The sequence below is a fragment of the Camelus bactrianus genome, unplaced genomic scaffold (assembly GCF_048773025.1).
Source record: "Camelus bactrianus isolate YW-2024 breed Bactrian camel unplaced genomic scaffold, ASM4877302v1 HiC_scaffold_28, whole genome shotgun sequence".
In the NCBI taxonomy this organism is placed as follows: Eukaryota; Metazoa; Chordata; class Mammalia; order Artiodactyla; family Camelidae; genus Camelus; species Camelus bactrianus.
This window is the reverse complement of record NW_027413942.1, coordinates 8,551-78,205: the sequence shown is the minus strand read 5'-3', so window position 1 is coordinate 78,205 and position 69,655 is coordinate 8,551. Positions and strand designations below refer to the sequence as shown.

Below are 69,655 nucleotides of genomic sequence, written 5' to 3'. Positions count from 1 at the left end.
CTCCTTGGGGGCAAAATTGCACCTGGTTGAGAACCACTATCCTGGTTCTGCCAGATGAGAATTTCTGGGTGCCAGGCCCAGTATTTTGTCTTTCTAAAGTCCCCACAAGTAGTCTTATTGCAATCCATCTGTGGACCCACACTGGGAACCAGTGGATTAGAAATTAAAACCTCCTGATTCCACAATAAAATTCCTTTCTCTCTGGCTTTTCTTTGCAAAGCTTTGATTTATCTTACTGAGAAGTTGACTCCTCCAGATTAAGTGCACAGAATTTACATGTTAGTTGTCCACTTTGGAATTTGGATTTGGGAGGAAGATGGAAGGTAGGGAAGGGAAAGGTCATTCAGACTCAGTAAGAAAGAAAGGGCCTATTGCTCCAACCTGAAGATATGCTTGTGGAACACTTGAGAAAGTCCCCATGCTGATGGTCTCTGTGGTATTTGTGAAGGCAGTGCTGGTCTTAGCTGTGTACTGGACATCATGACAAGTTGGTGAACACACATTAACAGGAATCATCATTGACAGCAAGGATGGGGTCACTCACGCTATCCCAATGGTCAGCAGGGCAGCGAGTTCTGCTCTGTCTGTGGGCCTAACCTGATTTGAGGTGAAGGAAGCAGTGAAAGAAAAAAAAACCTTCTGTTAATTAAAGCACCACTTTTGAAGACATACCTGTACTTAGCAAAGGTAACAAGAGCCTTTAAACACAGTTGTGTGAGAAAGTGGAAGATGCCTAGTGTCTGTGGCACTGGCAGTTGGAAATTTGCAGTAGCAGATTTGTGCAGTCTGGTGTCAGCAGTCGTCTGATGTCCCTGGCTCTGCTTGGCCCCGGTGTCACTTTGCCAGGAGGGTTTTCCTGACTTTCATTCTGAACTGTAATCTGGATATCAGTGGGTGCAGCACATGAACATTTGGAGGATGATTATGTGTTCTGTGACAATCCTCTGGAGAGGATTTGTTTCTTGCTTTTTAAAAATTTTTTAAGAGCCAAGAAGGAGAGATTGTTCCCCTTGACTTGCAGGATGCTCTGCAATGTCACTTTTTGGTTTAAATTTTCAAAATATTACAGAAGTGATTTCTAATTCAGGCTTCAAGAGACTATATATATATATATATATATATATATATATATATATATATACATATACATATACATATATATTTGGTACAATGGACTAGTTAAATGAATTATTTAAAGATTTTTTTTTAATTAATTGAAGCTATCTGGAGGGGGTTACATTGGGAATTCAGACCTGCCTTTCCTCCTCCACGTCCCTTCTTGGAGGCAACCCCTGATACTAATGTTTGTTATTTTGTGTATTACAAGAATCTTTTGTGCAAATATAGGTTTGTGTGTGTATGTGCTAAGCTCCTTTTAAAAATGCAATAAATGAATCACTATGCTATACACTGGAAACTAACAGAATTTTGTAAGTCAACTAAGACAAATTTAAAAAATGCAAACTAGTTTTTTTTAAAAAAAAACAATTCATTTATTTCATTTAAAAAATAGTCACTGTTTTATTTCAGGACGTTGCAGAGATGATGTACTAATGCTGGTGCTTTAATACCTCAAAGTTCAGAAATCACTGCAGGGGGAGGCTGATGTGTCTACAGTCAGGAGGAAAAAGCCAAATCTTTCCCCTCTGTCATTGCACCCTGCCAGTGTCCCCTTTGCCCGGGGGTGAGGAGAGGCAGGAGGCCTGCAGAGCATGCTCTGTGCTCGCAGCCCCTTCATCCAGTCTCGGAACACTGCCCCCTCCTGGGTGTGAGGTGTTTAGGTGCCACTTGCTGTGTGGTCCTGCCTGGCTCCTCTCTGAGGTCACGTCCTCAGAGGTCAGTGCAGGCCAAGGTCAGGGTCTGTGCCTGTGGGTCTGCTTCCTGGCCTCCCCTGTGCATCTGAAACAAGTTTCACACTACGTGCAGGCCCACAGAGAAAGTTGTTGTTCAAATTTTTCTCTGTTTCTTAATGCAGTTTTTTCCCCCTATTTATAAAAATTTCATTTACTGTACAAAATTTAGGTAAAATGGAGAAATGTAAAGAAGAAAATAGAATGACCCACAAACCTGCCCAGAGGACTGTGCCACACTTTTTTGGTATAGTCTACTGAGCTCTTTTTCTTAGACACACGATACACATTTTAAGCACAGTTGGGATACCCTCCATCTGATTTCATGTTCTAATTGTACAATGTGCTCCTGAGGTTGTATTTTGCATATTGACTTATCCCTGATGTATCTTTATGGTTAAATACTCTGTGGAAAGATATTTAGTAACTACCTGACAGCCCATCATGTGGGTGTAGCACAACTCACTTACTTGTTTTCCTACCATTGGCTGTGGGTTGTTTTAATATATTTAATCTGTGATGAAGCTGATACTCAACATGGGTTGAATTAATTTTAGAAAATGTTATATGTAATGTATTGAGTATAGAAATTGTGAATAGTTTCTGTTTGCGAGAGCTACTGTTCTTATGACTTTTTATTTTAATAATGTGTACATATCTTTTATCTTGATCTTAAATATTTTACAATTGGCTTGGGCTCCTGAGAAAGGCTACACACTCTCTCACTTCTAGAAGTTGGGCACCTCAGAAGACATAAGAGGAATTCAGTCACCTGTTCTTGTAACTTCAGTGGTAACTGTGCTTGTACATAGTGGAACTGATCCATCTGTCAGATGGATGAGGATTTGCTCCAGCCTTCTGTCTCCATGAGTGTGTGACAAGCAACCAGTGCCATCAGGGAGCTCAGAGTGCCTCCTCTACCTGGTGCAGGTGGGGACATTGTCCACTCTGCACAGCTACTCCCACCAGCATGAGCTGGACCTTCCCAGCCTGTGGCCTGCATGTTGAGTGGCACCCCAGGGGGCTGGTGAGGACCTGGGACCACACAACAGCTCCTGGCCTTCTCCTGCTGGTGACGGCTGACAGCCTGGTCACTGGTCCGGGAGGGCAGCTGGGTGAGCGGATCCAAACTCCCCCCAGCATGGATCTCACATAGCATAGGGTTGAGGGGAACCTGCCAGACTGTTCCTTCCTACCAAGTGCAGCTCTTACTAGAGTGAGCAGATCGGTTATTGAGTCTTTAATGCATGCCTAAACCATGCTGTGTACTTGACCTGCTGCCTGTCACTGGGTCTCTTCTGTGCACCCACTCACCGCATATGATGGGTGAAGGTGCCAAGGTTGAAACATATGTGTTAACAGATGTGGCCATGGTTACTCTGCCCACAGATGTGGAACCAGGATCTGAGTCCAGGTTGTCACACCCTAAGTCCTGCATGCTAACCAGGTGGTTGATTTTTAAATGCAAGCCAATTTGTAGTTGGTTTAAAAATTAATAGTTAAACAGCAAAAAAAAAGTGACAATGAATATATATATGTTCATGTATAACTGAAAAATTGTGCTCTACACTGGAATTTGACAAAACATTGTAAAATGCCTATAACTCAATAAAAATGTTTATAAAATTAATAGTTAAAACTTTTTCCTTTTTGTTAGAGGAACAATAAAATGACCCATTATTCGGACAGACAGCAGCATTTTGGAAATTAACTGCCTTCTGTGGTTTTCTCTTCACATTCCTAATGGAAAGGCCACTTTGTTTGCTTACAGAGCATCTCAGGTTCTCCTAATGGAATTGCATGCATGGTCATTTTATTCCCCCTCCCCCAGTCCTGAGCTTTGCACAGAGCGGAGATTCAGTAAATGCTTGCATTGCCAGGGCAGGTGGGGGCAGGAATCTAACTTAGAGTCCAGGGAGGGCTTTCCTCCTGGAGTTACTCACATGGTGTTTTGCCTCTCTGTCTCCCCAGGTGGAAGGTTAGGTAATTGGAAGCTGCATCAAACACATCCCTATTGCAGGTAGAGATATGAATTTAATTCAACAGCTGCCAAGGGAGAGGGAGGTGGGAATCCCTCCTGAGCAACCACTGGAGACCGCAAAGGCCATTAAGGTAAAAACAGATGGGAAATGGGCCAGTTTGGTGGTGAGAGAGAAATAGTGTTTGCACACTTCCCCTTGTGGCCACCACCCCTGCTCCCACTGTGCCTTCCCTCCCCTCCCCATGAATGTGGGTCTCCATCTGTTTACCACTTGAAATAAGGGGCTGAAAGCTTAGCCTCTTCTCTGAACATGGATGCTTGTGGAGTTCTCCAGCTGTAAATGAGAGCAGCTTGATAACTGGTATTGAGCATCCTGCCTAGTACGATGTCATTTAATTGGAGCCTGATTAGACAGAACCTTCAGTTAGCCAATGTGTCTTGCACCTCTCCCTCCAGGCTTCATTTCCCGAGTAAGGAGCAGACAGCAGCAGCAGTGACTGTGAGGAATCCTGTGCAGTCAGCCAGAATTCAAACTCATTTCCAGCTCTTGCTGTGTGTGGTTCTGTACCCTGAGAATTACCATTCAGAGTGATGCTGTTCTAGGGTGAATCATTGAACAGAGTCCACCTGTGTTTTCTAGACTCTGTTACCATGCTGGAGGAGTTACAGGAAGCTCTAAAATTAAATCAGTAAGATTTGGAGGAAAATGGCTCATTGGTCCTTATTTAAAATGCCCACTTGACTGATCCATCGGTTTGGTCTTTGTGTCACTATGAAGGTAGCAGTTGACAGACCCCTTTCAAAGCAATTTTCTCTTCAGGTTGCAAAATCAGGACAAATTACTGTTTTGTTTTTGTTTTGTTTTAGTCAAAATGAAGAGATTCTTAGTAATACAAGGATAATTATTATATAAAGATCAAAGATTTTGTTTTTGGAGAAAAATTTAAGCATGGAAGTGACATGTGACCTTGAACACATAGTTTCTGAGCTGCAGGGGAGTTTAAGGGAGGTTAGCCTCCCCCCTTCCCTCCCACTTTTGCACCCAGTAACAAGATGGTTGAAGGAAAGCTAGTGCCTGGGGGGAGTCCCACATTTTGCATGACACTCTTGGTGGATGGAGAGGTATTTTTAGGACAGGGTGCACAGGTGCGAGTCAGGGCCCCTGTGAGTAGGGTGGCTGGGTGCCCGGGGGTGCCCAGGACTAGAGTTTCCAGGGATGGGTCACTTCACAGCTTGGGTGTGTGGTCCTGGGCAGCCCATGGGAGTCAATACTTTCCCCCTGGGGGAAGGTTTACAGAAGTAGCATAAGACTTTCTTTTTATGTTAAAATATTTCCTAGAACTTCCCCTAGTCCTTTCCTTGTGTTTCTTCAAGGAAATAAATTTGGATAGTTGACCCAAGTTCCCTCACCTCCCCATTCCTGTTACCAATATATCTCACAGCCTCTGGCTCCTGACTGTCGGGGTGGCCATGCAGGTGAGCAGGGCCCTGAGTATGCTGACTGTGACAGAGGCTGCTCTCCTAGTCCTCATGGTGGGCTTTACCTTCCTCACTGGCTCTCTGGGGTCCATCTCTGACCCTGAACCAGGTTTGGCCCATTTGGGCAGTGACAATGTATCACTCAGCCATGAAGGTAGGCAGTGGAAGAGCTCCTTGTGTTCCCTGCAGGTCAGCCACCCCAACCCTGCTGTCAGTTAGTTCTTGCCCCACTTCCCTCTGTGGGAGTGGGTCAGAGTTACCCTGTGTCTTGTTGCCCCTGTGGGCAGGAGTGGGCCTGTGGATGTGTGGATTCTGTTGGTGGGGGCAGTGGTGGTCCAGGTCTTGGGGCTGACACACTGCACACCATCAACTCTGTGGAGGCACTTCCTGCCTTCAGTTAAGCCTCTGAGTTGCTGCGAGACATTGACCTGGTGTCTTAGGACAACTTACTGTTTCTGCCCTCAGCCTGGTAGATTTGAAGTTGTATGGACTGACCCACTCACTCAGTTATCAGTGAGCACAGGGGTGTGTAGCAAGACTGGCCCATCAGTCTTACAGTTGTGCAGAGTATACCAAGGATGGTATTAGGTTTCATTTCAGGGATTCTAAGAAATTTTGAACTTAGTATCATGAAAATGCCTTCAGAGGTCCTCCTGAGCACCAGCTTTGGGCCTGACAAAGTGCAGGCATTGAACAAAGCCCACCTGGCCCACAGGAAGCTGACTTTCAGAATCCGGTACCCAGGGGCCAACTGCTGTTCTTGTGAGGTTAGCTCTAAGGACAGATGATCAACCCAGAGACCCCCAGTCAGGCATCACCAGCTGAGGAAACACTTTGCACAGCACAGGCTGGGGCTGGCACTGAGTGGGTTCTCATGCCCCAATGTGTGGCAGATCCATCCTGTCAAAGTCGGGCTTTCCTTTGGTTCATGGTCCCAGCACCTTATAAAGTGCTGTGCCATTTACTTATTTATCACTGTCACTTGTTACTCTGACTCTCAGCTAGTGTATGGGCCAGTGGGCAGGGGTCTGTGTGTGTTTTATTCACTTGTGCATCCCACGTGCCTAGGCACTCACTAACTCTCTGTCATGGAGCCACTGAGTGTGCTGTGTCAGACCGCAGAGCAGGTTAACCACCTGCCAATCGGATGTGGTGACCACAGGGCCAGATCTGCTGCCTTCAGATCTGGGTTGGGCTGCGATGCGGGTCTGCTTGTCCCAGTGGGTGGCAGCGAGTGCCTGGGCAGGTGCCACGTGGGGGCATACAAGGAGTAAGAAGAGAGGAGATGGAGACTAGGGACTTGATAGGCACCGTCAGACATCATCTCAGATAGTAGGCAGCAACATGTGACACAGTGAGGCTGGGACTAATAGCAGAGCTGGAAAGAAAGCAGAGTACATGGCCAGAGCATAGCTGTTAGACATCACTGAGCCCAGTAAGTATCCCTTGGAGTTGTGGCCTTGGGCAGGACTGATGTCGGGGGTTTGTGGTGCTGGAGTTACTGGGTGTTTGCTGGAGGGCAGACTGGGTGGTCGCTAATGCCTGGTGACATCTCTGTGTGTGCATCTGCAGGAGAAGTACTGTCACATTTGTCCCAATATAGTCAAGAAGTTTGCCAAGTATGACGTGGATCAGCGGAAGTGGATCAAACAGCAAACAGGGAACAATGCCATAAGCCAGAAGAAAATCATTATCGATGTTGGCTAGGAAAGTTTCCCAGGCCCTGAAATTTTCTTTCACCCAGCGGTAAGACATTTGTTTTCTGAGTGTGCAGAGAATGACGTGTGTGGAGCAATGCTGTCACCTCGTGTGTGCAAGAGTGGCTACCCGTGGGGCTCCCGAGTGAGGTGGCCACCTTTCAGGGAGGACCTTGGGAGTGTAGGCTACAGCTTCAGTGGCTGCTCTGGCTCCTGCATGGTCCACGCACTTGACTGGGTGTTTCATCGTGCTTCTCTTTGTGTCTGGCTATCTGTTAAACAGTTAATGGTTGGTTAAACCAAGAGCAGTTAGGAAGAAGCTTTAAGAGCAATAGAAGAGAATGGATTTGAAATTCATCTCCTACTGATATGAAAACTAGTTTATCTCGAGGACTGATTGGAATTTGCCTCTGTATAAGAGTACGATAGCGTACATATAACCTTCCCATCACACATGACGATCCGTCCTCAGTCCAACATTTAACCCAGTACAGCTGGTCCTGCTGTGTTCCCTGCTGCAAGTTAGATAAAACTTCTGTCTGAGGACAGCCTTGGAAAGAAGAATTAAAGATATCATCAGTTTAGCAAGTAGTCACAAAGAATTATTACTGCGTTTGTAAAAGCAGTAACTAAGAGGCAATATTTTAAGGTTTAAGTAAAATGGACTTTATTTGTATTTTGGTATATTTTTCTGCCTCATTCAGTTTACATTTAATAGGTAAATACAAACCACTGCCTGTTCTTCGATGTGTATGACTGTTCAGGGAAATGGCACACAATGTATGTCTGACAGTACCTGATATCACGGCACTCATTCGCTCGTGATAGTCTTCAGTTAAAATACACATAAACCAGCAAAGTCCAGTGAACAGCTGCATGGCGCCTTCTTCTTCCCTAGAGCACATTGACACTTTTCATGATTTTTAAAGCATTTTTAAGAATTTTGTAATTGAATTACTTATACTTTAGCTTATTTCACTTATGGAATTGAATGTAAGATTTTTTAGTTAATAACATGGTTATTACCATATTGATTGTTTCACCTAGAAGCCACCACCATTCCCCATTCCCAGTCTTCTAGTTCAGATTTACAGTGTGAGTCACTGACTAGGTTTTTTCTTATAACCTGGCTAACTTTTTCATGACATTAGTGTCTATACATCACATGCTCATTATCTACAATATTTTTCATTACATGTCACATACACTGAGCACTTGCTTTTTACAATCTCATATAAAGTTTGAGTCACTGTGTATTCTAAGGCAGGGCTGGTCTGTCTTTGTTACTGTTTGATTTATTTTCCCTCTCTAAACCCACACATTTCATCTCTTGAAGGGACATGTCACCATCACTCCATGCACAGAGTCACTTGGATTAATTTGACACATTCATTCCAATGTGATGGTTTAAAAGGCATAGTGAATTCTGTATTTGTTAAAGTTACATTTTAAAAAAGTTGTTGAGAGAAATGTGTATTGTTTCTTTTATATCTGTACAAAATTCTGTTCACCAACCCGGATTTTATGCAATCCATCTCAGATGTTGTTGACAAAGTAACACAGAACTGTCCCATTGATGTCCACCATCTGCTATATAAGGTATAAGCTGCTTGGGTAACATGCTTGGATTTCATTCTGAAATTAAGGCCCAGCATTCTGAGAATAATAGACCCTTACCACCAGTCTGCAGATAGTCCTATTTGACTTCTGTTTTATAGGATTTGTTAAGGGCCAGATTCCTGTAAAATATTTTTCTTGGAGTGAGGGTGACTTAAATGCTTGGCAATATAACTCAGTTAGCCAGAAGTATTTGATTTAAATATTCTAGTATCTCTTATTCTTATCTGCCCAGCTGTATTTTTAAGTTGGACAATTTTAACCCTCCATGTTGACTGAAAGATCAAGGGGGTCCTTCCCCTCTTGCTTTCTGTGAGTTCACTGGTCTTGCTTCATGAGTATTTAGATTAGTGACAGATGTGTTGTTGTCAGAGAGAAGGAGGAATCTGAAATGAACAATCAGAAAATGCTCATGTAATGTTTCTCCAAAATTCTTTGAGTGCAGGGAATTTTGAAACTTGAAAGGAGAAAAAGGCAGTTCATGTAACTGTAGGATGAAGGAAGTGTTGCTGAAAGCCAGAGGGGAGGGGCAGAAAGTGGCAGTCAGCTGGCCCTGCTTCCCTGCCTGCTCACCTCTGTCTGCACATCCTGCTCTTCCCCCAAGACCACATCTCCCCTTCACAGATGCAGGGGCCTGCACCGTAGGGAGGAGAGGACCAGGCTCAGTAGGGAGGGCTTAATACAGCTTATTTCATCTGGACAGTAGAATAGTATTCAGCCTTTAAAAAGAATGAGGTAAAGCAATGTAAATTCAAATGAAAAGATGTCTACAGTATAAATTGTCAAATGAAAAAGCAAGTTGTAAAGTTTACACATTGTATTATTTCATTTTATTTAAAATATACTTTATGTATATATATATAAGAAAAGGTATTGTATGATATGTGTTAAACTCCTTAAAGGAAATAAAATATATCTGGGCAAGAGATGGATAACTCTTACTTTCTACTCTTTGTGTTTTAAAATTATTTGAAATTTTATGATTAATAAATGCTATTTTTATTATTGGAAAACATTTTCTAAATAGACAAATTTGATGGGTAAAAGCAAATAATAATTTGGTTTTTATTGGTATATAACCTTAATTAAACACATCTCACTTCCAATAAATGTGCAAGGAAGGGAAAGCAAAGGCAGATGAGAGTATTAAGTTTAGTGCAGTATGTGGCTTGTTCTCCCTACTTCTTAAATCTCACATAACATCAGCTGTGTCTTCCTGTCCATGAAAGCAAGGAACAAGTGTGCACTATCTAGTCCTCATTTCATCATGGTGGAGATGGAACTTCTGCCAGCAGTAAGGATTGCTCATGCTGGAGTTGAGTTTTCTCATTTGATCATTTAGTTTGCTTTCAATAGATTTACAGGATTCTTGAAGTAGAGCTGGCCTTCTAGCCTGAGTATCTTATTTAACAGATGATGACACTGAGCCCTACAGATAGGAAAAGGAGGCAAAACTGGAGGGACCTGGGTCACATGGGGCAAACTGGTCTTCGACGTTTTTCTAATTGAGGTAGGGTTGATGTACAATATTATATAAGTTCCAGGTTGCAGTTTTTAAAGGTTATACTCCATTTATAGTTATTATAAGATATCAGCTATATTCCCTGTGCTGTATAACATATCCTTGTAGCTTATTTATTGTATAAGTAGTAGTTTGTACCTCTTAATTCCCTATCCCAGTCTTGCCCTCCCCTCTTCCCTGTCTCCATGGAAACCCATTAGTTTGTTCTCCATACCTGTGAGTCTGTTTGTTGTTGTTGTTGTTGTTGTTTTTGTTATGTTCACTAGTTTTCTTTTTCAGAGTTCATATATAAGTGATATTCTACAGTATTTGTTTTTTCTGTCTGACTTATTTCACTCAGCATAATACTCCCCAAGTCCTCTATATTGTTGCAGATGGCAACATTTCATTCTTTTTTATGGCTCAGTAATATTCCATTTTACATATACCACAACTTCTTTATCCAGTCATCTGTTGATGGACACTTAGTTTGCTTCCGTATCTTGGCAATTGTAAATAAGGTTACCATGAACATTGGGGTTCATATATATTTTTAGGTTAATGTTTTCATTTTCTTTGGATGAATACCCAGAAGTGGAATTGCTAGATCATATATTAGTTCTATTTTTAGTTTTTTGAGAAGCCACCGTCCTGTTTTCCATAGTGGTTGTAATAGTTTGCATTTCTATTGTTCCTTCTTTTCCTAGTTTGGGTGTATAAACTATACTGACTAAGCCCAGAGTGAACTAGTTGCTCACAGTGTCTCTCAATGTGACTACACATTGAATCAAGTGGGAAGCTTTTCAAATCTGGATGCCTGGGCCAATTATATCAGAATCTCTGGGTGGGGGTGTGTGATTTTGGGGGACTCAGCTCCTGAGGAGACTGATGCGCATGGACAGCCAGGGCTGAAAACTGGCTTCAAGCAGCACATGCTGCCTGCAATGACTTGACCTCCTGGATAAATCACAGGCCTCCAGGACTCAGCTCTCACACACTAGTCTCTGTATAAACTATACACCAACAGTATATATGGGTTCAATTTTCTCCACATTGTTGCTGAATGTTTGTGGTTTTGTGGTCTTTTTGATGATAGCCATCCTGGTAGACACGAGGTAATATCTCACTGTGGTTTTAATTTGCATTTCTCTGATGATTAACAACACTGAATGTCTTTTCACTGCCTGTTTTCTTGGCTCAGTGGCAGGAACTATAGGTCGATTTTCTTTTGATGAAGCAAGTAGGAGGAGGCTTGCTTTAGGTCCTACTGACAACACCTGAGATCTTCTTGGTCACTGAGTGAACACCTTACTCAGGCTCATTGACAAGAAAAAGGTGGTGGAGAATATAAAATGTGGCTTTGAAAATTCAGACATTTTAGAAAACTAAAACTTTTTTTTTAAGAAGTAGTCATAATCTAATTTTTATTTCAGTCTGTTCTGTAGATAAGGGTGTTCACATGCTTCCTTTTTTTAATTTATTTTTTGTTCAGTTTCCAAGTGTGTTGGAGGTTGGGTCTGGGAATGGTTCTTCTTTTTCATTTTATTATAGCTCTCTATCTTTATGGGTTAAAGATTGTCAGTTATCTGTTGTAGACTTGAAGGGCTTTTTTTAAGTGGAAGATTTCCTATGTTGGCTGCGCACATTTCCATGATATTGCTGTGAGATCTGTTTTTGGTATGGTGTGGTGCCATGTCATTCTTGTGAGTGCATTGCCTGTTATTTCTATGATTGCCAATGTGGTTTTTGTTGTGGTGAACACAATCTACTTTTGTTGTTTAACAGAGCCTCATTTTGATTAGGTGTTTATCACAGATTGGAGAGTGGCTAGGGCTTCTCCTTTTATAGGAATTGAGACTTCCAAACCATTTCTGGGGTGCAGGCTGTGGTATGTGGTGTTGGAATGTTTCCAATACACACTCATAACAGTTCCTTTGTCCTTTCTATTGCCATGGGAATGTCCAAATTCTACACAGAAACACCAGTGGAAACAAATCTAAAGATGTCATGCACTAGGGCCTGCTGTAATGATCCTTCAGTCCCCCAGCTGGGTCCTCAGTGAAGTACCAGGTCAGTGCCATCCCTATTGTTACATTTGCATGTGGTAGACAAGGCTGATGGAAAGGCTTCAACTTCCACTTCTGTGCACCCAGATCTCTGCTCTTGGCTCTCTCTTCCTTGTGGCATGGGACCGCCAAGACAACCACAGAGCATATCCACACCCTCTGCCTTGGACCCAATAAAAATCACAGTTGTGCCTATGAAATATGCAGGTTCTTTGGCCATGGATTCTGATTTCAACCCGAACTTCCCCTGGGTCCCTCAGACCAAAATTATGATGGTTCTGATAGAGCCGTGCTTCTCTTCTATTGCAAAAATGCCAAATTTGGTCCTGGACCTGCAGAGATAGTGAATATGTCCATGAGATACCTAGATAATCCACACCATGTGCATCAGCAATGTTGCTTTTTGAATTCAGGTCCCAGGCAGCTCTGTTCTGTAGACACTACCAATCACAGAAAACAACACACTCCAACCCCATGAGACTCAGTCTGTGCCATCAGCCTCAGCCCTCTCCCTCAGCTTCAGCAGACATTCCTAGCTCAGCATCAGCAGCTCAAGTCAAGGTCTGGGGATTGATTACAGGGAGATTTTGTGCTGGTTTCTTTCAGTTCTGTCAGCCAGGCATCTGCTGTGCACTCCTCTCACCCTCATTGGATCTCCTTCAATCCCAACTGATCTCCCTGTGTGTGTCCCAGTAAAACAGTGTTTTCCCCTTTTTAGCTCCCTCACCAAAACTCAGGTCCTGCACTGATTTCCTTTTCTACTTTTCTTTTTCCTCCTTCCCAATTTTGTGAGGACCTTTTCTGTCTCTTGAAGTAAGAGACAGAAAAGGTGAAATTGATGTTCAACCAATGTCCAGCAGGTGTCCTGAGCCAAGAGGTGGATGTACATGGATGAGAGTGAGCTAAGAATGCACTTGTAATCAAGAAAATATATCAAACACAAGAATGTTATATGGGGATTAAGTTTTATAGGAGAAGAGGAATGAAATGAGTTCTGCAAGGGAAACAACTATGTAAAATTCCTGGCTTTTCTAGAAGAGTTTGTTTATAATGTGTTTTTTTTTTTTATATGGATGACACGGTAGATACAAAATCACTTTGGTATTTAATTTAGCTTCCATTCTGTACATTAAAAAGAGTGGTTTTTGTAAATCAATATTTATAATGTAAGAAGCACCATCTTTTATAATGATTTAAAGTCAAGATAAAATATTTACATATTATCTTTTTAAATGGATGAGGAAAGGACACAGTGTTTCAAAATCCTTTAAGAGGGTAGTGGGTGAAAAAACATTCAGGCACTATGTTCTAAACTGCCTGGAAGCTGAGAACCTGTGCTGACCATTTAACATTTTGACCCAGTGAAATGATAAAGCCAGAGTCATTTCAGAAATGTCCAAAAGCTATTTCAAGCATCCCCTGCAATTGGCCACATCCAGAACTCTGAACACAGTAAATGTTCAGTTAACACTAGCTCATTGACAAAATATTTTGGCCATTCAACTGATATCTATTAACAGCATAAATACAATATCCCTTCTTCCTAACACTAACCTTCAAGGAGATCTTTCAATTTTTCAAATATCAGTCAAAAGTATGTTATTGAATGAAGCCCTCTACTAGATAATAAGTACACTGAATTTGGTTGTTTTGTTCTTTTCCAGATACTGATTAACATGCCAAGCATAATGCCTGGCCCAGGAAGCTCAGGAGATGAATCAAATAACTTGACCATGAAGGAGCATTGAGGAGGAGGCAGAGATGATCTCTGGCATGGGTATTATAATAGGCGTACTACAAGGCTCAGAGGCAGTGCAGAGGAAGAAATGAGGAGCTCTTGGAAGTGGTGGGGAGAGGGCGTTTGGAATGTTCTTTAAGAATAGGTACACTTGAACTGACTCTTAAAAGATGGGCAGGTGTTTGACAAGGCAATGTGAACACCACAGATAGAGGGGAGTGAAGCCACCTGGAATCCTTCCTCTCTGCACTGCAAACAGTTTGGGATGGTTGGTGCATATGGCACGTGACTGTGCACATTCTGTCCATGTTGTGTGCACTGATGATTTAGAAATGACAGAAGGGCAAGTGGTGAAGCTGGAGAGTTGCAGAAGCACACAGAGGAAGACTGCCTTACATGGTTCTTCAAGGTATTTGGACATGATCCTGTGGCAAAGCAAGTCATTACATGATTATTAAACTAAGCAGTATTGGTGTGGAATTTGCCTTCCACAACAATTATTTTCCTGCAGTGTGGATGACAAATTTGGGAGGTGGAAGAGGGGAAAGAATACAAACTGAACTGCTGGTTGGAAGACAATTATCAGTGGTCCTGGAAAGACTCAAGGCAATCAAGAAGCTGTGAAGGAAGGGTGCTGAAGGGAGGGACCTTAAGGATATGGCCTCTGGACAAACTGATTACTATTGTTTAAGGAATAATTTAGTGGGGAGCAAAGCAAAGACAAGCACAAAATGTGTTCTAAGTCTTTTGGGGTTATGTAATTGGGTAAATGGTATTGATATTTGCAATATATCCATATATATATATGGAATCAAAAATTTAGTCACAAGTTTCTGGGAGAAAAATTATCTTCGGCACCCTAACTCCAGGTCCTCAGTTTTTCTATGAGGCAGGAAGCACAGGTGATGTTATCCCTATTTTATGTCCAAAGGGGTAAACTTTTTGCCTACTATCACATGCAGCAGGTTGGGAAGTTTACTCTCTACCAGGCTTAAGAACAGGTAAACAAGGGAGACAAGAACCATGCTTTCACAGAACTTATATTCTTGTGTTTGTGTTGGGGGGAACAGAATATGAACAAGTCAGCAAGCAATGAACCCAGGTCTGAAGGACTATGATGGTAGCAGGCAGTGGTACTTTATCTAGATATTAGGGAAAGTATCCCTGAGGTCACACTGGAGCTGACCTTCCATTGAGAAGGAAGCAGTCATTCAGATTCTTAGGGGAAGAATGTTCTAGGCAGAGAACAGCAATTGAGAAGTCCCTGAGGTCGAAACAAGTTTGCTGCACCCTGAGGGAGGAATTCCAATTACAGAGCAATTGAAGAGCTGGGGAAATTCCTAGTTCCAATGGCATTCCTGGGAAGGTGAAAGTGAAAGGCTTGTGACGCCTTAGGGTAAATACCTAGTACAAATACTCTTGGGGAGGGCTGGGAACCTGCCCACCGTGCACAACACTATGCCTCTAGAAACTGCATCATGACTCACAAATGCTTTTGGAAGACAAGCCCTTGCTCAGTTGCCTATTTTGGTACCTCATTTAACTAAAACTCATTTAGGTTTGCCTACAGAGATGAACTTAAAAATCTTTAGATGAATGGAATTCATCTTAAATTTATCAGCTCAGAACAAGAAACCACCTACAGTCCAATGGCAGGCAGCTCTTCCCCCGAGGCTCAGTCATGCCCTAACATGTTACATGGGAACAGAGCCTCCCAGCCAACTTCCAAACCCCTAAAAGAGACCAGAGAGGCAACATTTTCCCCAAAGGATGCCCCGTTAGCTCAGCTGGACAGGACAAGGAGAAATGGTCCCCCACTGCCAAGGTGCCAAGCTGGGTTCTTGTCTATGTGAACCTGGAATGCCTTGGAGAGATGGGACATTGGGGCTGCCTGCTGGCTCTGAGATGGGCCATCCCAAGCACAGTCCTGCCTGCTCTCTGGAACACACTGCTCACACCTCTCATCCTGTGGTCATCCTCCACTGCTACTTTGTGGGCTACCTATCCTTCTGCCAACAGTGTTTCTTATGCCACCCCATTCAGCCAAATGGCTTCAAATTCAAATTCTCACTACAGGTAATGCAGATCAACACTCTGACCCTCTCTGAAAAGATCCTACTTTACAGCCAATTTTCTCAGATATCTCTGCTTGGTGTATCAAAAAAAAATATGTGAATTTAATATTTATCAATATAGCATGAATAAATTATGAAATAATTAGATTATTCCTAAGTTATGTAGCCCCTTTCAGAGTATCACATTGAGAAGTTATATATCACGGGCACTTATTTTAAAGACAGCCCCAAACCATGAAATGCATTCTTTGGAGTGGTGCTGGAGACTGTGGCATGTTTTGGTCCATGCCAAGGGCAGGCTCACCTTGTGTCTGAGCTCATTTCAAACCATATGCTCTTAACATCTCTTTACTTCAACTGACTGGTCAATTTTTTGTTCCTAAAATCACCATTCAACCTTGGATCATAAGATGTTCGCACATACTTTCACAGCACCGGTATGTCTCCTTCCTAACAACTTTAATAATGGCAATTTTTCATTTATTTTCAGTGATTGATTCACCTGTCTCCCTCAGTAACTGCGACTTCCACAGCAGCAGGGACCATGTGCATTTCTGCTTACCAATATGTCCCCAGAAACTAGCATAGCTTCTGGGACACAGTAGGGGCTTAACAACTAGCCACTGGGGGAAAGATGCTATGGAATATACTCATTGGTGGAAATGTTTCTGCTTCTAAGAGTGGATCTGCCAAAAATCATTCAAATCAAAGCTAAATAAGGTTAAGGCTCAGCTATGCTGTTTTTTTTCTTTAAAAAAATACAAGAAAGACTTTGCTGCTATTTGGGTTTAAACTGATTTTGGAGACAATTATCAAAAGGTTTGACTAACAATTTAACAACACTCATTTGGATATGTATGGCGATGACCAATTTTAAAACTTTTTTTTTTAATGGAATAAGAGTTCATTTTCAAGAAAGTTCACCCAGATTAGGCCAAATTTAAAAAGATAAGAAAAACTACCACTTACTTTGTCAGGCGCTCTCTCTCTATTATTTTCATTTAATCCTCATATCTGAATCTTACCCCAGGTCACAGATGAAGAAATGGAGGGAGCAAGAGGCTGGGGTTAGACACTGACTAAGAGGCAGAGCCAGGATTCACATCTAGGTCTATTTGATTCCAAGAGCTATGTCTTAAATCTAAGCCAAACTTTAAGCTAAAAAATAAATGCTGACATTGAATAATAATGTATTTGTTGCTCCCTCTTATGAAAAGGTACAAGACTACAGCTTAGTACCATCAACTGGGGCAAGTATTTAAAATAGAATTTGGATGCCAATGATGGGGTATAAGGGAAATGAGAAAATTCACAAAAAAGGAATAAGGAGGGATATTAACTAACATTAACCGAAAGCTTGTTTTATGCTATATACTGTATTAGATGCTTTCATAGTAACATTTATTTTAATCCTAAGACTCCTGTGAGATGGGTAATAACAGTCAAGAAAAAAGTGGTATAGAATAACTGGTATTTGGCTACTCCGATGCTCCTTTCCCCCTTTCTTTCTAAGGATGTGAACCGCCCACATTTCAGCTGAGTATTGTCTGGAATAAGGACAACATTCCCCAGTCTCTATTCCAGGTTAGTGAGGTCACAATACTAAATTCTGGTCAATGAAATGTAACAGGAAGTGTATGACAGCCTCTGGGAAATTTCCTTAAGAGACCATAGATGCTTGCCTTCCTCTGTCTCCTTCCTTTCATTCCTTCCTCCTTTCTACATTGCATGTGATGGATAAAGCTCCATCTAGGGCCATGAGATTGAGGGCCTCATCTGATGTTTAGCAAACCTAAAAGGTGGAACCAGCCTAAGCCTCAGGAGATTTGTGAAATCATAATACCAGTTCTGGATTGTCTCTCTAGAAATTTTTTTAATGTGAAAGAGAAACAAACATCACTTTGTTTATGACACTGTTCTTTGCAGTCTCTGTAACTGGCAGCTAATTTTAACTAATCCAGAAACTTATCCAAAGTGATCATGTAAAGTTCAAACCCAGGCCCACCAGTCTGCAAAATCCACACTCTTAGGCAGACGCCTGAAGAACTCCTGCTTATAATCTGCAAAAGATTGGTGGTGGGGTAAGAGTGTGTGTGTGTGTGTAAAACTGCTGACAAGAATTTGACAGAAGGAAAGAAGGAAAGTTCGAATATGCTCGCAATTCTGCATACCTAAGAGACAATCAAAGGGAATATGCTACTGGACAGTAAAGAATGTAGTCTCCATCAGAGGTGGACAGAGAAATATCTGTCACCTGCATGGATCTGGAAAGAGAAAGGAAAGAGAAGCTGTGTCTCTGAAAGATGCTGCTGTATTTTATTTCCCATCTATATTTTATAAATTTCCTATATATATTTATTATTCTGTTCATAGAAAATTCTAAAAGACTCAGTCACTATTTCCACAGCCAAATTTGTCAAAGTGTAAAATTGTGTTTAGAAGTCTCATCATAATTATTAAGCACTCATTCTGTGCCCATCAGTATGCTAGATATCAAGCACAATATCAAAAAAGCATCAATATTGGTTTCTGACCTCAAGCAGCTCAGAACTTAGGTGAACACATAGAAAACAACCAAGTACTACTTACATGAAGAGATGGATCAGTGCAGGTGATAATAATCAGAAAGAGACTCATGAAAGTGAAGTAAAATTTAGAAAGACCTAAATTCTATATGTTTGCCTTATCTGCCCCAAATATTGTCTTAAAATGACCAATCCACCCTCAGGGCTCAGTCAATCTCTTTCTGGTAACCTGAGAAAATCCAGAAGAAAAAGACATAGAAATACTCTGTTTTCTACAGCATCCCATTGGTTTGGGGCAATATCTAGTGGTAGGCTTCTCACATTCATATGATAAAGGAGATGACTGTGAGCAGCAATGTGGCTGGTTCCTCTGCCCAATGGCACAAGCAGAGTCACAAATAACAGAAATGAAAGGATCACTACAAATTGTGTTATTGAACTGCATGACCTACATGGAGCAATCAACTCACTCCTAGGTTTGGCAGGGCCTTTCTGAGTTGATTCCCTGAAAAACAAAACAAAACAATAAAACCCAAACCAAACCAAAAATTAAAAAAAAAAATTTAAAAAAGAGAGACTCTGAGTATCATCATCTCTGCTCCATGTGGCTGCCTTGATAAGAGTTCAGATTTCTCTGTGTCATGAGAAAATTTTTATGATTAATGGAAGACAGAATATTATCCAGTATTAACAGTTATTTTCCAATTCTGTATTATAAAATTATTTCTGATAATGGAAAATTCTCTATTTCTTTAAATTAATTAAAACATTGAAAGTCTACAGTGTATAAAAGAAAGCACTGGAGTTCTGGAGAGGTGAGGCAGAATACGAAGGTAAACAGGAATCATTATTCCTTTTCTCAGAGGTATGTAATCTACAGGGGAAGCATGCAGCACCTGAAAGGGGAGGAGAGGTTGGTGGGCCACGCAGGGTTGAAGGAGGAGCACAGGAACATGGGTCTGGGAAAGTTTGGCTAGCTTTACAGTGCTCAATTGAAATACTACTTTGCAATATTTTCTCAACACCAGGGTTCAAGTTTGTTAGTCCTACTGAGACATCAGGTCAGAAGAAAAGAACAAAAGTGAGAAGGCATTTACGGCTTTGCATTCTCAGAAAGTCATCCTGCTGGTTCAGCTGTGTATGATTGAGCATATTATCATTGATGAAGAATTTTTATTTATTTTTGATCAAAGACTTCACCATGTTTTCCTGACCTTTTCAATCTCCTGGTTGCAGAGTTTTAACGTGAGCTCTCCTCGGGCCTGGGAGAAATTCTGAGAATGACCCCTGAGAATGAGCTCAGTGGTGAGAAGTCCAAGGACAGGATGAGGTCGACATTGCAAGTGTTTTTGGAATAAGGTAGCTTGACTAGAAACTGTAATTGTGCAAGGCCAGCTGTGCACTTCTGTGTGAGCTGATCCCTTATCATGGTCCCAGTCTTAAATATTCACGACCAATTACTCTGTGTTCTCAGCCCACTGTGCTGATTGACCCTCTGCCTTAACTATATGACATCCCTTCCTTTTATGACAAGTGTTAGGAAGGTGATCTTCCAGGCTCTTCTTCAAGGGAAAAACACGATTTCCTGCAGCAGGATGCCCGCCATCTCCAGCTAATCTGTCTTCTTGGAAGATGTCCAAATATTTCTTTGAAAGTTTCCCATGCATCCCATTTAAAGAATATGTACTGTCATCTGGGTCCCATATTGGAATCTGCCACACAGGAGCCAGCCAGTTATTGACTATTGTCTCTTTCCCATCCATAAAATGAAGACTTCTAAGAAAATATTTGCAAGTGAAGCCAGGCTGAAAGCTTAGAATTAAAGCAGAGTTAGTGCTCCTTAGCTCCTGTGAAGTGATATAAAAAACGCCCTGATGGGTTCTGCTAGTGACTGAGACAGTGCTTGCTGGGATCCCTGTAAGAATTCAATCTGTGTTCCCTGGACCATGTTGAAATCTGGGCAAAAGTTTTCCTGATACTGTGAAAGCAGCTGGTTTCTGAGGTTCCTCATAGTCAACTTTTTCATTTATTTGATTTGAAGTAACCCAGGTCTAATACCAGCTAGACCTTGATTCCATGCCCCTCCCATCTTTTTTTCCTCAATGACTGTGTGAGTATGTATTTGTGCATATGTGTTTCTTGGCCTAATATTAGGCTATCTGTTAATTGTAATACACATTTAATACTGAACTTCAATTCTAACCTTAACTGATTCTCTAAGACTAGGACATAATATGTATGCACATGTATGTGTGTGTGTGTGTGTATGTATGTATATATACACACATATATATAGTTTGTTAAGAATTTTTAAGAATCAATATAAATTGTAAAAGAACAAGATTCAGAACATTTTAGAAATAGAGGAAAAGAGATATGAGTCAGAAAGTGTATGAGAATTGGTATCTTGGCTTCTGCTGGTGGCTCTTCTGTCAGTGAGATCTGGGGCAAGCCACTAACAGTCTAGGCAGGAGTTTCTGTTTTCTATGTGTTTAAAGTAACTATCCTGGACTATATCAGAAAAGAAGATAGGAGTATTTCATGTTCCAGATATCTCAGACTTCGTTTCATCTTACCACTCATTTATCATCCAACAAATGTTTATTCTATGCCTACTGTGTGCAAAACACTGGACTGGTTTCTGAGGATACATTGGCCCATTTGATGGATGTGGCCTTTGCCCTCCTGGGGTCCACAAGTCTCCAAGCATTCCTCCAGGGACCGTTAGGCTGGACATGATAAATCAGTGGGGACTAACTAACCAAACCCCAGTGTGTCCCCACACCACAGTTCTCTTTGTCTTTGTCTCCTGAATCCTATGTATCCAAATGCAGGCACACCTTCCAATTATCCACTTATTCTACTAATTTATCTCTGCTAACTTCTTTATCTCCAATTCAGTCTCTCCACCAAATTGTTTTTGGAGGATATAAAAACAAATAAACATGTGCCCTCAAGAAACTTAGAGTTTTAAAAAAAATAGAGGCAAATATGTAGCTGGATATATGAGCAAATTCAGGGCTGATTAAAATCTCCTAGTACAGGATATTGACATGTTTCAGAGCCTATGACTCAAATATGCTTTATAATAGTTGAATGTAACCAGGTCACCTTATGAAAAAGAGCAGTATGATAATAACTCAGGCATCCTTTATCTCATTACAAAATTGAAGGGCAAAAGTAGTTGGGTCTTACATTGGTAGATGAAAGAGTGGGCTAAAGTGGAGAGGACTTCCCAGATTTCTCAGAGAAATTGAGACCTAAAGGGCAAATTAAAAAAAAAAAAAAACTTAAGGCTTAAGGAAGCCTGTTGTTTTTGTGAGCAGAACAGCTTTTGGTGTCTGGTAAAGGCCTCTGTGTAACTGGGGGAGTTACAGACAGATTGATTACAAGTAAAAATGAGGGGGGAAGCATACTAAAGGATGAAACAAATATGTAAGTGGGTGTAAATTTTATAATTTTACCTTCATTTTTGAGTGAACTTGATTATCAAATAAAATGCCTGGATTTGCTTAATTTACTTAACCAATTCAATAATCAGATACAAAATTTGGTTCTTCAGGGTCCTCAAGGACACAAACACACAAAAAAAGATGTGTGCATTCTGACAAAACATAATCATAATGCAAATAATTTCTATTTATAAACTATTTTATAGTTCATGCATATCACTCAAACAGTGTATTACTGTCATTTCAAAATAACATGCTCTCTCCTCTGTAGTCCGCACACCTGAGAGTGACAGCATCTCTTAGCAGTCCCCCGTCTTGCTGAGTCATTCTGTTCATCCTCCTGTAGCTCAGGCATCATTCAGAGGCCCAACAGGTTGAGAATTGACAAGTGCTTAACTATGGATCCCTAACTTACTCTGGAGGAATGCTGTAAGACTGTGGACCTCAGGAGGGTAAAGGTCACATCCATCACATAGACTAGCTCATCCCCAGAACCCAGTGCATTGTTGTGCATATGGCAGGCACCCAATAAATATTTGTTAGTTAATAAATGAATGGGTGAAATGAAGTCTGAGGCTTCTGAAATGCACATCTTCTCTATCTTGTATAGTGCAGGGTCCTCTCAAGATTAATCCCTAGCTCTGTCTACATTAACATGTTCTTATTTGATTGAAGAATCAACACACTTAAAGACTGGGATTTGGAAGTGAGAAGGAGTACATGGAAGTGATTCAGGAAGACAAGGAAATGAGACACAAGTGGCAACATTTGTCAAAGTAAGATAAAAGAATACTTATTACAAGATTACTTATTATATTTCTCATGTCTGTGCATGTCTTCATCTTCACCTTCTGGTAACATATACATCCATGTTGAATTGAGCCATTTTCCCCAAATCGAGGATCTTGTGACTTTGAAGTACCATAATATCTTGAGATTTCTTTGATAATTTTTGACCAATGGGTTCTAGAGATGCTGGAAACCCTGACAGTATAAAATAACAAGACAATGTAAAAACATGAGTCAGAAAATCATGACTGCCTTTAGACATAGCTACTTAAATATAGCATGGTGACTAAAAGTATGGATTCTGGAGCAAGACTACTTAGATCAAATCCTGACTTTGCCCTTGTGAGCTGTTTGATTTTTGTTGTTAATTAATTTCTCTGTGCCTTAGTTTTGTATTTCAAAAATGAGTTGTGGTGAGGATTAAATAAACAATACTGTTAGAGCAGTTCTAGGTGTATAGGAAGTGCCATATTAATCTTAGCTCTTGTCGTGATTGTGGGTAAGTCACTTATCCACTCTGGGTTTAACGTTTCCAGGTATAAAATGAGAGATTTTGACTAGATTTTCTCTAAGGCCCTCCTGAACCTACTGTTTGCAAATGCTTACAGTCCATGTGCTTTTCTACATATATGTATGTAGTTTGTGATAGGAAAGTGCATGATTAGTAAATGCTTTCCTTGATTGATGCAAGGAGATGTTATTAGGGGATTGAGACAGTCTTCTTCACTAGGCCAAATTCCTTGAGGGTAAGAGTGTATCTTTTCCTCCTCAGGATCCCAAGGCCTAATGTGGTGCCTGGGGACAGTGGGTGCTCTGTAAACTGTTAATGGATATGGAATAAATGCCTATGTCTTGTGTACCCAGATATATGGGAATGGGAAATGGTTGTAACTCCTTCCTAGGCCTTATCTCAATTAAAGCTACTTACACCGAATATTCAAAAAGCATTACTGCTCTCTACTGGAGACATTCCTAGTACAGGAATTCAAGTTTGAGTTTTTGATGGCAAATTCTGATTTGAGTTCATAAGTCCTGGATTTGAGAAGTAGGGTATAGCAGATACACATAGTTTACTGTGTTGCAAGCACAGATTTGGTGTTATGGCACTGAGGATGGCATGATCAGCATTAAAATGCCAAGTCTCATTTCTTTGCCATGTATTTATGCGTTTTTTTCCAGAGCAGCTTTATCTATAGATTTGTACACATGTTGCGTTTGCTTTGATTCATTTTAAGTAAAAAAAAAAAAAAGAGAGAGAGAGAGACATAGCATTAATTGAAAAAGTAATGTTAAGAAAATGAAAAGACAACCCACAAAATGGTAGAAAATATTCACAAATAATATATCTGATAAGGGACTTGTATCCAGAGTTCATAAAAACAAAACTAAGCAAAACAATAGGATTTACATTTCTCATTTAAGTTATTATTTTCTCTACACCTCGTCTTTTTTTTTTGTCATTACTGTTTTCTTTTTCATTAATTGAATATTTTCTAATATTACTTTTTAACTTCTTTAATGATTTTCTTGCTATATATTTTTAGTTATTTACTTAGTGATTGCTTTAGGCCTTACCATATATGTCTTATCAAAAACAGTTTCACAATTACACCAGCAATTTCAGAGAATGTAGAAACAGCATTCCCATATAGCTCTACTCTCTTTTCTTTCTTACTGTGGTATTCTTGTCATAGGTATTATCTCTATGCATGTTATAAGCCCAACAATACATCATTATAATTATTATTCCTTTATGTAATTTTATGTCTTTTAAAGAAGCTGAGAGGAGAAAAGAGAACAAGTTTATACGTATAACTTTTTTCTTTTTTTTTTAATTGAGTTATAGTCAGTTTCCAGTGTTGTGTCAGTTTCCAGTGTAGAACACAATTTTTATGTTATATGTATAATTTCTCTCATATTAGCCTTCTTTCCATTTCAGGTTCTATGCATTTGTTCCTTAGGATTCAAGTGAAACATCTGGAGTCAATTCTTAACCCAATGTTGGTTTGTTCTCACCAACCTCTTTGCTCTGCTATTGGAAAATATATTACATTTCTGTATGTTATATGCCCACAAATACAATTAAATGTATACTGCTTTATGATTTTTAAACAAGATAAGAAAGGATAAGAAATAGGCAATTATACTCCTTTATAATTGCATAATTACCTTTATCAGTGTTCTTTGTTTTGTGTGTGTGTGTATTCAAATTACTGTCTTGGGTCACTTGCTTTCAGCCTGAAGAACTAACTTTAGTATGTCTTGTAAGGTAGGTCTACTGGCAGCAGATTCCTTCAGATTTTGTTTTCCAAATGTCTTTTTATTTCATCTTCATTTTTAAATGATAATTTTGCTGGATATATGATTCTTGATTAAGAACTTTTAAAATTTGAGGGCTGAGAATAGGTTATCCTATTGCCTTCAGCCCTCTATTGTTTCTGATGATAAGTCAACTGTTAATCTTATAGGAGTTTCCTTAAGCAAGATGTCATTTTCCTCTTGCTGCCTTCAAGATTTTCTTTGGCATTTTTACTATGTGTCTATTCATGGGTCTTTTTGAGTTTATCCTACTTGCAGTTTGTTGAACTTCCTGGATATGTAGATTTAAATTTTTTAGGAAATGGGAATTTTTTAGCCACTAATTTTTCAAATATTTTTCTGCTCCTTTCCTTCTCTTTTCTTCTGGTGCTGCCTTTAAATGTCTGTTGGTATACATTAGTGTCCCACATTTCTCTGAGACTTTGCTCATTTTTTCTTCATTCTTTTTTCACTCTGTTCTTGGATTGCATAATTTCTATTGATCTATTCTTAAGTACTTTTACTTTCTGCCCATTTAAGTGTATTATTGATTCCATCTAGTGAATTTTTAAATTTCAGTTATTGCTCCTTTCAGTTCCAAAATTCCCATTTGGTTATTTTTAATAATTTCTGTCTCTTTATTAATGTTCTCTATGTGATGTGACACTGTCATCATGCTTTACTTCTAAAATCATGGTTTTCTTTGTTTCTTTGAACATATTTATAATGTCTTCTTTTCTCACATCTGGTCTCTCATGCAGGTGGCTTTATTGCCTGCTATTCTTCTGGTATCTAGGCCATAATTTCCTGCTTATTTTGCATGTCTCATATTTTTTGGAAAATGAACATTTTAGATATTGCAGCAACTTTGGGTACTGGCTTCATCTCTCCCCTCTTTCAGTGCTTGTCATTGTTGTTAGCTTGTTTACTTGTTTAAAGACTAACTGGATTATTTTAGTGTTGTCCATTCCCTTCTCTTCCTCCTCTATCCCCTAAACAGACACAGGGTAAAGCCTCTGATGTTTTTCCTCAGGGATTCATCCTTGGACATGCCCAGCCACTTTGGGATAACAAGGTTTTAGCAGGACTTAGGCAGTGTTTGTCTAGTTACCTGACCACACTAACCTATGAAACTCCACTAACTGCTGGTTAAAAGCTCTATTGTTCATAACAATGCCCTGGAGAATAAATTATTTACACCCTAATCCAGTCAAATTCAGGCTGCTATGAAGGGACAGTTCCTGATGGTCAAAGTTTGAAATTTATTCAGACTCTAGTTCTTGCAGCTGGTTTCTTATTTTTCTCCAGCAACTAGTTGGCTTATCATTTAGCCTGTATCTTCAAGGATTTTATCAGTCTCCTCCCCATTGCCTCTCACCAACACTTCTACTGTTTTTGAAAGCACACTTAGATTTGAACTTCATATGCTGTTGCAAATAAAGTTGGCTCCTTTGGGGAGATAATTTGAACTCTCTGTTCTATGGTCTGCCTTTCCTCCCAGGGAAAATCTCTGAGCCACAACTCTGGTGCTGGAGTAAGGAACAATAGGTCAATTCTAAGTGACAGCCCAGTTTGAAGAAGTAAGTGCTCAGTGGATATATGGGCAAGAGCCCCAGGTGTCCTTGGCTTGTCTCCCTTGGCACAAGCCCCTGTCCTATGAGCTGAGTCAATAGCAATTGGGATCTCAATGTCCTACCATGCCCAAGGTAGAACCATTGTCTCATGAGAGGAAATGTGGTGGAAGAATGGGGCCCCCACCTGTTGGCTGCAGTAGTACAGAACTTTGCCTCAGCAACAAGTATCTAGGGGCAGTATGAGAAATGCTAATGTCATGTCCTTCCCAGGAAGACAACCCTCCAACCAGGACCTGGGGGGAGTCAAAAACTTGTGTTCTTGGTTGTACAAGTCTGGGTGGAGTTCCCAGCTCAATGAGTGGAGAGGGGAAAAGTGCGGATCTTCAAATACTAAAGACTCATCATTTTATGGAGCTTTAGTAAATATTCTTGAGTAAATGTGTCCTCATTTGTTGTATATCTGTAGCGGCATTTCCATTTGTGTATGCTCATAAGGCCAACTATTTTTAAATGTGTTTTAAAAATAGTTTTCATCAGTTTTTTTGAGGAGTGATACTGAGTTGCACACCATCGTGCCAGAAGTGGAGCCAGGAAGGGGAAACTGATACAGTATAGATTAGCATTCTCTTTAACTGAAGGCTTGCTGTATCTTTGGTTGCTAGTGGAAGGCCTAAGATATATTTGTAGTATTAAAAATAAAAATTAAAAAATAATTTTCTAATGTTAGTATGTTAGAAGCAAAGCCTAAGATGGCAATTCCTGTAGATGATTTGTTGCTTGAATCCTCTGAGAAGAAATCTTTAGAGAAGTGGAGACATAGGAGGATGCAAGTTCCCAGGCATTTCTCAAGGGAGATCATGTAAGCATTTCTAGAAGCCAGCACTCAAAGCATCTTGGGATGGATACTCTGCTGTAAAGAGACTAAGAGAGTTCAATATCAGCTATCAAAATCAACCTCATAAAAATAATCATATTAAAGAGTATGTAGAGTAAAGAAACTCAGTGTAGAGTTTACTAACAGCTGCTCCAAGAACCCAAATCAACCACATAAACAAAATTGTAGCAACAGTAATAAAAACAATATAACAGCCACTCTTATTGGACACTTTCTACCTTTAAGGAAGTACACTTACTATCTCTAATCCTCATGATCACACAGTAAATTAGATATTATTCCTACATTTATGCAAGTGAAGAGATTAGACTTAACATATTCTAGGTCACTTAGCTTGGTTCTAGAGCTTAGTCTCAGATGCAAGCTCTCTGACTCCAAGGCCTGTCCTCTGTCCATTACTTACACAAAACTGTCCAAAAAGGGGTGAAGAAATGAGAAAAGAAAGAAAAACAAAGGGTAAAAATAGATAAGAGAATAAAGTGGTAAGGAAAAATGTATGAAAGTATAGTCATGCATGGGAGTGCCAGGGCAGGATCAACAGGTTCCCCTGTAGCTCTTCATTAGCACAAATACCCTCCAATTTGGTCTAAGCCTTCTGAGGCGAGCTTCATCAAGGCTCAACAATGCTGAACCCACAAATCCTTTCAATGTAGCCCTATTTCTACGTTTGGTTTTTGCTGAGAAGTCTGAGGAAAAACTCCCTTAAACTTTCCAGAAGCCCAATTGTTTGAGAGCATCTATGATACATACTGTATCTCCTCAGAGAGTCTTTTTCTGATTATGTCATACTCCAAGGATGCAACCATAATGATTCTGAGGTTTAAGGAAAAGAATCTTCAGTCATGTCCTTCATTTCATATTTGACCCCTCCATCTTTTTTCTTTTCTTTTCTGGCAACACCCTTGATTTGTTCTTTGCTTGGAAACCATTTATGAATTTAATTTTAGGATCATTTCCCTTCCTGGGAACTGCTGCTTTGTGTCTTCCTATTCCCCTTCCCAAAATTGAGTTTATGGTCTCCATAAGATTATATATCATGACAAAAGTATCTTACAAGTCTCCTTCAACTTTCACTGCATTTTGCAAATTTTGATGGGTTGTATTTTTATTTTTATTTCATTGAATACATTTTAAAATCCCTCTTGAGACTTATTTGACCTATGTATAACGTAGAAGTGTGTTGTTTACTATCCAGGTATTTTAGGACTTTCCAGCTATCTTTCCATTGTTGATTTCTAGTTTAATTTCACTCTAGTCTGAGACATACATTATAACATTTCTGTTCCTTTCAATTTTTAAGGTGTGTTTAATGATACATAATGAGGTCTATCTTGGTGAATGTTTTATGTTAGCTTGAGGAAAATATGTATTCTGATGTTTTTGGTATTCTATAAATGTTGATTACATCCTGTAGATTCCAAATAGAAAAATCAATCAATATAATATACCACATTAAGAGAGCAAAGAAAAAAAATGGTCATCCAATTGATTCACAAAAATCCTTTGATCAAATTTAATAATTTTTCTGTTAAAAAAATACTAAAAAATTAGGAATAGAAGAAAACTTCCTCAACATGATAAAAACCATGCATGAAAAATCCACAGCTACATCCTACTCAATGATGAAAGACTGTAATCTTCTCCCCTAAGATAACAAAAAAGACAGTAATGCCCATTTTTCCCTCCTCTATTTAACATAGTATTAGAGGTACTAGCCAGTGTAATAAAACAAGGGAAAGAAATAAAGAGATTTAAAATTGGAAATGAAGAAATAAATTCTCTCAACACACGACAAGATATTAAATATAGAAATATCAAAGATTTCACCAAAAAATAGAAAAAATGAACGAATTCAGCAAATTTGGAGGATACAAAATCAACAATTAAAAATCAGTTGCATTTCTATACACTAACATGACAATTCAAAAAATTAAGAAAGCAATCCCATTTAAAATACGATCAAAGTGATTAATTAAAAATAAATTTAGCCTAGAAGAAGAAAGATTTGCATACTGAAAACATTGCCAAAAGACATTAAATAAGACATAAAGAAATAGACATCCATGTTCATAGGTGGGAAGTTTTAATATTGTTAAGCTGTCAGTACTACTCAACAGATTCTACAGATCTCATGCAATTCTTATCAACATTCCAATATTTTTTCCAGAAAATAAAAAGTTCTAAAATTCATAGGGAATTTCAAGAGATCCCAAATAAACAAATAAAAAATCTTGAAACAGAAGAACAAAGTGGGAGATATCATACTTCCTGATTTCAAAACTTAGTACAAACTATTGTAATCCAAATAGACATATAGACGAATACAGTAAATAAATCTTCTCATATGTGGTCAAATGATTTGGTAAAGGTGTCAAGACCATTCAGTGGGAAAAGCACAATATTTTCAACAAGTGATACTGAGGAAATTCGATATTCACATGCAAAAGGATTAAGTTATACCCTTACCTTCCTCCATATTCAAAAATTTACTCAAAATAGAACAAAGATCTAAATGTAAAAGCTAAACAAAATCTCTTAGAAGAAAACATAGGGGAAACTCTTCATTCTATTGGGTTTGGCAGTGATTTCTTGGATATACACCAAAGGTGTTTGTAGACAACAAATGAAAAAATAGATAAATTGGTTTTTACAAAAATTTAAAACTTTTGTGCATATCAAAGGACAATATCAAAAGAATAAAGGGTAACTCACAGGATGGGAGAAAATGTTTACAAATCATATATTTGATAAGAAATTAATATACAGAATATATAAAGAACCCTTTAACTCAGCAACAACAAAAACAAAAACAAAGAGCTCATTTCAAAAATAGTCAAGGACTTGAAGACACCTTCCCCAAATAACAAAGATAAATGGCCAATAAGTACCTGAAAATGTGCTCATCATCATTATTCATTAAGGAAATGAGATACATTTCACACACATTAATATGGTTGACATTTCTTTAGAAACAGAAAACAAATTTTGGTAAGGATGTAGAGAAATTGAGAATCCTGTACATCATTGGTAGGAACAAATTGAACAGCTAATGTAGGAAACAGTATAACTATTCCTCAGAAAATTAAATGTAAAATTACCATTTGATTCAACAGTTCAACTTCTAGTTATATATCTCAAAAGAACTGAAAGTAAGAACTCAAATATATAGTTGTACACCAATGTTTATAATAGCATTATTCAAAACAATATAAAAAAATGGAAACAATCTAGTTATCCAATAACATATGAATGGGTAAATAAATTGTAGTGTATTTGCTGGTCAGAATGGCTGTCATCAAAATAACACAAGCAACAAATATTGGCAATGATGTGGAGAGAAGAAACCCTTGGTGGGCTCTTGGTGGGAAAGTAAATTCATGCAGCCACTGTGGAAAATAGTATGGAGATTTCTCCAAGAATCTCAAAATATAATTACTATATGACCCAGATTCCACCCCTGGGTATATAAAAGCAAAACCAAAACCAAAACCAAAAACACTAATTTGAAAAGATACATGCATGTCAATGTTCATAGCATCATTATGTACAATTGCCAAGGTATGGAAGCAACCTAAGTGTCCATGAACAGGTGAATGGATAAAGAAGATATGATATACACACACACACAGATAGATAGATATAGATAGATATAGTATGTATAGATATTTATTGTATACTACACACACACACACACACACACACACACACACACACACACACACACACACAATGGAATACTACTCAGCCATAAAAAATGAAATTTTGCCATTAACAGCAACATGGATGGACTTGGATGGCATTATGCTAAGTGAAATAAGTCAGACAGAGAAAGACAAATACTATATGATATCACTTATATGTAGAATGTATAAAATACAACAAACTATTGAATATAACAAAAACAACAACAAAAAAAGAAGCAGGCTCACAGATATAGAGAACAAACCAGTGGTTACCAGTGGGAAGTGGGGCAGGCAATAAAGGTATGGAGGAGTGGGAGGAGTGGGAGTAACACACTATTGAGTATAAGACAGGCTACAAAGATGTACTGCACAACAAAGGGAACATAGCCAGTATTTTGTAATAACTGCAAATTAAGTGGAAATGTGGAAGTTCTATAATAATTAAAAATTAAAAAAATAAAATAGAGTGTAGTACATTCTTACCATGGAATGTTATTCAGCCTTAAAAAGAAGGATATTCTAACACATGTTACAGTCTAAATAAACCTGAGGACATTATGCTAACTGAAATAAGACAGTCACAAAAAGAAAAATACTATATGATGTCATTTTTATGAGGTATCCAGGGTAGTTAAATTCATAGAAACAGAAAGTTTACTCACACTTACCAGGAGCTTGGGGAGAGGGAAATGGAGACTTGTTTATTGAATACAGAGTTTCAGCTGAGCATGATGCAATGGGTTGGAGGTAGATAGTGATGATGATTGTAACATCTATGTGAATATACTTAATTCCACTATATTGTACACTTTAAATTGTTAAAATAGTAAATAGTTGTGCATATTTCATCAAAATAAAATAATTAGGTACTTTAAGTGGGAGGGAAATAGAACTTGATTGTCTGCATTTTCTATATTAATGGACAGTCAGCAGGGGCAGAGAGAGATTGGGGCCTTAGACCAAATATATCAGGGGAGGAATTCATTACTCATGTTTTATCAGGGACTGTTTCCTGGGCTAAGAGTGAGCACCATATTCAATGCAGCCTGGGACCACTGTCCACAAAATAGTGGTCAGGAAATAAGATCACATTATCTGAAGTAAAAGGAATTCCATCCAAATAACACTGTTGATTGGCACAACCACACTTCCATGGAAAAAGAGACACAAGGAAGAATATTCCAGAGTTGTCATATCATTCCTAGTAGAGTCATAGAAACAGAATCCACTTTAGTTTGTTTAAACATAATAAATTTGTACAGGTGATAAAGGAATAGAGATCAAAGAACACAAAATTCTTCATCAAAACCTTTACTTTTTGGCCTATAGGTAATGAGGGATATTTATTACCCTTTGAAATAATAAACAAATGTCACACTTATTCATACATCCAACCATTAATCTATTTATTCATTGTTTCAATCACCATGCACTCTAGGTTTTACCTTACTTTAAAGTTACCATATTTGGTCCTTAGGGCTCTATAATACACAATTATATCTCCAGGCAAGATGCACTAAGTTGAAACCAAACTTAAAAAATGACTATTTGGTTGCTACTTAGATTCTTGATCACTACACATAAAATATTTATATATATACACACACACATACACATACATACACATACACATATCTATATACACACACACATCTATATACACACACACATCTATATACACACACATATATATATATACATGTATATAATTACAATATTTATTTCTGCCTAAATAACATTATGTAAGGCCCATACAGAGTGTAAGCTGCATGAGGACAAGATCTTTGCTTTTCTCTCTTTACATAATCCAGAACAATGGCAGGGAGGACATAAGAATTTAACAAACAATGTAAATAATTAGAACCAAGCATTCCTTAATGAGAATTAGAATAGATGTGTGAATAAATTGTTAACTACTTTTTAAAGCCTTTTTATTTTTCTAAGTGACCATTGTCAGTTTTATTATTTTTTATTGAAAGAAAATAGAAACAGTATTTCAAAGAGATATCTGCATTCAAGTTTATTGCAGCATTAACCACAGTAGCCAAGAAATGAAAGCAACCTAAATGCCAACACATGAATGGATACAAAAGATGTGGCACATATACATATACACAAGGGAATATTATTCAGTCACAAGGAAGGAGGATATCCTGCCATTTGCAACATCAATGGACCTTGAGCACATTATGCTAAGTGAGATAGGTCAGAGAAAGACAAGTACAGTGTGATATCACTTGCATGTCGAATCTAAAAAAGACAAGGTTTCTCTTTGCTCTTCAATGCAGGGTGTGTCTAGTCCAAGGGATTAGAACATCTGCTTAAGTCAAGCTCTCAGTGGGAACAGATATACAGATATTTCTGTAGAATAGTTTACTTTTCCATTAAACCCCATGATACATTGGTCACATATTCATTACTATATGGTTTCTTCTTTAAAAGGCAAAGCCATTCATTCTTCCTTCTGAACACTTGAAGCCACGACTAGACGGAGTCATTTAAATTCTCCAGTGGAGATGAGTTAACATCCTCGCAGAGATACTGAGACTGTGGTGAATAAGGTCACATAGGGGGAAACTGTACCGAAAGATTTTCTTCTGCTCCTCTGGTCCTTAAGTCAAATTAGAGACCTTAATCTAATATCTAAAATCCAAACAATCTATTATCTCAGAGGTTTGGTGTGATCATGGAATTCTGGCAATTGAAAACAATCACACATGTGTCAGCTTTTTGTTTTTACAGAAGTTTCTTACTAAGTACCCTCTGTGCCTAAACATACACTATGAAGATGTAAAGAAAATACATATATATATATATATATATAAAATGGTGTCTGTCTTCAGACGAACTATACTTTTATTTGAAAACAAATACTAGACCAAGTTAGTTGCACCTGGGCCAAGACTGTGTTCATACAAGGATGTCATGTACCTCTAACAGGGAGACTGTGATGTCTTTTCAGGATCTGAGCATCACTCCTAGCTTGGATCCTGATTCTGAGAGTCCTTGAAGTGTTTGGGTATTCTCATTTCCCAGCATATGGATCCAAGTACATTTCCAGAGGTCCCCTAGGAGAGGCACTGTGAAAATCATTATCATTTATCCTCATCCCAGAGTTGCAAGGTCCTCTCTCCTGGGATCCTGCCCTCCCCTCCAGGTGATAGTTCCATCATCTGAAATTGGTTTAGACCAAGGGTACGGATTATAACCTTTTATCAATGTAACCTCTCAGCTTCCTATAAATATCCTTGATTCCAATGGTTTCCTCCCCATTCTTTTTTTCTCTACAGACACCTTGTTTTATTTGCCATCTTCAGAATTTTCTCTGGTCAGGTCTGCTGGCTGCCACTCCAACCAAATTATAGACTGAATGTTTGAATGTGTTCTCCAAAATCTATTTGAGGAAACCCCAACTACCAATGTCCCAATGTGCTTGGAAATGGGGTTTGGGAGGGATTAGATAATGAGTGTGGGGCCTTCATGAATCTAATTAGTGCCTGTATAACAAAGAATCATGAGATTCATTCTCTCTGTCTCTCTCTTTCTCTGTCTCTCTCTCTTCACCATGCTAGGACACAGTAAGAACCTTGTCATCTGTAAAGCTGTAAGAGGACCCTTACCAAGAAAATAACAATGCTGGCACAGTGCTTTTGGACTTACAGCCTCCAGGACTGGGAGAAATAAATGTTTGTTTTGTAAGCCACACAGTCTATGGTAATTTGTTATAGCAGCCTGAGCTAAGACAAACCACAATGCTCATTACTCTTATTGTATGTACTTGAATTCTGATGTTTAAATGCCAACACCTGGCCTCTGTGTGTCTGGGTTTTTCATTCCCCATTACTATCAAGGCATCCACTTCTGCAGTGGTGCATCACCCCTTCTGTACTTGTCTACAGCAGAGACGCCACCACTGAACTTAAGGATGTTGGGAATTCCTCTCACCAGTGAATATTCTTAGTGTTTAGTAATTTGTTTCTAAACACTGTAAAAGTGTAATTGAAACCTATGAAGCAAAGGTTACTGTTGTTGAGATTTCAAGGGGTAACAGGAAAGTTCATACCTTATTTTTGAAGCAAATATAAGGGATTAAAAACCAAGGCCAAAGCAAAAACAAGATTAGGATGCAAACGTTATTTTCTAGTATTCTGATCTTAGTCTTAGACCCCTCATTAAGCAGGCTAATGTCATTTCTGGAAGCAATGAGCAATTCCATTTATTCACATTCCATTTACTATTTTAATTATTAGTATTTTAGTTTGTTTTCTTTGTTATTCGAGAAATAACACAAGCTAACTTTGCAAAATTGAAAATATAGTGTATATAATGAAAAGCATGTGTCCTTTCCATCCCTGATGCCAAGCTGCCCTCTCCAGGAAGAACCAATGATACCAATTTCTAATGAATCTTCCAGAAATGTACTATACATACATGTGTATGAGTGCCCAAAATAATTATTGCCTTTTTTTTTTTATGGTGAACACATTATACAAACTGTTTTGTGCCTCATTTTTTCACTCTACATTCTATCTTCCAGATTGTTCTATATTTATACGAATAGAGCTCCACTATCTATTTACTAGCAACCTAGTATTCTAGTATAAATGCATGCAAAATATATATTACCAAATTACATAAATGAGCATTAAGTTGTTTCCAATCTTTTGCCATTAGAAGTGAAGCCTCAGTGAAACTCTTGTATATATGTACATACACATATATATGATTTTGCACACATATATATTTCCTAAAACTGAACACACTATATCAAAGTGTCCATGCATTTATTCTATCTAATGTGGGCCAGGCATCAGTATTCTCTAGAAATCACTTTTTATATTTAAAGCATTGCTGGATGAAAGTGAAATGCATGCACATCAGAAATAGGCCAGAGAACATACATGTATATTATATTATATATCTGATTTCTTTACAAGGAGAGCTACTTCTTTTTAAATAGTGAGCTCACTACTTTCATAACATTACCAAGAATGTTAGCTGGGGCAGGCAATAACGAAGCGATCCTTTTGCCAAGGTTGTCCAAGGCTTGTACAAGCAAGGAACTATCATCATTTTTAGTATCAACAATTCTCTCTCCCAAATCATTTATCTCTGTACTCATCTCCTCACATTTCTTTCTAAATCCTTCAGTACACAGATCTTCTTGGACCTAAAAAAAAAAAAATAAAAATGAGGAAGGAAGTAAAACTTTTTAAATCCCCCATTTTTTCAAGGATTACATTTTGTCAAACTTTAAAACTTTGTCAGACTATCTTTGTTTTATTCCTAAAATTGTTCTCTCTTAATCATGAAAGGAGACTCTTGTAACAAGGAATATTTCCTGGTTTGGACCTAAATATTAAGAGGAAGTGTAGTTTACAGCCTTAATAATATTCATATACCTTAGGGTTTTGCCAGGAGGCTAAGCCTGGCATGAGGACAGATGTAATATTTTCCAGTCAAAAAATGCAAATGAGAGGTAGCCTTGGTCTGACTGCACTAATTCTCAGTCCCACTCAGGATGACACTGTCACCCATATTATAAAAATCTGTTATAAACACATGGCCCCTAAATTATAGAAATCTCTTATAAATCATGTTCAGATGAACAATGAGAGAAATCCCTCCAAGCCACATGATAACTTGGGGATCTGTCCACACCTGGAGGCAATGCAGCAAGTGTAAAATCTATTATTTCTATGTGTTTTTAAGTCTGGACATTTCTGGTAGTTTTATGTCAGCACAGATCTACCTCAGGGCCTTGGGCTGAGCAGGTCTCCTGGTAAAAGGTAGTGATCTTGGTAGAGCGTACTAGTTGTTGTTCATATTAAACACACATAGTTGGAATATCTGTTCAATCAAGCCCTGTGAGATCATTTTAAAATTCTCTAAATGGCTATTCAACCCTATTTATATTCTCTGAGGGCTTGGAGTAGAGGGGGGAATACTCATCCTGAACTCTCCAAAGTCTACTTACAGAGCCGAATTTAAAGGTTTTGGAAGGATTCAAAGGCTTCAGGGTTTTAATAAATCACAAGCAGTAGATGCACTTGTGATCTTTGCATGACCATGCTGTAACCTTCACCCATCCATTCCTGGGGTACCAGGGCAAAGCTATCAAGCTCTACTACTGCCACAGCCTGATTCACCTTCAGCTGATGCTCCAATATCTTGTTTGGCTCTCTCAGCAGGTTTTCTCTTTCTCTCACCAGCTTCTCCATCATCTGGACTATGTGTTTCTGGAGACTTCTCTTCTGAGCCTCCACCTGCTGCTGCTGCTCCTGCAGTTTCTGATTCAGCAGCTCCTGTTCCTTCTCAGCTGTCTCCTTCCAAGTCCACTCTTCTGCCCCAGGAAGGTATTAGAGAGGGAAAAAATAGGCAAGAATTGACCTCCACCCTCCTGAGCTCAGAGGCCAAACCAAATTGAAGAGAGAGGTAGGAAATCTCTGAAGTCCTCCCCCCAAACCCCATGTCCACACCATCGAGAGCACACTTCAGAATGTGAGAGAAAATGCTCTGCCTGTCTGGCATCCAATCACAGTTTCCTTTGCTGTTTCCAAATGCAGCAGGGTTGTTCCACAGAAAGGAAGGAAGCTCCGGTATTGGGAAGGTTTTGCTCTCACACCTGTCAGAGGGCACTGCAAGAACATACGCATCCCACTGTGAGCCCAGCCCTACCCCGTACCTGCTATGGCCTTCTACCCATCAGTGAGGGCTTTATCTGCCTGCAGGATTTCTCTAGTGCCACCTGGGACTGCAGAAACCTCTGGAGGAACTCATTTGCCTGAGGAACCAAGGAGGAGCACAGAAATTAGATTTCCAATAGGGAAATTAGTGCTGCAAAGACAACTAAGTCCATGTAAATTTTGCTTCAAGTTTAAAGTTCCACAGTGGTTCCTTACAATGAGTCCAAGCTCCTTAGAGTGACCTGTCTCTCTCCAGTCTCTTGCCCAGTGCTACTTCCTTCTCCCCACTCTAGAATCCTGCCAGTCAGAATCATGTTCAGTTCTACAAACCCCAAATCTCTGGTGCTTTTACATATCTGCTTTACCAGTGTGAAATAGCGCCTCTAAATTGTGCTGCTGTTCTCCTCTGCCACTAGCTGGTTATAACTTTAGACAACTTATTTTAACCTGCCTATGCTTCTCAGTTCAGATCTTTAAAATGTTGATAATGTAGATGCTTCTTAATGCTATTTGAAAGATTAAGTTAAAGAGTCTAGGGAAAGAGCTTAACATTTTGGCTATAGGAAACAACAGTTCAATATATATTAGTTGCATTTTTATTGTTGTTTTTTATTATTTTATTATTATTTATTATTATTATTATTATTATTATTATTATTTATTATTATTAATTATTATTATATTTGTTTCTAACACCTAAGTAGCTCTTTCCTGAGTGTTATAACTTGTCTATGTAGTTGACATCCTGTCTCACTTGTGATCATCCTTGTGTACAAAGGCTGACTTGTAAATTATCAGTGCTCAACACTTCAAATATGTTATTGAGTAAAAAAAAATGAATAATTTCTGTTCTGTCTCTTGTGGATTTAAGAAATCTGTACTCATGGTTGGGAGTTGACATTTGTACTCTCTTCAGGAATAAATAGCATGCAGTGAACCTTAAAAGCCACAGCTGTTTGAATGGCCCCATACTCTCTCTTTATGCATGCATGGAGCTGCACTCTCAGATTTTCAGGAGACCCCTTTGACTATTCTGTAGGTTCCCCATGTTTCCCTTATCCCTCACCTTCACTCCTTTCATGGGCACTTGGTGATATTCCTTTTCAATAATTTCCTTTGCTTTCCTGTAGAGTTCATGACCTCCAGGAACAGAGAAAGTTCCTGCTGAGATACTTTTTATTAGTGTCTTTGAAAGCTGATCAAGTTTAGTCTGGCAGTATTTGATTGATGTCCCTTCATTCTGCATCAAGAAATCCTCTTTCTTATTCTTTATGATTTCCTAGAGGGAAGAAAGTTAGAGGGCTGTCACCAGAAGCAAGGAACAGAGGAAGTAAATTTCCAAAGGATCTGGTAAAAGAATTGGTCTAACTGTGTTCCTCATGAGAAAAGTATTCTGTTGGAGGACATGTAATAAAACAGCAGTCACAAGATTTGATTTATTCACAGCTCTGAAAACTCTGGAAGACCATGGGGAAGTTCCCTAACCTCCTTTGGGTATTTCATCTGAGCTGTTGGAGTTGCATTACCTAATCTCTGTGGTTCCTTGAAGCTGCCACATTCAGTGATTCTCTCTGTCTTCAATGATAGATACAACAAGGAGCAACCTAAGCTGAAAGTGGCCAGAGATGTGGATCTGAAAAGAGAAATTTTGGTTCCCAGCCATAGGAGTGTGTTCACAGAAAAAGAAGCCAGCTAAAGAATGTCTTGGGTGTTCTGGACAGGCTTGGAATCCACAGAAGTATTTATTTCAAGAGGATATCCATTCTGATTTTTCATTGAAGGTCAAAGAGAGTTCCAGATAAACTTCCTGAGTTCTGGCAGTCAAAAAAGAAGGAAATGTAGTCCTTTGAAACTCTGTCCCTCATGAGAACATGGACTACTTTATCCTTGAATGAGAGATGAGCCATGGGACCGGTAACAACATTTCTAGGTTTCGTTCTTCAAGGGGAGGTGACATACGGTAAATACTAAAACAGATTACAACAAGATTCCTCTGTAACTCCTGCTTGTCTTCCTTGAAGGAGTGCTCCATGAAGACTGCAGGGGCTTCCCTCTCACAGGCAGCGTGCACCTCCAGCAGCTCCTGCAGCATGTCTGTGGGGAAGCTCACTCGCTGGGCCATCTGCTCGCTGTAGTGGTTGTCTGCCTTCTGAATGGCAGCTGAGTTCTCCAGCTGGGCCAGAGTTGTCACTGCATTCTCCAAGCGAGGTACTGCTCCGCTATTGATATTATCCACGTAGGTCACAACCAGAGTCCTCAGCCCTGAAGAAGCCAGGAAATTTAGGGGCTAAATATCAAGTTATCAGTCAATGGCTCCAGGATTCTGAGACTATGCTTCTAGGGTCATATACACATGCACACACACAAACACACACACGCACCCCTACCTCCTTCTACTATTATCACCTTCATTTTTTTACTGACTCTTCATTTTTATGGTTTTCCAGGCCACAGGACTAAAAAAGTTAATATCTACTTCTATCTAACATACTAGGGGCTACCTGGAAAATACAGTTCCCCATTTTAAAAATTGAAAGCAATATAGATTACATAGATAGACAGATGAGGCAAAGTGTACCATGTTTAATTTATTCCTAATTCTGAGGCTTTGAATGGATTTTCAGTGATTTATGGACTAATATTTATTTTTGGACCACTCTAAATTCTCAAAATATCTTTTGAATTCTCCTTGTGAAGAACACTTGTATAGGACTTCCTTTGAAAACATGCAGTATTCTGTCTTTACACCAAGAGAGTGATTATATTCTAAGTGGAGGATGTTTTCAGATAAGTGGGAGCCACAGATATCATTCACAAAAGTTGCAATTTGGGGAAGGAATTTGTAAAGCCCCCAAAGTGAGATAATTATAAAGTATACAGATTTCTTCATGGAGTATAAATGTCTGTAAAATCAGAATTCTTTATAGAATCAAACAAAAATACTAGAAAGCACATTATATAAAATATTCAACACATAGCAGTCCCCATGGAAATGGGAAAAAGAGACTCACCTTTCCCAGTGACCATGATTCCTTCTGTGAGGGTCTTGGTCCTTGCATCAGCAAAGATGTAAGAACAGAAATTTTTTGTTTGCTCCTGGAATTTAGGATCCAGTTGGTCTTGAGATACCATCCCAATATTGGCTAGAATTTTTTTTTCCTATGTTGGCCAGTCAAAGACAAAACACTTCCATCTTAGAAATAAATGCCTGATGCAGTCTCTGGGTAGATTGGATGTTTGGGCTTTGGGATTCTTCCCTGAGGGACAGAAAAACAGGGATTAGAGTGTGTAGAGTCTTGAGGCGAGGGGGTTACAGGTGTTCATGGCAGGGATTTGTGTGTCTTTGCCATTTCTACACACAGAACTCTTTTAACATAGACATTCAATACTTCTTTGCACATCAGACTTATACCAATGATATAACTGCAGAGAAATTTAGGGAGACATCTGATCCAGTAAAGGAAACCTATGGCTGGTCTCTCCAGACATGCACATAGTAGAGTGGTTGTCTATGATGTGTTTGCTTAACTAGCAGCTAAAAAAATGAAAGGACACATGAAACTTTCTGCTCAACTCAACCTCATGTAGGAATTGAGCTTTGGAACCAAAAAGGAGAGCTACAAACAAGGGATCATGGACAGTAATTGGAATATTAGGAATGACATCCTCATTATTTAAAGAAAACTGTTTTGATGCTAAAAATAATTGATGCAGTGTTATCTATTTTTTAGTAAAAACCTCTGAAGTATAAATGTACCTGAAATGTAATTTTAAGGTATCACCACTAATCTATAAACTCTTTGAGGTAAATGATTATATCTGGTCCTCTCCTGCCAGCCAATTTCTTAATAGCTGTTTTGAGAAATCATAAATAGAAACATGAATGTAAGAATGAATAAATTGGGATTGATATTTCTCTCAAGGATTCAATAGACACACATCCTTGGAAATGTAACCCATGAAAATAATTTTTTACCTTGTAATTAATTCATGGTTAAACATGTGGGAATTAGGAGAAAGCTATGATGTGGAAGGTAAAATGAATGTTCTAATAATTGTCAGTATTATTGAAAAGGCATAGATTGTAAAGACAGTCACTTCTTCAGGTTCATTTAGAACATATAATCATTTTGTAGATGATATAATTATACAGGATTAGAAAGTTTTATATCCCTCTTTGAAAAGAATAATATGTGAAATCTATATTTTGTTCATTAGATAAGCTTTTCACTGCAGTTTCATGTCTAACAATTAGCTGATTAGTTGTTTTCTTCAACAGAGACAAATTGAAGGAATAGGAAACACAGTGTCCAGTCTTTAGAATGTTTCAGCACCCATTTAAATCTGGATGCTAAATTTAAAGATGTATAAAAAACATATTGGTTTTGAGTAATTTCACTTTACACTTTACTTTTCTTGAGTAAACTTCAACTGTAGCCCCTAGATCTTTGCAACCCACTTTCCAGCCACCATTTCCACAGGCTTTGATTTAGTCTCAAATACAAATGCAATCACAGAGATGAGGGATATTGTTTAGTAGATCCCACACTCTATTGGACAGTACACTGCCCAGGCCATACTCTGATACCTGGAATCAGCTTCAGGGCATTCTCCAAGTACTCATCTTCTGTGATAGGCTGACCACATAACTGCAGCTCCAGGGTGAAATCCCATACAGTCCAGATAAAGTCTGGAAAGAAATTCACAAATTCTGTGGAATCTTCTACTCTATCAGGTGTTTGAGAGGACTTTGCCCTGATGTTTTGCAAGCTCTGTCACATAACTAAGATTTGATTAGGGAAAAGAAACTCACTACCAACAATTCCCACATTTCTCTAGTATAAAAATATTATAAACACACTCTTTTGCCATGGGTCCCCTCTGTTCCACCCAAGAAAACTAAATGACAGGAAAGGAGAGACCGACTCTATCCTCATTCCCATGAATTCAGTGAAACATGGTGGTTCAGGACCTGGAAGGATACTGCAGATGCTCCAGGGCCGGGTGGTTGATGGTGCTCATGCTGTTCTAGACAAAGCTACTGCACAGAATCACGGCCAGGGCAAAGATCCATGAATCCTTCTTAGACTCATCCTAGAAAGCACATTAGAACAAGAGAGTTAGAAGTTTACCCCTACATTAGAAATTCATCTGTACACTTCTTCAATCATGGTTTCATTTATTATTTCAGCTAACATACTCACCATGCAAAGAAATTGCTTGAAGACAGATGTAAATGCAGATATCAACTTTGACAATTACAGAGACACTTCTTGTGTTTGCAAATTTTTCATATATAAAAGGATTCTAATGTTCACAGTGCTTTCTTTTTCCTCAATTGGATAAAGTAAAATAACATATACAGAAAAACTAATACAGTACCTGTTGTGTAATTAGGAATTCAGTGATGAGTGTGGGCACTTATTCATTCTGCAAATATTTATTAATCAGAGTCCATATAAAATATACCATAGTTGGCATAACTGGGTATTTAAATTATATCCAATCAATAAATACTTGCAGGAAGCTACTAAATATCCCCCACTGTTCTTAGATTTTAAAAAAGCAATGCTAAAATTGAAAATTTTCTTTCAACATGATTATTTCAAAGCAGTGGACAAACATCCATAACAGTAAGTGCAAAAATGATAGAAGTATCTGTAAAAGGCTTACTCTCAGTAATGTATATAAGCAGTGAAACCTATAGCTATAACACTAAACTAAAATTTAGAAGTCTATCAAGGAAGAACAGAACAGAGCTATGAAATTTGGAGAAAGAATATGTGATCTGAAAGCTTCCTCAAAGTCTTGAGCTGAATATTAAAGAACTGGTAAATGTGGAACTGAAGAAATGAAGGTGAACCCTTTAGGCAGGAAAACCCAGAGAAACAAAATTAGAGATGGGAGAAGACAGGGATCTTGTAGTTAGAACAGAGTCATTTGAGGGCAGAGGGCAAGTGGAGAAGTTAAGGTGAGATTTCATGCAGCCTAATCAAGGGCCTTAAAGCCCAGGCTAAGTTGTATAAATCATAGCATTGTCTAAATGATGGCATAAACTGGAAATAGTTTTTTTTTTATTATTATAAATGGCATGTAAAGTTGCTCCCAGTGTAAATGCAAAAACTGTGGTTTATGTTGAGAAGATTCTAAATGGGAGTTTGGGGGGATAAGAGTCTATTCATTACTTTCTTCCCCCAAAACCCAGCTTTTAAAAATAATCAATTAGGATAAGAAGAAGTAGCAGTTATGACAAACAATTATTTCAACAGCAAGATTATATCATTGTTTGATATATGGCTTTAAAAATAAGCACAGACTTTCTAACTCCTGTTGAGAAAAAAGAGAGAGCTATAAAAATGTAGGTACTATTTCCAAATAAGTCTCAAAAGGGGGAAAGGAGGGATAGTTCATTTCACCCATTAGCAGAAAGCTAAAACACCAAAATCCATTTTAAATGTTTCTTGTAGGACAAAAACTTACTTTTATAGAACTTGCACATTCAGAGGTGTCTCACAGATTTCCAGAACACTCTGTGAGTAGTTGATGAACTTCATCATAGAAAATGTAAACCCGTCTCTTAAATCCAACCCTCAAATACACTCTTCACCTTGTAGCTGAGAAGGTGAATCAGAAATATTTCCTCACTCACAGATTGATACTTCTCCTCTTTCTTAATTATGCTTAACTGTAAGTTCTCAAAACCAGTCAGGTGCTGCCTGGATTGCCTTTCAAAACTGAAGGACTTATTCCCCCAGCTGTTGGGAGTGCTGGTGGAAGACAGTATTCAGGTGTCAGCCCTCTTAATTAGAAAGGCTGCTGGAGCAGCTCTTCAAAAATGTATCAGCGCCCCAGTCCCAAAATCAGGATAACTCAAAAAAGCCATTCCAGCCATGGAGCTCCCATGAAATTCCCAGAAATTGGGGATTGCAATGCAATGTAATTTCTTCTTCTCTCCAGCCTGCTTCTTTCCCAATTACATGGTATTAAATCTGACTGCAGATAATGTCTTGTCAATTGAACTAAAGACTCTTTTAGGGCAGGACATTTATTTGGTCACTGATATCTACAATGCTAAGTCCAAAGGCCTGGAACTCAGCCGTTCAATAATGACTTACTAAATGTAATCAAGTCTTCCACACAGTGCCAAGAAATAAAAGAATTTATCTAAGACACCATGATAACTTACCTAGAAGTGAGATTCAAACAAATCACAGTTTGCCTTATTTACTATAATTGATTTCTAGATTTTACAGATTAAAGAAGTAAAATTTCTAGGACCATGGAGAGATAAGGGGAAAATCCAGAATAAAAAGTATTTAACTGTGAATTTCTGCTTTACCATTCGCACATCCCCCAGGCTCTAATTGTGCAGAAGGACCACCAGAGTATGATTGGGCTTGCGTCGGTGAGGCACACACCACATCCAGATGCCCTTGGTTTCAGACTGCACTGTAGAGCCTAGAGGAAAGCCTGTGAGGAGAGGGGAGAAAGCAGCATTCAGTTAGAGCAGATAATCTAAACCACCAAGGGGCTACAAAGTCAGATCTATTGGAATGTCAGTATCCCAGCATACGAGTTGGTGCTTTCTCCATTTCCTCAAGAATGTCCTACTTTGTGTGTCATCTGTTTCAAGGAGGAAGGAATATTAATTGTGATAAAGATACCAAGCAAGGGCTCAACATAGAGGCAAAGGGGAATCCATGAATCAGACAAAATGGAAGTCACTGATAATCATAACAAGAGTATCTTGAAAGAATGGTGAGGTTCAAAGCCAGAGGGAAATGGACTGAAGACAGACATGGGAAGAGAAAAAGGTGGGAAAAAAATCAAGATTATATTTTTTGTCAGACAAATTTTTCAAAAGTGGGGAGAGGTGTTAGCCACAGTAGTATATGACATACAGGAAATATTTTTAAGATTATAGACATTTGAACACATTTATATGTTGATGAGAATAGTCCATAAAAAAGCAAAATGTGTTTCAAGAGTGAGTAGACACAATTGTAAGAGTCCAGTGCTTAAGCATGTAAAATAAGGTAGGATTGTGAGAATTGGTAGGAGAAATTTTGCTTTACAGGAATAAAACATACAATAAGATAATGAATTACAGTAAGACAGTGGTTTAGCAGTGAGAAATAGGAGTGGAAAGTTGATTTGTTAAGAGAAGTTTGGTTCTCCCTACACATGATCAGGACAAAAATTAAGAAGCTGAGGTATTAGCTAGAATCAAGCAATTGGTCCTTGACCCAGTACAACACTCACCATGATTCTGACCTGCAAGATGGTTCATCAAGTAGGATTTGCCTGTATGATACGGTCCTACAATGGCCACCACCAGCACTGGCAAAGAAATCTCACCAAGAATCTGCAGAGATTTTTGGTTCACTGAAAGCTCCTTGACACTTTCCAGCAGACAAATGGGGTCCATCATTTTGGGTCTGGATGCCATGGCAACCTGCCAACCTAGAAGAGCTTCTTAGTGGAAATCAGATTATAAAGTCATTCTCTAAATCAGACTTATACAAAGCATGTATCAACTTAGGGTAACGTAAGTAAGAGTTCTGTGCTTTCCATGAGACAAAATGTAACCTAGAATTAGCATACTGCAGAGGTTTTCCCCCATCATTCCCTCAAGTCTCTCATGATATTGGTAGTGAAATAATATAATATCACTCTCCAAAGTGTTATTTCAAAATAATAATATAATTAAAGTTATTGTTATGATGCACTGAAGGCCTACAATATACCAAGACCTTTGATAATAACTTACATATCCAGCTAAACTGATATTCACAAGAGACTGAAAGTTAGAAATTAATATAACTACTTTGGAAATGAGGTAAATGGTTCTCACAAAGGCTGAGTGAATGTCATTGAGAAAGGATTGAAAATCTACATACTTGAGCAAAATGACAGACTAGCAAACTCTAAGCTCTTGTTTCCCCAAGGAGATATAAACAACAACCAAAATACTGGCTAGAATAACCTTACAGTAGTTCCATAAAACAGTCAAAGGTCCAAAGCAACCAACCAAATACCAAATCAAGAAACAGCCTCATTCAAAATGGTAGGAAATTCTGTGTTTTTTCTGTTGCCCTCGGTCCCCATTGTGGTAAGGTCTTTAAGGAAGTGGCAAATCATTTCCCAATTCCCTCCCCTGATTCAGAGAGAGGGAATTTTATAATGTTCTAACCTGTCAGGGCTGCCTCTTCAGGTCTCTGTTTCACCTCACATGAAACTCGGGGAAGGGTGGCAGAGGGGTAGGTGGTGGTAAAACTTGGATATCAGGTGGAAAGAAGCAGCAGGTATTTCTCAAGGAAAAATGTGGAGAGACAGCTCCACAGATGCCTAGAGCAAGAGGTTACCAGTGAATATATAAAATAGACTATCTAAGGCATCAATTGAGTTTCCAATTCCCTTTTTCAAAATAAACAGAGCAGAGCAGACTGCATTTACAATGTTCTGACATCTCATGGGCTGCCTGAAGGACTGTTATGTTTTCCCTTATTTGGATCTTAGGCAGGGAGAAGCAGTGGGCATTGCTTGGGAAAGCTGCAGGGAGAATGACCTGCAGACACCTATGACAAGATATTATGGGTGTGTAATATTGAGATGTATAATAAGAAATACAAATTTGATCATTGTCCTTATTCCTGGTATATAGCTCTTAAAACCCTATGTGATGAGAGAGATGAAATTATTTTTCTTGTAACTTTTGGTCTTTTGTCCTCAACTCCTAAAGTAGCTCCAGACTGATAAAGATGAAAGGAGAGTCTTTTGTTATTTGTAACAAGCACCTTTCAACCACAACTGAGTTTATGTTAATGAGGTGATTTTGTAAAGCCCCTAGATCACTACAGAATGGAGTTGGTTGCTAGAGGAATCAATGTTATTAGAAAGTTGCAACATTTATCCTGAAGCTCCAACCACTGGGGAGCAGAGAAGAGTTGAAAGTTGAGTTAATCACCAATGACCAATAGTTTACTCAACCATATCTATCTAAGAAGTCCTCCATTAAAAAAATAAATAAAACCTAACTGAAGGGGTTCAGAGAGTTTCTGGCTTGATGAATATGTGGAGGTTGTTAGAAGGTGGCACATCCAAAGGGGTCATGGAAGCTCCACACGCTTTTCTTGATATCTTTCCCTTTGCATCTCCTATTTTGCTGTTTATAGGCTGTATCCTTTTTTAAAATAAACCAGTAATCTAGTAAGCAAACTATCCTTCCTGAGTTCTTAAGCCATCCTAGCAAATCATTGAGCCTGGGGAAGAGATGGGAAACTCCAATGTACAGCCAGTTAGTCAGAAGCACAGGTGACAACCTGGATTTGTAATTGCATCTGAACTGAGAAGTCTTGTGGGACTGAGCCCTTAATATGTAGGGTATAAACTAACTCTTGGAAGTTAGTGTCAGAATTGCTTATTGTGAAAAAATGCTCATGTATGTGGTGACCAGAAATAAGTATAGAGAATAGAAAGTTGAGAAGAGAAACTGAATTTTTCTTTTTCTTTTCAGGGTGGAGACACACAATAGACAATCAAAAGTTCAAAGGAGACATCCTTTGGGAAATTAATATACTTAAAAGGAGCACATATATGGGAAAACTGAAAAAGCAACACACAGGCCCAGGGAAGATGCATGCTCAAAAAAGCCTAAAAAGACTTTACAACTTCTCCTAAGCTTAATCCCAAGTTTCAAAATCAAGAGCCAGCTTAGGAAAAGACTTCCTTGTCAAAAGGCCAGTATGCAAAGAATGGGAAAGGTGACTGCTTTCATAAATGCTCAATTTTCAGGGGGTGGGAGGGTAATAACTCAGTAGTAGGGCATGTACTTAACATGTCCAAGATCCTGGGTTAAATCCTGAGTACCTCCATTTAAAATAAATAAATAGATAAATAAATATCCAATTTTTCAACAACAACAACAAAAATCACAAGACATACAAAATAAATGAAAATATGGCCCTTCCAAAGGAAGAATATAAAGTGGTAAAAAAAAAAAAAAAAAAAAAACCCTGAGGAAACAAGTGCATTAGATGTTTTAGGCAAAGAATTTAAAATAACTTTTTAAAAATATGCTTAAAAAGCTAAAGGAAAACTCAGAAAAATAACTAAAGAAAATCAGAAAAACAATATGTGAACAAAATTAGAAAATGAACAAGGAGATAAAAATAATAAAAAAGGAACCAAACTGAAATTCTGAGGCTGGAAAATACAATGAATGAATTTACACATTTTCTACAGGGAATTAGACTTGGGGGTAAAGCTCAGGGGAAGAGCATTTGAATACATATAAAGGGGATTAGACTTGCACAGGGAAAAAGACTCAGCAAACTTGAAGACAGGACATTTGAAATTATCAAGTCTCAGGAGCAGAAGGAAGAAATAATTTTTTTAAAGTGAATACAGCCTAAGAAACTTATGGAATACTGTTACATAGACAGGTATATACATTATGAAAGTCCCTAAAGCAGAAGGGAGAGGCAGGGCAGAGAGATTATTTGAGGAAATAATGGCTAAAAAATTCCCAATGCAATGAAATATATAAATCTACAAATGCAAGTTATTCAACAAACTCCAGTAGGATAAATCATCAGAGACCAATGCTGAGGCATATTATAATCAAACTGTCAAAAGACAAAGAGAGAATCTTGAAAGCAACAAAAAGCAGTAACTCATCACATCCAATAAGATTGTCAGTCAATTTATCAACAAAATATTTGGAGGCCAGAAGGCAGTGGAATGATATGTTTAAATTGCTAAAAACTGAGTGATGGGGTAGGGGGGAACCTACCAATCAAGAATACTGTTTCCAGAGGAGGGGGGTCAAGATGAGGGATAATAACTTCTCACAGAAAAATGACTGAAAACTGGCAGAACTCCTATACAAACAAGATTTCAAGAGATATTTCCACATAATTAGGGAGGAGTAAAAACTTCAGGTTGGGACCTGTGCAACTAGGGAAGGACTAAGAAGAAAAGGAAGACTGTGCAAATAGACCCTAACCCTGAGGAGTGAGTAGGTCAAGCCACAGACTTGGCATCCCAGTCCTGGGGTCCTACACAGAGGAGACAAGTCCCATTGGCTACTTGGAGAAAGACTGAAACAGATAGAAAGGCTGGAGAAGCCTAGACTAGAAGGAGTGAATGGGTGCTGGTTTGCCACCAGACAGGTTGGAGACAGGTCAGCTTGAGCAACTACCACCTTACTGTACACCCCAGAAAGATTTTCTATTCAAATAACAACAAAAAGAGTACTGTTGTGGTTATATCTATATGAGATAAAAAAATGTATTTCAAGCACTGTTAAAAGAGACAAAGAAGGATATTATGTTAAAAGAGTCAAGTTTATCTAGAAGATAAACAATTCTAAATATGTATACCTGAACATCAGAGTTCCAAAATATATGAAATAAACACTGACAGAATTGAGCAACAGATCACTTAACAATAATACAATAGTTTAATACCTTACTTGCAATAATAGGTAGAAAAAACAGAGTACTTGAATAACACTATAGATTAATTGAACCTAATAGACATGTACAGAACACGCTCATCCAACAAGAGAAAACACATTTTCCCAGATGGGCATGGAATATTTCCAAGGATAGACCATATTTTAGGCCACAAAACAAGTCAACAAATTTTAAAGGTTAAACTCATAAAAAGTATCTTTTCTGAACCCAATGAAATGAAACTGGAAATTAATAGATGGAATAAAACTGCAAAGTCTACAAATATGTGAAAACGAAACAAAATACAATTAAGAATAAAAATAAACTACCTGAACATAATGAAGTCTATATATGGAAAAACGCACAGGTAACATCATCCTCATAGGTAAACTACTGAAGACTTTTCCCACCCTCCTGCCTCCCCTTTTTGAGAAGGAGACTGCACACTTTAGGTCAATGTTCCCACACAGTTGCTCCTTCTTCCACTTGCCACTCTTCTTCTGTTTCAGGAGGATGTCCTGAATCTTGAGAGATTTAGGCCAAGGTACTTAGCTGAGAAGGGTCAGGATTTTTGCAACTTAATCCCATAAATGAAAATAAGAATGAAAATGCAAATATTGTTTTATATTATATTGAGAGACATATACATATATTTAGAGAGAGGAAGCAAATCTAGGAAAATGCCACCAGTGGGTAAATCTAGGTGAAAAGGTTATGAGATTCCCTTGTAATTGTTTTCCAAGGCAAATTTGATTTTAAAAATTAAGTATTAAAAACAGTTGTACCATGGTTCTTCTGGCATATTTCTGATTGGCATTATATTAAAATTTCCCTATAATATCTATGCATATTTCATAATCAGACTATATAAACATGATATTATATTCAAATGTCTCAACTATTCAGTTCCATATTTATAGGTCAAGTATTCAAGATGCCTCAAATACTATCAAAAATATTTTTAAAAAATACCAGCTTTATCAGTTACTACTTGTGTGGCCTTAAACAAGAAGCCTCACCTAGCTAAACCTAAGTTTTTAAGAATAATTATAGGGGTAATATGAAAAAAATGGTAAGTCCAGTCTGGAGGATGTTTTGATAATAAAATCAGATAAGTAAAAGCTTATATATGAGCATAGAATGCAGCACAAAATGGGATTTCAATGCATGCTTACTGAATTAGATGGAGATTTATCCACAACAACTGCACTAAACAAATTGGGTTACATATTTGAACACAACCTGCAAACTTCAGGTTACTAAGAAACAAGGTCTATAATTTTTTTTTCAGAGCAAAGCAGCAAGAAAATTCAAACACTGCTCCTGTACCATCTCCTTTTGTCTGATTCTTCATTGTGGGAGAAAAGAATACAAAGGTAAAACAGGATCCTCTAACAGCTACATTATAATGACCAGAGTTGTCCAGTCCCCCTCTTTAAATGGAAAAGTTAAAGGAAGCTGCAGGAAAATGTGAGAGAAACAACTTTATAAAAACCAGGTCTGTGGAATAGAATAGAAAGCCCAGAAATGAACCCACAGGCTCTTGGTCAACTAATCTTCGACAAAGGAGGCAAGAATATACAATGGAATAAAGATAGTCTATTCAGCAAATGATTTTGGGAAAACTGGACAGCAGCATGTAAATCAATGAAGCTAGAACATTCCCTTACACCATACACAAAAATAAACTCAAAATGGATCAAATGTTTAAACATAACACAAGATACAATAAATCTCCTAGAAGAAAACATAGGTAAAACATTATCTGACATACAGCTCAAAAATGTTCTCCTAGGGCAGTCTACCCAAGTAGTATAATTAAAAGCAAGAATAAACAAATGGGGCCTAACTAAGCTTACAAGCTTCTGCACAGCAAAGGAAACCATAAGTAAAACAAAACAAAAATATAAGGAATGGGAAAAAATTTTTGCAAATGCTGAAACCAACAAAGGCTTGATCTCCAGAATATGTAAGTAGTTCATACGACATAATAAGAAAAAACCAACAGCCCAATTCAAAAATGGGCAGAAGATCTAAACAAGCAATTCTCCAAGGAAGACATACAAATGATCAATAGGAACAAGAAAAAAATGCTCAATATCACTAATTATCAGAGAAATGCAAATCAAAACTACAGTGAGGTATCACCTCACAATAGCCAGAATGGCCATCATTCAAATGTCCACAAATGACAAATGCTGGAGAGGCTGTGGAGAAAAGGGAACCCTCTTACACTGCTGGTGGGAATGCAGTTTGGTGCAGCCACTGTGGAAAACAGTATGGAGATTCCTCAAAAGACTAGGAATAGACATAACATATGACCCAGTGATCCCACTCCTGGGCCTCTATCAAGAAGGAACCCTACTTCAAAAAGACACCTGCACCCCAATGTTCATAGCAGCACTATTTACAATAGCCAAGAGATGTCAACAGCCTAAATGTCCATCAACAGATGACTTGATGAAGAAGAAGTGGTATATTTGTACAATGGAATACTATTCAGCCATAAAAACCGACAACATAACGCCATTTGCAGCAATATGGATGCTCCTGGAGAATGTCATTCTAAGTGAAGTAAGCCAGAAAGAGAAAGAAAATTACCATATGAGATCTCTCATATGTGGAATCTCAAAAAATTTTAAAATGAATATAAATACAAAACAGAAACTGACTCATAGACATAGAATACAAACTTGTGGTTGCCAAGAGGGCAGGGCGGGGGGAGGGACAGACTGGGAGTTCAAAACTTGTAGATACTGACAGGCATATGTAGAATAGATAAACAAGATTATACTGTATAGCACAGGGAAATATATACAAGATCTTGTGGTACCTCACAGTGAAATGTGTGACAATGAATGTATGTATGTCCATATATAATTGAAAAATTGTGCTTTACAGTGGAATTGGCACAACATTGTAAAATGACTATAACTCAATAAAAAATGTTTTAAAGAAACAGACCTGTGATTTCTTAGCTGTGAATAAGCCACATAATTTTTAACATCAAATTAACAAACTGCAGCTATTCAATCCTGTTCCAGGTTGGTTTTCAAAATGTGATCTACAGAAAAAATAATCACCCAAAGGGATTGTTAAACCTAGGTTGTGTATGTATAAAACATGCTACAAATGATTCCAATGTTCTTATGAAAAACAAACCCACAAATGAGGGGGCGGGGGTTGGGGGACAGGGGAAGAGAGAGAATGAGAGGGAGGAAGAGGAAGCCAGAGAGACAGAAAGAGAAAGATAGTTTTGATGTGATCGTAAAGTTTAACTAATAAAGATCAGGGGTGAGGGGACTAAATTTATCGCTACATAGAGATTTACAGAGCTCTCACTGTGAGCTTTCTTAAATTGACTAATAGAAACATTAAAAAGAAACAATCTCTATAGATGACAGTTCCCTATAACCTCCTTGCCAGGGATTGTCTTATTCTCTGAATTCTAACGCCAGCCCAGAGACCTTGACAGAGCAAGACAGGCAGGCTCCCAGGAGGACTCTCTCAAGGAGCAGCACATCGAGGGGGACACAGTGTGTCTGGCTGTCACTTTGCAGCTGCTACTGGTCCATACAGAGAAGCTGAGCTTCCTTTGAACTAAAGCCAGCCACAGACCCCTGCATGCCAGACAGCAGGCTACTTGCCCTTCCTCAGGTGTCACTTTGAATCTGAAATCAATCTTGCTAACTACTACATACAGAATAGATAAGCAACAAAGTCCTATTGAACTATATTCAGCATCTTGTAATAACCTATAATGAGAAAGAATATATATATATATATATATATCAATCACTGTGTTGTACACAAGAAACTAAGACAGCATTGTAAATCGACTCTATTTCAATAAAATCAGAAAAGAAATCAATTTTGTACTGCATGTAAAAGACAAGGACATACCTGCTCCACACACTGGGGATACAAGAACAGTTCTCAGTGCCTCTCACACCTTGCTCACTAACTCCTCCTACCAGTCTGACTCTCCTTCATGAAAGCTAAAAAAGAGTGAGGAGGTTCATCTTTTCTTGGTCCATCTAGTATGATGGTAATAAAACTAAAGCTGAAAGCAAAAGTAATTCATGCTGTTTTTCATTTAGCAGAGTCATGCTAGATCCACTGATTACAGTACGAATATGGGTGTGTATTTCATGGTGAGAGGAGATTAGAAAAAGCTATTTAATAGTCACATCTTAACACATGCCACCGCTTTCTGTGGGCTGCCCTGCACTGGAAGGCCTTCATAGCCCCCCTTCTTGATACATCTCTCCCCCCCTGTAAAGTTGCCAAAGGCGACTTAAGTTTCCTTGGCAAACAAGAAAAATAGAAAATCCATGGCACAAATGTAAGCAAGGCTGTATACAACAAGTATAATTCAAACATTTTCCTCTTGGCTGGGATTCCTGGGTATTTTTGTTAGTAAAGGGCTTTTAACATTTTACATCTGTTCCATAATTATATATGTTTAGTTAAATGAATATCTTTTATCATAATTAGAAAATAAAGATTAAAGATGGAAATGAACAACCCTTCATTGTATTATCTGGAGATGCTCACTATTGGCATTTTGCTCAGCATGCCTGTACTTCCCTAACACATGGACCCTCTCCTAACATAGATACCCTCTTTCCACAGGAATTTAGCCAATTGGACCAGTTCCAAAGGGATGTATTTGGTCAGATAAGAAAGTGACTGGGTGCACACATTTGTGAGAAAGAAAATGGAGCAGTGTATAAGGGAAAGATGAGAAGTGCAGCAGGGAGATGTCCAAGGAAGCCAGACTGTGAGGGTATAGGGAGTACTTCTCCTTCCTCCTCTTCTCCACCTTCCTCAGCATTCTCCGTGTCTATGGGAACTTCTTCATAAAAGGCCAGGTAGTAAATATTTTAGGCTTTTTGAGATATAGGTTCTCTGTCACAACTATTCAGTGAAAGCACCCATGCAATAGGTAAACAAATGGGCATAACTATGTTCCAGTAAGACATTGTTTACAAAGGTGGACAATGGGAAGTCATCCTGGTTTAAGTAAATGTGGTGCTACGATATACCAGAGGTTGTCATCAGCTCATATATGTATCATTGTCTTACAAGCCAAGTAAAATGGTCCAAGTCCAGAATCTCAGGCTGAGTGTCTGCTTCTAGTGCCATTTGGGTTAAAGTGTCTAACTATCCTCATTGTCTTGGAGCAGAGATGCAGAAAAGGAATCTGTGTACTGTCCATGTGTCTATACATCATCCACATGGGTTCCTGCCTGGTCCCCAAGCCATGCATCCACACGTCTATGCCAGTAACTGTCTCACTCCCAACAACATAGCACTGCCAGTAGCTCCTAGATCAGCCAAAGAGAAACAAAACGTGATGAAATACACTCAGTGGTAGTGAGGAAGAGGCTGGTTTGGTGTGTGACATCTGCCCAGGTCTGCAGGCCTCTGTGAGTGTGGGAGGAAGCCTGACATCTGGATACATGTCAAGGTGACTGTAAACTCAATTTTGGAATGGGGAATAGGAAGACACCAAGCAGCTATCTGGGTATTTTTCAAATTCATTTGAGTTGTTAAAATATCCACTCTGTTTCCGATTAGTCTTTTCCATATGTGGTAGTTGCTTTTAGGGTCCCTACATTTCCAAAAATCCCCAGAAGGGCAAAAGAAGCCTAAAGCTGAGTGATTATAGAGAGTTTAAGGGCTAGAGTGGGAAGGGGAAAGCCTGATAAGGGTGGATTGAGGGTTGAAGTATATAGTTATGGGAACATTTAAATAGACCTCAGGATAGAGTTCTACTAGATTTGAAGGGGAACATGTTAGAATCTCCAGTCTTGGAATAGCCAGTATCCTTTCCATTTGGCTTTTAAACCGCCAGAATGAAAGTGTTGCATGGGATACAAGTAGGAACCAGGAGTACCTTATCTAATAATTCTTGAACTATTAGCACCCATCAAGTTTCTCTTGTGTTATGTTATATTGGGGGATCTTGGGGGGGTGGGCATGGACAGAACTACTTCTACTTACCATAGCATTCTATTATGGGGTTCTCCACCTCATACATGCCCAATTTCAGTTAAATTCCTTGTCTATAAAGAAGAGAAGTCCTGTCCACTAATTGACTTAAGTCCACAGTAAGATTGGTACTAGGTTGAAGAGGACAGAGAAGCTTAAGGAAGTCAGGTAAAGCCATTAGAGGTAACAAAAGTGAAAGAAATGAATAGGAGACCTGTGAAAGAAGTCCTGCAGTATCACAATGAAGTATAATACCCCAATCCATGAAGTTATTGGAGTAGTTGGTCTAAGAGGAAAATTGTGTTGACACAGAAGGGATCTTATAGATATACTGAGGGACTGGGAGGCAAACTATGAGACAAATTATCAAAACCCACCACTGGCAGTTTGGTGACTTTGAAGAAGGTGCCAGAAAAGGAAGCAGTGTTAAAAGTGAAATATGTCACTCCAAAATTTAAGAGAAATGTGGTAGGGTGCCCTTCAACTCACAAGGGTAACCTCACCCTGTGAATTTAGTGGGAACTGTGGTCAAAGAATGCTTGCTTCCTCAGAGCTAAGTTAGTATTCCTCCTGTGTGTTTTTGGGGCTTTTCTTTCTATTTGGAGTCTAGACAGTCCAAAATCCAGTGAACTTTTCTTTGTAATGCCAGCAAGTATTCTGTTCAATGGAAGCCCATATTTTGGGGTCCTGTCTTTGTTCAGATTTTTGTAATTGTTTTAGTTGTAAAGCCATGTGATTTGATAGTGAATTTTCTATTTTTTAGAAACGTTACCCTCACAATGCTGAGCTGATGTCTGAAATTCAGGCATCTCAGCATTTTAACAGTAGACTTTTTTCTGTCATAAAGCTCAAGTCTTATATCATTCAGAAAGCTGCGGCTAGAGCAAAGGCTACTTTTGTAATTCAGTTCAAGCCTTGACTGCTCTTTACAAATAGTTTCTAATTGCTGGTGTTAATTTGCCACATTTCATCCTTCAGTTGTTTACAATTTTGAACAAAGGACCAAACGATTTTAACAAGATAAAACTTGGAATGGCTTCTAACCCTTTTTCTCTAACTCTTACTTTCTGACTGAACTCAGCAGTAATTTGAGACCCCTCCAGGTCTTCCAAGATAGTGGTCCATTTAGCTTTCTGAAACCAAAGAAAAGTATCACCACAAATAAGTTTATAAGTTGATATAAGTTTGGGGAATCTCAGAGAGTAAGCAGCCAAGGGTTCTTGACTTTTTGCATAGTTTCCCTCTTTCCTTTTGGGACTTGGGGAAATCATTCGCCATGCAATTTAATTGAAGACAAAGGTTTAAATGCTACTTTCTCAGTTTGTTTATGGTTGGGAGTATGTGGCATGAGTGGTTTGAGCATTGTCTACAGAAGTTGGAGATCCAACAGATTTATTCTCCACAGTAAGCTGAAAAGCAGGAGATCATTTTCAGGGGGGAACTAAAAGAGTGGGTGAAGAGGGAAGAATGGAGGCCCTGGAGGATAGGGCATACGGGATTGTGTTTGAGCAAGCAAACTCCTCTGCTGCCCTCTTGTGGATATCTGTGGCTGAGCAGCCAATCATCAGGCTCCCACTAACGAGCAACTGGTAGGTTGCTTTCCTCCTTGGCTGTAAACAGGATGCTGAATCAGTCATAGCTACACTTTAAAAAGATTAACCAGGGAGGCCGAGGGTGGGAAGGGATAGACTGGGATTTCAAAATTGTACAATAGATAAACAAGATTATACTGTATAGCACAGGGTAATATACACAAAATGTTATGGTAGCTCACAGAGAAAAAAATGTGACAATGAGTGTGTGTATGTCCATGTATGACTGAAAAATTGTGCTGAACGCTGGAATTTGACACAACATTGTAAAATGATTATAAATCAATAAAAAATGTTAAAAAAAATTAATTAATTGCTTTGTTTGTTTGTTTGTTTGTTTAGGCTCAGCTAGTCTTCTGTTGTTGGTAGCTTATGAGAAGTTTCCCCTATTTTCTGTCCTAATCCCAAGGTTTAGAGTCAAGGAAGAAAGCAAAGCATTTCATAAATGTATGAAGCTGTTCCCTGCAAAGAGTGGACGCCTTTGGACAGGCAGTGTGCAGCTCTTGGATTGTGATTAGGTGGGATCAGAATGGTCCTTCTCAAGTGTCCAGATTGAACTTCATTCAGGGTGCCAGGGAGTTACTGAGCTATTTCTGCTGCTTTTTTTTTTCCCTCCAGAAGGGTGCATAAGCCTTTAAAATATCTATATCTATATCTATATCTATATCTATATCTATATCTATATCTATATCATCAATCTATATCTATATAAAAGTCACATGTTCATTTGTACCATGGGAAAAACAGATAGTGAGAGAAAGAGAAAGGTCTCCTGTGATGTCAATACAGTGACAAGCTGTTGGTGGTTTGCATTGTATCATTCTGTGTGTACATGTATCTTTGAAGAGTTGTATCCTATTAGAGAAGATGTTCTAGACCCCTCTTCTCACACAGCACCATAATTGCAAACATGTTCCTCAGCCGTGCTCATCTTTTTCACCTGTGTAGCCGTCCTCATGCTCACATCAGTGTCTTTACACTCTGCTATCCCTTGTGAGGATGGGAAGATTTAAGAGGTGTCCCCCGTGGCAGTTCCTTGTTGTCACTCAAGCCTCAGCTCAAATACTGCCACCCCAACGTAACCTTCCCTCTCCCTCAATCTAGGGAAACTCCTCTGTCATTTATTATTTCCTTCATGCCATACACCAGTCCTATTGGTAATGAATTTGTTCATTTATTTGTTGGCTTGTTTTTGGCTCTCCCCTGAGAGCAGAGGCCTTCTCTATTTTCTTTATCACTCTGTCCTCAGGGCTTAGGGTAGTATTGATGCCTGATAACTGTTCACTGATTGACTGAATTCATTCTGTGGCTGGACCAACTGTACTAAATGTGTTTAAGTGATTTATTTTTGCAGTGCATTTAGATCGTACCCTGAGTTATAATATTTTTAACAACACTGCAAGAATGCCTTTCTACACTTTGACGGTTCTTTTCTCTCTCCAAACATTAAATTGATACATTTTAAACATACAGAAAAGTGGAAAAGATAGTGCAATGAGCACCCATATACCTTCCATTAAGATTTAAAATTTGTTAATATTTTGTCACGTTTACTTTCTCTCTCTACATACTTTTTTCGATGAACCATTTAAAACTTGTTTCATGACACTTCACAATACCCCTAAGTATTTCAGCATGCATCTCACAAGAATAAGTAACTTCTCCTAAATAAACGTGTTATTAGTGTAACTGGGAAAAAATGGTAATTAATAATTCTCTAATATAACCTGATAGCCAATATTTGAATTTCCCAATTGCATCTAACATACTTTTATAGCTGTATCATTTATTTATATCTTTGAATCAGGGTCAAACCAAGTATCATGTCCTATATTTATTTGTTATATCTGTTTATATAAAACTAGAAGTATCATTTTGTGTTTTTAACTTGTTATTCATTTTAAAAACAGCATTGATTTTTAAAAGAAACTACTTTTCATATAGAATATCCCACATGTTTATTTTCTCATGGTGTCTTTTATCTTGTTTTTCTTTCCCTATGTTTCCTATTGCTGAAGTTATATCTGGATACCGGCTTAGGTTATGTGATTATAATCACTTATAGTCATGAGTCTTTTTGATATTAAAATTATCCCAAACTTGCCCATGATATGTCCATTTGGCATATTTGATATGACCTCCTTAATCTTTGAGTGTACTTTTGTTTTCTGGCACCAAACTATATCATAGCCACATTTTGTGTTTTTCCCCTCCACCTGCAATCAATCTGAGATTTCTCTAAGGAACATTGTTTGCTACATTTTTTTAAGTGAACAAAAATTTGAAAACAAAAATCTGGGTGTTGCATTTGTTCATTATTTCTGCAGTGCTGTTGCTTCAAAAACATTTTAGTGGGCCAAACTGCTATATATATATATATTATATATATATATTTATATATATAATATGTATACACATACACACACACATTTTTTAATTTAATTTTTATTAAAGTTTAGTCAGTTTACAATGTTGCATCCATTTCTGATACACAGAATAATGTTTCAGTCATATATATAAATACATATATTAATTTTCATATCTTTTTCTTTATATGTTACTACAAGATACTGAATATAGTTTCCTGTGTTAAACAGTATAAACTTGTTTATCTATTTTATATATCTTAACAAGTTTTTAAGTTTGTAGTGCAGTATTGTTAACTGTAGGCATAGTACTATACTGCAGCTCTCTAGAACATACACATCTTGTGCAACTGACAACCTAATGAACAACCAATCTCCCTTTCATCCTCTTCATAGCTCCTGGCAACCAGCATTTTATTCACTACATCTATGACTTTGACAATTTTTAGGCACCTCATGTAAGTAGAATCATGCAGTATTTGTCCTCTGTAACCAACTTAATTTGCTTATGTAACGTCTTCCAGTTTCATTAATGTTGTGTTAAATGGTGGGAATTCCTTACCTTTTTAAAGCCGAGTAATATTCCATTGTATGATTAGACCACATTTTCTTAATCTACTCATTTGTTGCTGGACATTAACTGTTGATAGCTTTGTCTGTCTTATAGTTCTTTTTTACTCTTTTCCTTTCTTGCTGTCTTCCTCTGTGTTTTGTTGATTTTTGTTACTCTTTGATTGTTTTCTCTTTTTCTTTTTTCTCCTCTGTTGGTATTTTCATGTCATGTGGTTACCATGAGGCTTGCATAAAATATCTTAGAGTAATGTCTCTTTTTAAACTGACAATAACTTGACTTCAATCACATACAAAAACTCTACTCTTTTACTTCTCCAACTTTATATTTGTTGTCACATTTTATATATTTTTATATTGTGCATCCATTCATAAATTTTTATAATTATGTTTATTTTTAAAATTTTTCTCTTTTAACTCTTAAACCAAAATAAACTGTGACTTACACACTACTATCACAGTGTACAATATTCCATATTTGTTTATATATTTATATTTATCAGTGAGTTTTATACTTTGGTATACTTTCCTGTTGCTATTTAGTGTCTTTTCTTTTCAACTTGAATAACTCCCTTTAGTATTTCATGGTGATGAACTCCTTCAGCTTTTGTTTGTCTCAGAATGTCTTTATCTCTCCTTCACTTTTGAATACCAATTTTGTGGGATATAGTAGTCTTATTTTACAGTTTTTCTTCTATCAGCATTTTGAGTATATCGTTCTACTCCTTTCTAGCCTATAAGATTTATGCTGAGAAATTCTCTCATTTCTGGACCCACTATTCTGTTCCATTGGTCCATATGTATGTTTTTGTACCAATACAATGTTGTCTTGATGACTGTAGCTCTGTAGTATTGTCTGAAGTCTGGAAGGGTTATTTCTCCAGCCTCTTTCTTTCTCTTCAGTAATGCTTTTGTAATTCTAGGTCTTTGATGGTTCCATATAATTTTATTATGATTTGTTCTATTTCTGTGAAATATGCCCTGGGTAATTTGATAGGGATTGCATTAAATCTGTACACTGCCTTGGGTAGTGTGACCATTTTAACAATATTGATTCTTCCAATCCAAGAACATGAGATATCTTTCCATTTTTTAAAGTCTTCTTTAATTTTCTTCATCAGTGGTTTATTGTTTTCTGTATAATTTTTTCACCTCCTTGGTTAGATTTATTCCTAGGTATTTTATTATTTTGGGTGCTATTTTAAAGGGGATTGTTTCTTTACTTTCTTTTTCCTGATGATGATGGCTTCATAGAATGAGTTTGGGAGTATTCCCTCCTTTTCAATCTTCTGGAAGAGTTTGAGAATGACTGGTATGAGTGAACCCACAAACTTTTGGTCAACTCATCTTCAACAAAGGAGGCAATGGAATAAAGACAGTCTCTTCAGCAAATGGTATGGAGGAAACTGGACAGAACATGTAAAGCAATGAAGCTAGAACCCTCCCTTACACCATACACAAAAATAAACTCAAAATGGATCAAAGACTTAAACATAAGACAAGATACAATAAACCTCCTGGAAGAAAATATAGGCAAAATATTATCTGACATACATCTCAAGAATGTTCTCCTAGAATAGTCTACTCAAGCAATAGAAGTAAAAGCAAGAATAAATAAATGGGACCTAATGAAACTTACAAGCTTCTGCACAGCAGAGGAAACCATAAGTAAAACAAAAAGACAACCTATGGAATGGGAGAAAATGTTTGCAAATGAAACCGACAAAGGCTTGATCTCCAGAATATATAAGCAGCTCATATGACTTAAAAAAAAACCCAATCCAAAAATGGGCAGAAGAGCTAAACAAGCAATTCTCCAAGGAAGACATACAAATGATCAATAGGCACATGAAAAAATGCTCAATATCACTAATTATTAGAGAAATGCAAATTAAAACTACAATCAAGTATCACTTCACACCTACAGAATGGCCATAATTTAAAAATCCACAAATGACAAGTACTGGAGAGGCTGTCAAGAAAAGGGAACCCTCCTTCCCTGCTGGTGGGAATGCAGTTTGGTGCAGCCACTGTGGAAAACAGTATGGAGATTCCTCAAAAGACTAGGAATAGACTTACCATATGACCCAGGAATCCCACTCCTGGGCATATATCCAGAAGGACCCCTACTTCAGGATGACACATGCACCCCAATGTTCATAGCAGCAATATTTACAATAGCCAAGACATGGAAACAGCCTAAATGTCCATCAACAGATGACTGGATAAAGAAGAAGTGGTATAGTTATACAATGGAATACTATTCAGCCATAAAAACCAACAACATAACTCCATTTGCAGCAACATGGATGTTCCTGGAGAATGTCATTCTAAGTGAAGTAAGCCAGAAAGAGAAAGAAAAATACCATATGAGATCGCTCATATGTGGAATCTAAAAATAAAAACAAACAAACAAAAAAAACAAAGCATAAATACAAAACAGAAATAGACTCATAGACATAGAATACAAGCTTGTGGTTGCCAAGGGGGTGGAGGGTGGGAAGGGATAGACTGGGATTTCAAAATTGTAGAACTGATAAACAAGATTATACTGTATAGCACAGAGAAATATATACAAGGTCTTATGGTAGCTCACAGAAAAAGGTATGTGACAATGAATATATATATATATATATATATGTTCATGTATAACTGAAAAATTATGCTCTACACTAGAATTTGACACAACATTGTAAAGTGATTATAAATTAATAAAAATGTTAAAAAGAAAAGGAAATTCTCTCATAGTTATGGGTTCTCTTGTATGTGACAAGTTATTTTTTTAATGTTGCTTTGTAAAGTCTCTCTTCATCTTTGATTTGACAATTGCTTATAATGTGTCTCCGTGTGGACTTTAAATCCATTCCCTTTGGATTCTTTATGCTGTATGAATATGGATGTTTATTTCCCTCCCTAAATTTGGGAAGTTTTCAACCATTATTTCTTCCTAATAAACTTTCTGTCCCTTCTCTCTCTCTCTCCTCCTCCCCTCATATTGTTCTAGTATTTCCTTCCTTTTACTCACTTTGGGCTTTCTTTGTTTCTTTGTTTGTTTGCTTTAGTTTCTTTTGGTGTAAGTTTAGATGGCTTATTTGCTTTCTTGTTTCCCAAGATAGGCCTTTATAACTACACATTTTTGTCTTAGAATGATTTTTGCTCTGTCCTATAGATTTTGGATTGCTGTATTTCTATTTTAATTTGTTTCAAGGTATTTTTTAATTTCCTCTTTGATTTCTTTGTTCACCCATTTACTTTTTTAGAACCTTGATCTTTAGCCTCCATGTGTTTGTGGCTTTTTTTTTTCCAGCTTTCTTATTATAATTGATTTCTAATTTTATACCATTTTGATCAGAAAAGATGCTTAATATAATTTCACTCTTCTTAAATTTATTGAGTTTTGTTTTGTGGCCTCACATCTGATCTATCTTGTAGAATGCTTTATGTGCATTTGAAAGGAATATGTATCTGCTGCCTCTGGGTGGAATGTTCTGTGTTTATCTATTATGTTCATCTGGTCTAAAGTATTGTTTAAAGTCATTGTTTCCTTTCTGCTTTTCTGTGATCTAGCCATTGATGTAAGTGAGGTGTTAAAGTCCTCAAATATTATTGTATTATTGTCATTACTATTATTATCTTACTGTCTCCCTTTATGTCTGTTAATATTTGCTTTGTGTATTTATGTACTCCTATGTTGGATGCATAGATATTTACAAGTCTTGTGTCATCTTTTAAAAATATTTTATTTATTATTGTATGATTTAATTATTTAATTTTGGGGGCAGGGTAATTAGCTTTGTCTATTTTTAGAGGAGCTCCTAGGGATTGAACCCAGGACCTCATGCATGCTAAGCAAGAACTCTACCACTTGAACTATACCTTCCCCCCATACAATTGTTACATCCTCTTGTTAAATTGATCCCTTTATCATTATGTAATGCTCTTCTTTGTCTCTTTTTACAGTCTTTGTTTTAAATCTATTTTGTCTGATGTAAGTATTGCCACCCCAGCTTTCTTTTTGTTTCCCTTTTCATAGGATATATTTTGCCATTCCTTCACTTTAAGTCTGTGTGTATCTTGATCCAAAGTGAGTCTTTTGTAGACAACATATACATAGATCTTGTTTTTCATATGTTCAGTCACTCTATGTCTTCTGTTTGGAGACTTTAGTCCATCTACATTTAGAGTAATTATTGATAGGTATGCAATTATTGCCATTTTGTTAATTTCTTTCTGGCTGTTGATATTTCTTTAAAACTGCTTCTGCATTAATCTCAATTTGGTTCTGGAACACCCATTTCATATAGTTTAGATTTTCTTGCCTTATCCTCTAAGATGCCTCACTTCTCTTACATATCTTCTTCTCCTTCTCCTCCTACTTCCTCTTCTGTGCTGCACTCAGGATATTGTATTCTGACTTGTCACCCAGAACAGCAGTTCTCTTGTCAGATGTCTCTAATCTACTTTTAATAATATGTTTTGGGTTTTTAATTTCAGCTATTCCATTTTTCATTTAAAGACTTTTCCATTCCTTTTGAAATTTGCTGTCACTATATAATTTTCTATTACTTGCAAATATTTTAAAGTTTGTCTTTTATTTGTTTAAACAGAGAAAGCTTATGAGTTTGTAATCTGTATTCAATAATTTTCAACATTTAAATTTTGTTAGTCACTTTATTCTTTTTTTTTTTTTTGGAGGGGTGTTTGCTCATTGTTTCCTTTTGAGCTTGGCAATTTTTAAATTGTTATTGCTATTTAATTTCTTTTAAAATTCTTTGTTGGAATTGTAAGATGAATAAGGTAAAATTATCTTCCATTGTGAAGGATTCATATTTAATTCTTTAAGGTGCCTGTGGATATTACCAGTCCAGAGTCATCCTACACCAAAATTTTGGCTTGAGTTCCTGGACCATCCAAGAGGTGCAACCCTGTAACTATATTTACTAGCTTCTGTATTTAATGGTTTGGTATCTTGGGATTTTGCAGTCCCTGAAGAGACTGATCAATCTAGGGTTAGTCAATTCTTAGAAATAGTAAAGGACTCCCTTGCAAGTTTGCCTTTTGTATAAAAACCAACCAATCAATAGGCTGTATTCCAGCCACCTCCTCTATCAGCCTTCACACTCTGGGCCACTATCCAACTGCTCTAATCACCTGAGGATCAGATATCAGTCAACTATGGACACCCCCATACCATACAGCCTGCTGAAATTATTCAAACTAACCAATCTTAACCCTGCCTACTTTGCTTCACCCTTTCCATTTCCCCTTCCAGCAGCAGCCACAATAAAGCTCTTGCCCAGGTTTCACCTTGCTCACTCTGCTCCTTACTGACCCTGGCACTTTCTTGTGTGGCCCCACATTGGCATGGCATGGCATGCCCTCTCCTCTTGGGAGCTGTGAATAACAAACCGTCTTTTCAATGACAATCATCTCCTTATCTGTTGGCCTCACCATATTTGAATAATAACAAAACATACACTTTAAAACAAACCCCGGGCTGCAAATAAATATGATAGCCATGAATCTTTTTTTGCTTCTCTTCTCTCTCCTTTCCATACTGTATCAAATCAACATTGAATATAATGCATTGGGAGTGAGGGAAGGCAGATTCCCTTCAAGTTCACACTTTCTTTGTAGGTGTACTCCAGTTGTTTTCATCCTTGGCTTGCAATTAAAATCACTTGGGGAGGAGGCCTTAAAAAAACACTCATGCTTAGCTCCAAGTCCAGCTCTGTTAAATCAGACACTCTGGTGATGGTCCAAAGATCAACTGTGAGCATTTTTAAGAGCATCCCTGTTGATGTTTATGTACAGAAAATGTTAAGAATAACTAGTTTAGTCTTTCAATATCTAAAGGAGTTCTCCTACTAGACCCTGTCTGTCCTCCTAACACTTTCTACTGACAAAGCTGAACTTTGCCACTTTGCCAAGGAAAAATACTTGAGGAGTTCAGCTGTATTTTTTCAGAATAGAGAATAAAGAGTAGACTTGGAATTGGGAAGTCAATGAATTGACAAATGGCACAATCACATTGAGAATCACACAAGGTGTATAGTGATCACATTTAATATATTAACATTGAGCAAGTTTAACACAGTTCCAGGAATACAATAAGTGATTAATATATATTATACTGTTATTATATTTTCTAATATAACATATAGTTTTATGTATAATAAAACCCATTCTAGTTTTATTATCAAATAATGCTGGAATTCTAATTAACGACTCTAGGAGGTGTGAAATAATGGATAATTTTCAGGAGAGATGAGATAGCATCTATTCCCTTTAAGCTGAAAAAAACAAACAATGCACAGTTATTCATTTGCCTCATATAGATTAGGGAGTATTCTGATCAGAAGTTATTTTTTGAAGTGAAAGTTTAAGCCCCTCAAACTGCAGCAAGAATGCTTTACTAGGGCTCTACTATGGGAATTTCAAGCTTGGAATTTTTAATGTTCAAGCAAAACATATTTCTTCATTAATAAAGACACTTTGCCATTGAAGCTTCATCACCTTTTGTGTTGAATGGAACTGTGTTGTCATTGCATTAATCTTCAGTGTTCTTGAGAGGCAAGAATATAGAATTATACATCCCTTTATATGGCTTTTATTTCTCATAATTGGTTAATATCATGTTATTAAAACCTAAGTCCTTTACCTTTATTTTTCTTCTTTTCTCCTTTGATATTTTAGTTCATGCATTTTTACATTATTTTTAAATTGAGATATAACTGGCATATAATATTATATTACTTTCAGGTGCACAAAATCATGGATTTGAGATAGGTATATTATATATATATATCATATTTATGTATTTCATACATATGATCACAATAAGTCTAGTTAATATCCATTGCCACAAATAGCTATATATATTTTTTTCCTATGATGAGAACGTTTAATATCTACTCTCTTAGCAACTTTCAAATATGTAATACAGTATTATTAACTATGGTCATCAAGTACATTGCATCCCCATAGACTCTTTGGGTGAGCTCTGGCTTTTGAATTCTGTCCCCTTATCACACACCTTCAAAATTGATGGCACATTCCTTTGTTTGACAACACCTTCCATGCTCCACTTACCTCATTGAGTTCCCACTTTCCCTTGAAATTTGGCCTAATGATGTCATTCAGTACTAGTTTAACATTTTTATTGCTTTTGAAAAGATACATTTCCTTAATCCAGAAGCTTAAATTATTTTCAGTACAAGGCTTTGTCTGAAAGTATTACTCAGATTCGGTCACTCTATTTCCCAATTCTTAGGCTTCAGTTATTTCCAATTCTCATTGCTCATCCTCTTACCTCTGTTCTCAAACGTACTGTAGCAGAGCATTCCTGGTACCAGTAAGCTTACGTCTATGTCCTGCCTCGAGTGCCTTTCATCTATTCTGTCTCAGGCTTTTCTTTAAACTGTGAAAGGCAGCTCATTTTGCACAAGCACAGCCTGTAAGTTTAGGGGTGTTAAAGACATCTACAAAAACTCTCAATCAATGGGAAATGTGAGTTGTTGGATAAATCTCCACATTGCCCTTCAAAGAGATACTTCTGAAGTCCATTCTATGTAGTTCTTCAGAATATCCATTTTGGGATTGACCTCATTTCCTAGAAGGGGAACCAGTCCTATAACTAGCCTTTCTTGACTTTTCCATTTTCCCTGTCTTACTGTCCCTTTTTGCCATCTACACCTCTCTGGATTCCTGTCATCACTTCCCAAATAAGCCACATACATCCAAATATCTTTTGCTGTGAAATTGTCTCTCTATAGGATCTTAAGATCTTACTACTTCTCTCTTCATTTCAATTAACCTTTAAAGAAACTACATTATAGGTGTTTATGTTAGGAAACATATGATGGCAAAATTATTGTTGCATGCATGGGATATATTTGTATATGTGGATTTCTACTTCACTATAATTGAATTTCTATAAAATCTACATTGAATTTATATTGAATTCAGTAAAACACTTTTCTCAGGGAAAATTCACACATTACTGGATTGATGATGGTTTTGAGTTACCACATGATGACAGGATCAGCAAGCCATTACACCTTAGGTTTGGCCTTGTGCAGCACCTGTGGGAACTGTGTTGTTCTCTAATCTGTGCTGGGGATGAACAGGCCATGTTGCACAAGTGTAGGCAGAAGTACCCCTGAAAAGTCTTTTATAAACTTCACCAATGCCCCACCCTCTCAGCTCAGCTGAGGTCACCTTGACATGTACCCAGATATCAGGCTTTCTTGCTCACTCACAGAGGCCTGCAAACCTAGGAAGATGCCACACGGCCAAACCAGCCTCTTCCAAACCACTACCACTGACTATATCCCATCATGTTCTGTTTCCCTTTGGCCGGTCTAGGAGTTACTGGCAGTGCTATGTTGTTGGGAGTGAGACAGTTACTTGCATAGACATGTGGATGAATGGCTTGGGGACCCAGGCAGAAACTCACATGGATGATGCTTAGACAGAAGGACAGTACATCAGCACCTCTGATGCAAGACAATAAGGATATTTAGATACTGTTTAACCTTGATGGTTACTTGTATACTCCTCCCACCCTGCCTCTTAATAGCAAGTGGATTTCTACAAGGGCAATTATCACAACTTTAGATGACCTTGGTCTGGGTAAGTATTGGCCTCTACATCAACGTTTGATATCTGTCTTATCCACTTTCTGCCATAGTATTGATATGGTTGCTTTGAAAATACTGGACTTTCCAATAATTTTTGTAATGATAAAAAGTCCTCATATTTGGC

At 37.9% G+C, this 69,655-nt stretch overlaps 1 pseudogene; it reads right to left on the bottom strand.

Annotated features, from left to right (window-relative positions):
- Window positions 1–35,724: 35,724 nt before the first annotated feature.
- On the bottom strand, window positions 35,725–46,374 carry LOC141576736 (guanylate-binding protein 6-like; annotated as a pseudogene).
- Between the last annotated feature and the right edge of the window lie 23,281 nt (window positions 46,375–69,655).